General features: G+C 53.5%; 2 protein-coding genes and 1 long non-coding RNA gene across 9 annotated transcripts; 2 read left to right on the top strand and 1 right to left on the bottom strand.

Annotated features, from left to right (window-relative positions):
• The first annotated feature begins 28,709 nt into the window (after positions 1-28,709).
• On the top strand, positions 28,710-39,304 carry CXCR5 (C-X-C motif chemokine receptor 5). Of its 2 annotated transcripts, XM_057695002.1 has the most exons (3): positions 28,721-28,777; positions 36,630-36,638; positions 37,689-38,756. In XM_057695002.1, exons 1-3 carry the CDS (start codon positions 28,721-28,723, stop codon positions 38,754-38,756), a joined length of 1,134 nt encoding a protein of 377 aa, XP_057550985.1. The 2 variants fall into 2 exon arrangements, with proteins under 2 accessions (XP_057550986.1, XP_057550985.1); XM_057695003.1 differs by lacking the exon at positions 36,630-36,638 and having other exon boundaries at positions 28,710-28,777; positions 37,689-39,304.
• A 111-nt stretch (positions 39,305-39,415) lies between these two features.
• Positions 39,416-40,413, top strand: LOC130860157 (uncharacterized). The gene is made up of 2 exons (XR_009055379.1): positions 39,416-40,113; positions 40,176-40,413. It is a non-coding gene; the product is annotated as an uncharacterized LOC130860157 (long non-coding RNA).
• Positions 40,286-69,042, bottom strand: BCL9L (BCL9 like). 6 transcript variants are annotated; one of them, XM_057748020.1, is made up of 10 exons: positions 68,090-69,042; positions 61,782-61,844; positions 52,911-53,012; positions 51,266-51,651; positions 50,415-50,534; positions 47,424-47,634; positions 47,180-47,264; positions 44,796-47,082; positions 44,087-44,368; positions 40,286-43,672 (listed from the first exon to the last, which is right to left on the bottom strand). In XM_057748020.1, exons 3-10 carry the CDS (start codon positions 52,934-52,936, stop codon positions 42,585-42,587), a joined length of 4,485 nt encoding a protein of 1,494 aa, XP_057604003.1. In that variant the 5' UTR covers positions 52,937-53,012; positions 61,782-61,844; positions 68,090-69,042; the 3' UTR covers positions 40,286-42,584. The 6 variants fall into 6 exon arrangements, with proteins under 6 accessions (XP_057604003.1, XP_057604001.1, XP_057604002.1 ...); XM_057748018.1 differs by having other exon boundaries at positions 61,789-61,844; XM_057748019.1 differs by lacking the exon at positions 61,782-61,844.
• Positions 69,043-69,951: the final 909 nt, after the last annotated feature.

The following is a 69,951-nucleotide window of genomic DNA, read 5'->3' as shown; positions in this document are numbered from 1 at the left end:
GTTTCTGATTTCATATCAGTATATTCTACAAAATTCACATCTCTTTTCTTTGTATTTCTTCTGTTGAAGTATTTACAGATGACTGTAATTCACAGTGAATATTCAAACGCTAAAAAACACCAGCCTTGAACACTACTGAGTAGTATGTGTTTGAATAGTGGAACATTCAGATTTCCTGGCACAACACAGAATCCCAGGTCAAAATTGTCAATTTAAAGACTTACATTGCCTCTAAAACTTATTTCATGGATCACCACTTGTTGGATTTCTATAAAGTAAATTATGCATCTAAACTTAATAATATTTATTTTATTTGCAAGAATACTTGCCATTAGCAGCAAACAGAGCCCCAAACACACACTTATGACATGGCAGTTCATGCTATGCTTTGGAATAGGTAAACACCATCATTTTAATAGTCTCAATGCATTCCAGCATCTTTTTGTTGACAAAGTAATAGTCTGCATGGAACACAAGGTGGGCATAAGACATTTTGAGAGAAAAAAGATTGGATAGTTAGGGAGGGTGGGGATGCTTAAAAAGGAGGGAGAGCTACAAAGCAAAGGACAAAGCAAGCTTGTTTTTTGCTTGAGGAATGAGTAGGGAAAGCGAAAGCAGGTGGGCGAGCAGTTGATGAGATCAGATGGCCTTCGAAACAGCCTTCTGGTAGGATTTATTAACACTTGTTTGGGTAACTTTCTGTTGTCACTGGGAAACCTGTGGGACTTTCTCCTCCATGATGAACCAGACGCAGACACTTGCCACTTTCACTTGTTCCCTGGTGGCTGTGTGCAACCTGCAATTGGCTGCTTCAGGGTCCTCTGGCTGCGTTAATTTAGTGGGAAGATGTCCGTGTGCGCAGATTAGGTGCCTACATGGTCTCACGTTTGTCAGTTGGTGCAATTCAGTTTCATGCTTGGATCATTCTCTTTTATGCTCTCTACCTCATTCCTTGAAAAGGCCAAGTCTTTCTGTAAGCTGAGGCTCTGGTAAAGTCCCTTCCTTGACAGTTTACCCTGACTTTGTACCCACAGTTCAAGGCTGAGCTATTCTTACTCCTTTGATTACTGGAGTTGCCAAATACCTTTTTGTCTGAGATACTGGTTTCCTGTAGAAATTGTTCCTCTATCTACATGTTCATCCAAATGTGGTCATTATATAAATAAATGCACATGCATACAATAAATTACTATGTAACCTGTGTAAAGAATCATGTAGATCTTTTTCTACACTGATGAGGATTATTAGGTTAAAAAAAAAAGTAAGTCACCAAACAACATTTGTTTTGTTGTTGTTGTTGTTTATAATTGCATAGAAATAGTTCTGGAAGGATACATTCTGCACTCTTGACTCCCGGGTTGGAGTATGTGTATATGACAGGAATGAAATAATAATTTCATTTTCACTTTAATTCTGTATTATTTTTGTCTGCATGTATTACTTTTGTAATTTGAAACAAAAATTTTTAAAACTCAAAACCTTGCTTTCTTTAGATTCATTTGAACCCTAATTTGGTGGTACCCCTGAAGGAAATCCTCAATTAGACTTTCTTCTGTTCTTGACTGAACAAGGATTAATGGAGCACTTACTCTGTGCCAGGTACAGGAAGAGGCGTTAGAAAGTTAGAGACGAGAGATACCTGGGTCCTTTAAAGACTTCAATGTTTAGAGGGGGAGAGAGATGAGAAAACAAGAAATTAAAATACAGTGTGATAAATGCCTCAAAGCTACATCTGGGGTGCTTACAGAGTAAAAGAATGAACATAACCAACTTGGAGGTGAAGAGGGGAGGTGGGCAGGAAAGTCTTCCAGAGGAAGTAATAACCATAGCAGTCTTTTCTTTTCCCTATTGTTTTACTATTAAAAATTTCAAATATATAGAAGAGTTGAAACATCTGCAGATCCACCACCTAGATTCAGTGATTGTTAACATTTTACCATATTCACTTAATAAGTAATAAAAATAAATAAATGCTAAACCGTTGGAAACTTCACCCCTAAATATTTAAGCACTTAACTCATAAGAATAACATTCTCTTACATAACCACAGTGCCATGATCAAGCATAAAAATTCCCATGAATCCCTTTTATGGGAGTTCCCTTGTGGCATAGTGGTTAGGATTCTGGGCTATCACTGCCACCGCCCCAGGTTCAGTTCCTGGTTGGGGGACTAAGATCCCTGCAAGCCGCATGGCATGGCCCAAAAAAAAAACCTGAAACCCATGAATCCCTTTTAATCATCTAATAGCTATTCCATATAAAAATCATCCCAACGTCCCCAAAGTGTCTTTTATGGGTTGTTTTTCTCCAATCCAGGATCCAGTCCAGGCTCACACGTGGCACAGTACTGTAGTGGTTTATACTGTGAGGACTTGGTTCAACTGGAGCTATGTTTGCCAGAATCCTGTTCCCCGGCTGGTTTCAGGTTAGAATTAGTCGAATAAAGGAAAGTGCATTAGATCTGATGGGCAGAAATGAAGCAGCAAGTAAGATTCTCTAAAGGTCATTGTGGTTAGATATGGTAACTGTTGGAAACAAGTGTTAATGACCTCAAGCTTGTCCTTGGTTTGCTCTCCTTAGTGTCCAGAACTGCTTCCCGATTGTTGACCCTGTTGACCAACAGTGGCCCCAGGCCCACCTCCAGACACTTGCTGGTGGGCCCTCGGAGGTGGCAGTTTCATGAGCTTTCCTATGTCAGCTCGATATGCTTGGCTTCCCATATTGGTGCCTCCTTTCCTGATCCTCTGACTTCTCCGTTGGCCCTTTACTTCTCCAGCTCCTTCCAAAACTGTGTAAGCTCTAATTCCCACAGTAAATGCCTTATCTCATAATTCACAGTGGTTAAGCTTTCCTGAATGATATGCTTATTGGTTCTGGCTGTGGTCTCAGGGAAATAGACTCTTAAGGATGGGAATCTGGAATTGGTTTTCTAATCTGATTAAACATAAATGCATTAATGATTATTGCCAGTGGTTAAAGGGGCCATCGGTATTCCATGGCATTCAGTGGCAAAACAGTCACTTAAATTCTCACTTGTAAATAAATGCCTATGCAAGGGAAGCCTCTGAGTTACCAAATATTTGAAGCCTTAGAACATTTTAGTACAAACAGTGAGCTTTGTTGATTGCTTCCAAGTATGCTGGAGAGTTTGGAGAAAGAAAATAAGCTTAGGCCTTTAAATTCCCAACCCCAAATCTGGGAAAGGTACCAAAAAACTGCTCTGCCCTGGAAGAAACTTTTATCCCTTGTAGCCTCAGGGTCAAGATTTCTGATACCCAAACCCTCATTTTGTACCTGCAGGGAACTGAATTTCAATACAAATTGAATTCATAACCAAGCAGGGTCTCATATTAAAATAAGACATTGATTGGGAAGGAGAGAGACCCTGAATCTTTGGATGGAGACATATGGACAGATTCTGATGAAACTGAAGTCCTTAAACTCTAAATTCTGCTGACCCTCCTTCAGCAATAAAAATGAAGTTACTCTTCCCTTACCTGAAGAACCTGTAATGACCTTCCCTGAGGAAGTGGTCTCAAGGTGGGCTGCTCATCCTCCTAGGAACATAACCCCACCACCTCTATTAGATCTGTGACCTGATTCAAGTGACAGAAGACCCTAGCGTGACCCACGAGGAAGCACCATACACACCAAAAGAATATTGAAAGTTTGTCAGTTTATATACTGTTTCGCTTTTTGTTTTGACATAATTTCACCCTTACTGAAAGTTACAAGAATAGTACAAACGATACTCTTTACCTTTCATCAAGACCCCCGCCAATGCCAATGTATATTGGCAGAAACCCAGAGAATATGTATAAGGTTGGACCCTAAAGGTTTTGGATCAGGATGGAAGGAATATAATTGAGAATTGGGCTGAATATGTTAACATGGGTACACTAAGTAGAGATTCTGGATTTAATGTATTTGCTTGTGTTGGCTGGGAATGGCTCTGATAGTTAGATTAAACCCAAAGAGGGCTTGCATTGAATGACGCTGGGATGTCAGAACTTCCAGTACAGAAGAGGAAGGTCTTCAGAATACTAGAGTTGAGGGACTTCCCTGGTGGTCCAGTGGTTGAGAATCTGCCTTCCAATGCAGGGGACATGGGTTGGATCCCTGGTCAGGGAACGAAGATCCCACATGCCATAGGGCAACTAAGCCCACGTGCAGCAACTACTAAGCCTGCAGGCCACAACTAACTAAAGAGACCATGTACTGCAACTACAGAGCCCATGCTCTCTGGAGCCCGTGCGCACCACAACTAGAGAGAAGCCCGCGCGCCACAATGAAAGGTCCTATGTGCCGCAACTAAGACCTGATGCAGCCAAAAAATAAATAAATGAAAAAATAAATAAAGTTTTTTTAAAAAAGAATACTAGAGTAGATTTATAATATAAGACCAATGAACACTATTCCTTGGAAGAGGATGCTTCCTTTACCAGGGTTTTGAGACATGCATTGGTGAGAAGAACACCAGCATCCTTGAAGAGCTCTATAGTGGCTATTCCCTAAAGGCAGGGCATGGTGTTGGAAACAGCAGTCATCAAAATGGGCTCCCTGAATTAATGCAGGGGAAATGATGGGATATCACCGTGTCAGGAGAAAAGTGGAGACATTTGGTAACCAAGACAAGTTAGTGTAGTTACTTTAATAGGCAGCAGAGCCAAAACAGGCATCAAAGTTGTTTGCCCTACAGAGCTTTGTCAGCAGCTAACTGATTAGAATGTCCCTGGGATACTTGGACAGGCAGCCTACTGAAGTCTTACTTGGTTTGTGTGAGTGGAAAAGCTCTAGTTGTGAACAGAAGTCTGACTTCTGACAATAGAGCAAGAGCCCTTCAACCAATTCTTAGACTGGAGCCAGTTCTTAAACCTCAACTCCCTGGAATGAAGGGAAGCCTGGAACCATTTGAGGCAGGACCCTGTTCTACTGCCAAAAAGTCATACTGTAAATCTTCTGCCAACACTTTCCCCTGAAGGGACCTGCAGCCATTTACCAGGGTGCCTGTGCATTAGGAAGGGGAGATAACCAGGTTTTTAGGGGATTACTGAACATTGGCTCTGAACTGATGCTAATCCCTGGAGACTCCAAATGCCACTGTGATCCACCATCAAAGCAGGGGCTTAGGGAAGTCAGATGATCTTTGGAGTTTTGGCTTGGCTCCACCTCACAGCAAGCCCACTGGTTCCCAGAACCTATCACGTTATTATTTCCTCAGTTCCAGAATACATAGGTAGATGTATATTGCACCTTAGATATACTCAGTAGGTATCCTAGTAGCTTTACTCAGCAACTAGTAGACATTTCTCTGACCCAGGGAGTAAAGGCTGTCATGATAGAAAAGGCCAGTCTCTAGAACTATGTCCACTTACTGAAATAGGAAACCAAAAACAGTATCTCATTTCTGGAAGGATTGAAGAGATAAGTGCCACCAACAAGGTCTTGAAAGATACAGAAGTGGTTATTCCTACCATATCCCCCACTCAAATTACCTGTTTGTCTGTCTGAAGATGGATGGAACTTGGAGAATGACAATGGATGAGCCAAAGTTGGTGACTCGATCACAACTGCTGTTCCAGGTATGATTTCTTTGCTAAATCAAATCAACATATCCCACGGCACTTGATCTGCTGTTGATCTGGCTGGTGCTTTTTACTTATACCTTTCAGAAGAGACCACCAAATGCACTTCTCTTTTACTTGGCAGGGCCAGCAGCACACCTTCACTGCTCCACCCAGGGCTCTACCAACTCTCTAGCCTCTGTCACAGTCTCGTCTACAAAGACCTCCGACCTCCTTTGCATTCCACATGAATGCAAGTTGGTGCTGCTTGCTGGCAGGATGACTCAGTTTCTCATCACATGTGACTCTCCACAGGAATGCTTACATGTCCTCAAAACACTGTGGCTGGTTTTCCCTAGAGCAATCTAAGAAAGAGCAAGGTGGAAGCTGCAATGTCTTTTATGACATAGTCTCAAGTCACACTCTGTTGCTTCAACTTACTGACCAATATCCTGTTGGTCACACAGGTCAGCACTATTGAATGTGGGTGACTACCCAAGGCCGTGAATACCAGGAGGCAAGGATTATACCAGCCACAGAGGTTGGCCCCCATAGTCATGAAAATTACAAAGTTCTTTCCGTCTGTCCAACTTTTTGAAATTTGGAGTTGTTTCAAAACATGAATTTATTTTTTAATGCTATATACATGCAAATACTATTATTATTAATATTACCAATTGAGTGGATCAAGTCTTAGCCTAGAAGACAAAGACCCCGGCTTCAATCCTGAATCTGATACCAGCTCAGGATGTGTCCTTGAGCATTTCTTTCTCCTTAGCATCTTTGGACCTTAACTTTCCTGTTGGTAAAATGAAGAACAAATAACTGCCCCTTCCTCCCTCCCGCAAAGAAGGTGGTAAAAGTGTTTTAATGTTTAAAAAATTGATCATATGGGTCAATCCTATAAAGCTCTTCATTTTACAGTTGTAGAAACTGTCCTCCAGAGAAGCGAAGGGATTTACCCAGGATCATATAGCTGGTTAGTGACAGAGCCAGAATTAGAGTTCCAGTCTCTTTAAACCAGTGCCTGCTCGACTATGCTGCCTCTGCCTTAGAGAAATTCTGAGAATCTTCACATGACAACTCATAGAGTAAGGGCTAGCTATCATCCTGGAGGGTTATCTCTACCATTGTGTTTCTGGAACTTTGTAGTCTCAGGATCTTTACACTTAAAATTAGTGAGGACCCTCAGAACTTTTGTTTATGTGGATTATATCGGTTAATATAATATTATTGTATTGGAAATTAAAATTAATAAAACATATGTTTTATTAATTGCTTTTAAAATAAACCTATTATATGTTATGTAACCTTTTAAACATTTTTTTAGATTTTTATTTATTTTTTATTGAAGTATAGTCGATTTACACTGTTGTGTTAGTTTCAGGTGTTCAGTAAAGTGATTCAGTTTTATGTATATATATATATTTTTTCAGATTCTTTTCCATTATAGGTTACTACAAAATATTGAATATAATTCCCTATAGGTCCTCTATTTTATATTATATAACCTTTTTATTAAAAATGACTGTATCTTCCAAAAATAAAAAAAAATAGTGAAAAAAGAGTGGTTTTGTTCTAGTTTTGTGAATCTCTTCAATGTCTGGCTCGTAGAAGACAGTTGGATTCTCATAACTACTTCTGCATAGTCTATTGCAATATCACGTCACGTAGTGTAGCCTCTGAAAAATTCCATGGCTTGTTCACGATAGAATAAGAGGGATAAAGACATTTTGGCATTATTATGAAAATAGTTTTGATTTCACAGACCCTCTGAAAGGTCTCAGGGAACTCCAGGATTCGCAGACCACACCTTGAGAACTCCCATTGTCATGCTATGCCACAAGACTCTGTTTTGTCCTATTTTTGCATTTTCATTAATTACTAATGAATTTTTTGTAGTTAATTTTCATTAACTGCAAAGTAATTAATGCTCATCAGATTTGCTGATGATACAAAGCTGCAAAGGGATTAGTATAAAAGGTGAAAGAATAAAATATTTACGTTATTTCAGCAGACCAGAATCAAACAAAATTAAAAGTAAAATGTCCTGCATTTACATTTTGCTTTATTTTTGATCAGTTGCACGTGTACTAGAAGAATAGGCTGGGAAAAACTGGCCTGACAGCAGTTTGTATGAAAAAGAGCTGGTGGTTTAGGTCAACCACAAGCTAAATATGAACCAACAGCTTACAACAAAAGAAGCATCGATAAAAGTGCAACCATTGAGATGCAGCAAATAGGCAGGGTTCCTTTCTTGGAGGATGGGTGGTAGAGGAGGGAGTCCCTACACTTTCTTTGCCCAGCCCCCGACCTGGCTTCCCAGAAAGTGCAAGGCAAGTGGATAGGAGGCAGGCAGCATTTGCGCTCTACTAACAATGTGGTTTGAAAAGTTTAAATTAAAAAAAGCTAAATCCACAAACAAAAGTTCTCTTGAGTCCTCCCAGCCTCTACAGCCTAAAGGACAAGGACATCCTTCCATGTTGGACCCACAGGTCTCCAATACAGTGTCCAGCCCCCAGTCTGCATCAAGGGGGCAGCCCTGTCCAGGATGTGGCTCCAGGCTGCTAGTGGACCTGTTTTCAGATTTCCTCTGGCTCTCCAAAGTGGCTCACCCCAGCAGTTCACTCTGGCCACTGACCCCTGTCCGGTGGACCCTATGCTTCTGTGAGACACTCTAGCTATCTCAGCATCTCCTTGAAGTCTTTCTCAACATCACCCTTCTGAACGTGGCTTGATCACCAGGGTACAGCTCAACTCTTCCTGGCCTGGCCAAGAGGGAGAAAGGGCCTTGGCTCCTTCCTGCCTGTTGCATCTTTGTGCCCTTGTTGTAAAGTGGTTCCACCCTCTCCCTCTTCGGTCAAGAAACAAGTTCAGGGTGGGGGGCGAAGGGGAAGCTGTGAGAGTAGCATTGACATATATACACTACCAAATGTAAAATAGATAGCTAGTGGGAAGCTGCTGCATAACACAGGGAGATCAACTCGATGACGGGTGATGACTTAGAAGGCTGGGATAGGGCAGATGGGAAGGAGTCGTGGGAGGGGGAGGGATATGGGGATATATGTATAAATACAGCTGATTCACTTTGTTGTACAGCAGAAACTGGCACAACAGTGTAAAGCAATTATACTCCAATAAAGAGTTTAAAAAAAAAAAAGAACCAAGTTCAGAAGTCAGAAGGATGACTCCAATTGGCACACACTTCACACAAAGTGGTGGCTTCTCCTGTTCTGCTCCAGTCTGAGTTGGTCTTGAGGATGCCCTTCTAATCTGGGTGTTCCACATTAGAGGGTCATTCATGATTCCAGAGGTTGATAGAGGTGGAGCAGTCTCTAGAGTCAGATGAAGGTTCTAAGCCTAGCTTTGCTGCTTGCCAACTGCACGAACGCTATGAACCTCAGCTTCCCTATTTGTAGGATGAAGATGACAACGTCAGGCATTATGAAGACTGAATGAGAAAATCCATGCGAAGTGCTTATCACAGGGTCTGACACCACGACTGTTCATTTAATACTATTGTATAAATTATATTTTGTATCACTTTTTGTTTTTTGGTTTTTGGGTTTTTTTGTAAACAGAATCTGAAGAGATGCCTTTCTGCCCACAGCAAAGGCTACTGCCATTATTTGACCAGAAGTGGTGCTCTTGGGCCACCAGGTCACTGGGCCACTGGGCCACAGGCATCTCCTTTCCAGAAGAGTAGCTCTGCTCTACATTTGCATAACTAAAAGTCCCCTTAAGTGGTTTCCCTAGAATGAAAATGGATTAACGTCAGCTTTGAAATGACAGTTTTTCATTTCCCCCTTTCCTATCAAGGCTTCAGAAATTTTAGGGTCAAGTTTCAATGGGAGCTCCAACTCCCAGAGCCTGTGTGTGTTCCCACTCCCTATCCACGGGAAGGAGAGCTCAGCCCCAGGAAATCGCTGTCCATGCATCCAGCCCGGCCTGTTCCTGACCCAGCCAGGCCCAGGGCAAGTGCGCCGATGGACGCCCATAGACCATATATCTAATGTTTAAAAGTTATAAGCCAATACAGGGAACTATACTCAATATCCTGTAATAACTATAGTGGAAAATAATCGGAAAAAGAATATTTATATATATATATAACTGAATCACTTTGCTATACACTCAAAACTAACACGACATGGTAAATTATACTTTTTTTTTTTTTTTTGGCACACGGGCTTAGTTGCTCCGCAGCATGTGGGATCTTCCTGGAGCTGGGATCAAACCCGTGACCTCTGCATTGGCAGGAGGATTCTTAACCACTGCGCCACCTAGGAAGCCCAAAATTATACTTTAAGTTAAAAAAATTTCTCATAGGAAAAATTCGAAAAGAAAAATAAATAAATAAATAAATAAATAAATAAATAAATAAATAAATAAAAGTTATAAGTCAAGCTAAGAGACTACTAGATAAAATATAGTCTATCCTCTGGACCTAGAGATTATCCTACTAAGTGAAGGAAGTCAGAAAAAGAAAGACAAATACCATATGATATCACATATATGTAGAACCTAAAATATGACACAAATGAACTTATCTACATAACAGAAACATACTCATTGACATAGAGAACAGACTTGTGATTGCCAAGGGGCAGGAGGTAGGGGAAGGATGGATAGGGAGTTTGGGATTAGTAGAATTATATATAAAATGAATAAACAACAAGGTCCTACTGTATAGCAAAGGGAACTATATTCACATCCCATGATAAACCATAATGGAAAGAATATGAAAAAGAATGTATGTGTATGGCTGAGTCGCTTTGCTGTACAGCAGAAATTAACACAGCATTGTATATCAACTATACTTCAATAAAATAAATTAAATATATATATATATATATATATATATATATATATATATATTCTATCCTCCTACCTTATACCTTCAGAACAACCAGGAAGGCCTAGCTCTAATTTAGAACTCCTGGAGCTTCTCTGCAGAGCGTGGAGGTGCATGCAAGGCTAGCATCTCCTTTTAACCCCACACCTCCACCCTGTCCCACACAGGGCCTCGAGGGCATGCTTGCGGCTACCTTGACCAGCATATCAAGTTCCGCTACCCAACCTTCAGTCACTTTGGTCCACTTTCAGGCCTAGGAATGCACACAGAAGTGGCCCAACCTGTCCTTGGGATGACAGGCCAAGTAAAGAGGCCCACACAGCCCCTGGAAGAGGGCTGAGGGGAGTTGGGAAAGGAATTCTAGGATCCCAGGTGTATGTATTTGTGGGGAGAAGCCACCTGGTGGGCACATTTTCTCTCCTCCCTATAAGGAAGGGCAGAGTTATGGGAGGGCCAGAGCAGGGCCCTCTAAAGCACAGATGCAAAGTTCAGGCCCCTTTGCTCTGGTCTTAGCATGTACTCCATTCAGTGAATATTTATTGAGCACATACTATAGGCCGGACACCATGCTGGGTATCGAGGATGCTGCAGTCAAGAAGACTGAGTGATCCCTGACCTCAAGGAACTTAGACTATTGAGGGGAGTTGGACAATAAAGAAATGAGCAAATAGCAAATATTTACACATGTGGTGGAAAAAATGCTGAGAGGCGGCCCTGCTTTGGTTTGGGTAGAGGTAACCGAGGCTGAGTTATGGGGGATGAGAAGAAGCCAGGGGAGCAGAGAGTTGAGGGAAGTGTTACGTTTAGATGGAACTGAGAAAAGGCCATGGGAAAAGGAACATGGGAAGCATCTAAGGATGAGGTGGGAGGTGGACAGGGGCCAAACTGGGTTAAGCACTGAGGCCACATCCAAGAGTGTGGACTGTATGCACATGAAGAGTGTTAAGAAGGGAGTGATTTAATTTATAATTTAAAAATCTTACTCTCGGACTTCCCTGGTGGTGCAGTGGTTAAGAATCCACCTGCCGATGCAGGGGACACAGGTTTGAGCCCTGGAAGATTCCACATGCCTTGGAGCAACCAAGCCCGTGTGCCACAACTACTGAGCCTGCGCTCTAGAGCCCACAAGCCACAACTACTGAGCCCACGTGCCACAACTACTGAAGCCCGCATGCCTAGAGCCCGAGCTCCGCAACAAGAGAAGCCACTGCAATGAGGAGCCCACACACTACAGGGAAGAGTAGCCCCCGCTCACCACAACTAGAGAAAACCCACACACAGCAGCAAAGACACAACACAGCCAAAAATAAATTAATTAATTAATTAATTTTTAAAAAACTTTTTTTTTAAATCTCACTCTCGCTGCTGGGAGGAGAAAGGATTGTGGGGAGCAGAGTGGAAGTGGGGAGACCAGTTAGGAGGTGGTGGTGGCAGTTCAGGTGAGAGATAACGGTGGCTGGACTAAGATGCGGCTGTGGCAGGGGAGAAAAGGGCGCAGGTGAAGACCGTATCCACAGGCCTTGCTGATGCTTAGAGGCAGCTGAGTGTAAGAAAGTGGTGTCAGGGATGAATGGCCTCTTCCCCTCCCATCATGGCCATGTCCTGTTTCAGTCATGCTGCCTCTTCCACACGCAATCCCTCCAACGGATTTTTAAAAGGCTTAAATAGTCAAACCTGTTTACATTTGCCTCTGTGAACTTTTTCCCACTGTTTTTTAATCTCAGGTCTTTTCTCACTCCAAGACTTCATATTATTTATCTATAATTCCTTTCTCTTTTTTCAATTAGAAATTAATTTTGTAAGGTAGTATTCTTCAAACTGCTAATAGCTACCATTAGTATAGTGAGATCAGTTTACTGGGTAGGGACAAGAATTTTCTTTCTAATAGGATAGGAGTAGAATGGCATGGAATGGGGGAATAGAATGGAATAGAATGGAATAGAATAGAGTAGAATAGAATAGAATATAGAATAGGTCAGAGTCTATCTGACATAAGAATAAATACTGTTTTATGATCTTTTGCTTTAATTAGGATTTTATATTTGAGTGTATTTACTGGGCTGAGATGTATCACATAGTTCTTACGGTCGGTCATGGTTTGAAGTCCCCTTTATAAAATGTAATGATAAAATCTATTTTATTCCAAATCAGCAATTTTCCCAACATCATTCGAAGAAGAATCTTTTCTATCACCACTGATTTATGAGTCCTCCTTTAGCATGTATGATAGTAAATTCTAATTCAGGCAGTCAACAAATATTTTAAAGCATCTACTATATGCCATATGCATGCTGCATGGGGGGAATGAATGACAGTGAATAAAAATATAGTCCCTCTCCTCTCTTCTGGAGCTTATATGAATGCTGAGGTATGTTTCGTGCTGTGTACTCGGTTCCATTGGTCTTTTCCTGAATTTTTGCCCCAGTGGCATAGTGGTTACCATTGTACTCGTTATTTATTGAATAGTTGTTAAAGGCTAAGCTTTGTACTACGTGCTTGGCATCCATTTATTATTGAGTATTATTCCATTTAATACTCAACACGATACTATAGTGGTATTCCTGTTCCCACTCTCCTGGATGAGGAAACTGAGGCTACGAGATGTTAGGAATCTTTCCCAAGGTGACTGTATTGGTCCATTCAGGCTGCCACAACATAACACTGCAGACTGTGTGGCTTAAGCAACAGAAATTTATCTTCTCACCATTCTGGAGGCTAGAAAGTGCAAGATCAAGGTTCCGGCAGGGCTTGGTTTCTGGTGAGGGCTCTCTCCCTGGCTTGCTGATGACCTCCTTCTTGCTGTGTTCTCTCATGACCTTTCCTTTGTTCTCAGGCAAAGAGAGAGAGACAGATCTGTTTCCAAGTACAGTCACATTGGGGGTTAAGGCTTCAACATGTGAATGGGGAGGGGGCGGAGGGCGGGGGTACACAATTCACTCGACAGCAAAGACATGTCCAGGAAGTGGTGGAGCCACATTCAAGCCCAGGTCTGCTGCCTCCAGAACCTGAATTCTTATTTGTCACATTTCTGTCTGATAGGGCAAATCCCACCTCATTATTTGTATTTACTTTAAAACAACAACAAAAACCGAGCTATTCTTGGCCATTTATTCTTTCAGATAAACTTCACAAATCACTTTGACACGTTCCGCGCTGGTAAGAATAGACATCTTCACACCACTGAGTCGCCCCATCCAGGAACATGCTATGCGCTCTCTCTCAGGGAAGTCACGTGCTTGTCCTCATGCTGGTCTCACACACGTTTCTTGTCAAGGGGTTTTCTGAGGCAATTTTATTTTTAGTTTAGTGCTTCTTGAACGTTGATGTGCATACCATCACCTGGGAATCTTCTTAAAAAGCAGACTCTGAGTCAGCAGGCCCGGGGCAGAACCTAGGATCCTGCATTTCTAGCAAGCTCTCAAGTGATGCTGTGGCGGTGCTGGGGCCCACACGTTGATCTTACTAGGCTGTAGTTGTGCTATTTTGAATGGGATGGTTTTGTTTAATGTGTTAGAACTTGTTACCGAGATTATCTAGAAAAGCTAATGAATTTTATTTGACCAGTTTTGCATATCATTCCCTTCCTTGAGCCCAGCAGGCTTGCTTGTTGCTGTGGAGGCCAGCTGGAGCTGCCAGGGCCAGGAGGAAAGTCTGGGGAGAGAGGACCATCACATTGCTAAAAAAGGACCTGTGGCATCCATGCCTGGAAGTCTAGGCAACTGAGGCCAGTTGCCTGGCAGCAGCCCCCCTCCCACCTTCATCCCTTATGATATCACTCTTCTGTGTGATGTAGACTCAGACCCAGTGAAACGTAAAATTTGGCAAAGAGTCTTCCATAAACTCTTCTTGCGGATGGGGAAACTGAGGTCCAGAGAGAGGAAGCAAACTGCTAGAGCTGAGGTATGGGTCTGGCTGCGATGAGAACTCAAGTTCCCTGCCCTCAGGGACTTCCCTGGTGGTCCAGTGGCTAAGACTCCGCACTCCCAACACAGGGGGTCTGGGTTCGATCCCTGGTCAGGGAACTAGATCCCACATGCTGCAACCAAGAGTTCACATGCTGCAACTAAACATCCCAATGTGCCACAACTAAGACCTGGCACAGCCAAAGAAATAAATAAATATTAAAAAAGAAAAATAAAAGTTCCCTGCCCTCTACTCAGAGTTCTACCTTGCTCTGGGTCCTGAGAGACATCAGAGAACCACAGTCTAGGAAGAGGGAGGCCCCAGAACCACAGCACAGAGAACTGAGAAGAGGCCTTCAAGATCATCTCACCCAGGGCGTCCTGAGCAGGTGTATATTGGAACTACCATACACGTGCGTGGGCCTCACCCCTGAAGAGTCTGATTCAATAGGTCTGTTGTGGGCACTGCAGGCTCGAAACAATCCCCAGGTGGGTCAATCAGGTACACAGCCAGCTTGGGAACCACTCTCCTGACCTAATCACCTTGTTTTACTGAAGAGGAAACTGAGGCTGGGAAGGGAAGCAACTTGCGGGTGGCCACACAGAACCATCCCATAAGACCACCTTAAGACCCGAGCTTCAGGAAGTCAGGAACCACATCCAACCATGGGCTTCCTGACCAGGAGACAGGGGAGGGGAAGGGTTGCAGAGGCTGAGGCTGCCTTGGCAGCTAGACCTGGCATCCCATTTTTCCAAGCACAGTGACAAGTCAGAAAATTCTTGTGTGTGAGGAGGAAAGGCATTTGTTTAAGGGCTATAACTTGAGAGATGCAGAAGGCTTTTTCCCTATCTCCAAAAAGATTGTGCAGGTCATATGGCAGAGTGATTAAAAAAGCAGAGATCTCTCAAAGCAGAGAGTCAGTGAGAGAGTTCCTATCCCAGCTCTGCCACGAGTATTAGCAAATTACTTAGCCTAAGACTCAGTCTCCCCACCTGTAAATTGTGATCATGAATAGAAGCCACACATACAACCTAGAGGTTAAGAGTATGGTACTTAGAACCAGACTGGCTGGTTCAGATCCCAGTTCTGCTGCCTATCAGCTATGTGACTTTCGGCAAGTTGTTTAAGCTTTTTATGCCTGAATTTCATCACTTGTAAAATGATGAAAATAGCAATAATTTCCTCAGAGGGTTGCTGTGAGGATTAAATGAATGAATGCATTTCCCTGACCTCTGAACCTTGTGCCTTAGGCCACAATCCTTCATCTCTTCTCTTCTGTGCCTACACTCACTTCCTTTGCTTTAAATACCATCTGGCTCGTTCCAAATTGACATCTTGAGCTCCTCTCCTCTCCTCTCCATCTCCTCTCCTCTGATCTCTACATTTGCATATCCAACTGCCTGACGGACAACTCCTCTTGGACATCTAACAGGGATCTTAAGCCTCACATACCCCAAACTAAACTCATCTCCCTCCTTAAACCTGCTTTTTCCCAGGTTTTCTCTATCTCAGTTAATGGCAACTCCATCCTGCTAGCTGCTCAGGCCAAAGTCCTTGGAGTCGTCCATTAGCAAATTATGTCAGCCCTACCTTCAAAATACACCTGGGGACTTCCCTGGTGGTCCAGTGGTTAAGACTCCACGCTCCCACTGCAGGGGACACAGGTTCAATCCCTGGTTGGGGCACTAAGATCCCGCATGCCACATGGCGCGGCCAAAAAAAAAGAAACACCCCTGGTGTTTCTCAGTGCCTTCACTGTAACCACACTGGTTCATGTCGCCATCACCTCTTACCTGGACTAATGAAATAGCTTCTTGGTTTCCCCGCTTCCATTTTTATTCCCCTCAAGCCTATTCTTCATGCAGCACCCAGAGTGAGCCTGTTTTAACAAAAGTCATGTTATGACACCCCTCCGTCCCCAAACCCTCCAGTACTTCCCACTTTAGAGTAAAAGCCAAAGTTCTCATAGGACCTATGAGGTCTTATACAATCTGTAATCTTCTTCACGCAGCACTTTGCTCACTTTGCTACAGTCAGACTGGCCTCCTTTCATGTTCCTGTACCTCAGCATCTCTGTGCTCGCTCGCGGAGGCCTGGAACATTTTTACCCCAAGTTATCCTCTTGGATCACTCTTGTAACCTTCAAATCTTCACCCAAAAGTCCCCTCCTAAATGTTAGGTATTTCCTGACAGCTCTATCCCTCCCTGTCCTCCTTTCCTGCTTTACTTTTTTAATAGCACATATGCCCTTCTTATATACTATTTTATCTAATATGCTATCTAATTTTCTTATTTATTTTGTCTATTATCTGTCTTTCCCCTTTAGAAAGTAAGCTCTGTGAAGACTGGAGGACAGGGATCTTTGTCTATTTTACTCACTGCTACATCCTTGGAGCCTAGAACAAAACCTGCATATAGTACATTCCTAATAATAATTGTGAATACATTTGATTAATATCTATCCGCTCTGGCTATTCTTTCACCATTTTGGAAAGAGTAAGAGTCAGGAAAAGAACAATTTTAAGCATTGATATTTCATGCTAAAAACCTACCAACAGGGAATTCCCTGGCAGTTCAGTGGTTAGGACTTGGCGGTTTCACTGCCTTGGGCCAGGGTTCGATCCCTGGTCGGGGAACTAAGATCCAACAAGCCATGCGGCATGGCAGATTTAAAAAAAAAAAAAAGCCTCCAAACAATGTTTATGAGTGCATGCTAAATGAAAAGGCAGGCTACAAAATCACATGAATACTGTGATTACAAATTTCCAATTTGTGTTTTAGAAAAAAGATGCTACACAAAAGTTGCATTAGTTCTCATTGTAAAATTATGACAGATTTTTCCTATTTTCCAATTACATGTAATATTGCCTCTAAAAGAAAAGTTTGACTTACAGTACTGAAATAGGAACAACATGACATCCTTTACAGAAAAATGAAGCAAAGCAATACCTTATCTTTTCGACAGTGACTAGAATAGGTCTGGAGAGAAGGACACTGACCTTGCTGCTGTGATTAACCCTGGGGCAAAGGGGGAGCACATTGTTGGTCTTGACCAAAGGGCTCTTCCTGTAAATCATTTACAAAAACAACTTCTTATATTGTGTAATTAGATTTTAAAAAAATGTCTATAAGAAGCCTCTTTAGAAAAAAAGTCTGGTCTGTAAGGGGAGGCTCCACAAAGCAACAGAACTCCCTTCTTTCCCCTGCCAGGCTCCAGGGGGCTTCTCTTAAACACAGATGTGGGGACTGGAGAGAGACCTGGAGAGCTCCCCTCCCCCGAGGATATGGCTCCCGGGGAAACACCCCAAAGTCCTCAGCCAGTTTTGGAGTGGCTGGGTGAGAACATCGTCTCCCCTTCTCCCTGTCTCCAGCAGGGTTGTAAAACCTCCCCTCAGAGACCCTCAGCATGGGGAGGAAAGAGTAGCTGGGCCCTTTGAAAGTGGGGTCCACCCAGATTTATTCCCCCAGAGGAAAAAAAATCTGAGGAGAGACTGTGGCCTCCCAAGTGAGACAGGAGGGAAGGGGCAGGGCACAACCTTTTAAAAAACGGCATTGCTGTTGAAGTTACAACAAAAACTGGTAAGAACTGATGAAGCCCAAGATGGCAGAAGATTCGACTCCCAGCAGACCTTGAGCCTCATTATACAACTCATTGTAATATATTAGCATATGCTAAGTGCCATGCCCACAGGTGCCATGACAGTTCCCAGGCCCGCCATGAAAGGCCAAAAAGTGGGCGGTGGCCCAATTCCTGGAAATCCCCACCCCTTCTCCAAAATAGTTGGAATAATCCTCCCACTAGTTAGCCTATGAAATTACCCAGCCTATTGAAACTAACCACAACATATTTCAGGGCTGCTCTCACCTTCTGAGATTGACCATGCTATGTCTAAAGAATGTGTTTCTCCCAGGGCCTCTCGCCTTCTGAGATGGCTCATGCTCTGTCTATGGAGTGTGTATCTCTCTCGATAAATCTACACCTTACATATCACTTTGCCTCTTGCTGAAATCTTTCTGCTCTGAGACATAAAGAACTTGAGCTTCATTAAGTCCTGAGACCAGGTGTATGATTTCAATTAAAAGACAGTGGGTTCAGGACTTCCTATGTGGCACAGTGGTTAAGAATCCACATGCCAATGCAGGGGCCATGGGTTCCATCCTTGTTCCAGGAAGATCCCACATGCAACTAAGCCCACACACCACAACTACTGATCCTGTGCTTTAGAGCCCATGAGCCACAACTATTGAGCACGTGTGCCCCAGCTACTGAAGCCCACACGCCTAGAGCCCGTGCTCTGCAACAAGAGAAGCCACAGCAATGAGGAGACTGTGAACCACAACAAAGAGTAGTCCCCGCTTGCTGCAACTAGGCAAAGCCCATGTGCAGCAATGAAGACCCAACACAGCCAATAAACTAATTAATTAATTAATTAATTAATTTCAAAAGACAGTGGGTTCAAGTCCCAGTCTGAGTTCTGGCTGGGTTTGAGTCCCAGCCGAGATGCAATTTGGTTCGAATCCCAATCTGAGTGGTGTGGTTTCACAAGGGTCCTCTGACTGCGAATTCCTACAGCTCAGCAACCTCTGGGCATCAGTGAGGCCGGTTTCTCTCCAGGGTGCACCCACATGTGCCACATCCCAGTGCACTAGCCTCAGATTGCAGAAAGGAGCCGCTCATTTGCGCCGCTGGTCCAAGAAACTTCTATGATGCTTTCCAAATTCTGCTCATGTCATAGGAGGAATTGGGTGGCGTGGAAGCTGTCAAGGCCAGTTTGGGCTCCTTCCACCCTATCCCCTGGCACTTCTCCAGCCACTCTCTTTCCCCACTGCCTAGCCCAAGGAGCCCTCTCTTTGCTACTGACCGGGGCTTAGCCTCCCAGGCCAGTCTCCAGGACAGTGAGTTCCATGGCCATGTGGCCTTGGCCAATGTCCATTTTCTGGCACCAGGCTGGTTCATAAGGCTCAGTGACTTGCGGCTTTCTCTTCCCCACCCCAAGCCTGACAAGGACAAAAAGCACCGTTTTGTTTCTGGGTCAGCTGTCAAGCAAAGGGTGATGCCCTCATGTACAAGCTGAGCCTCTTTCCCACCTCTGCATCTACAGCCTCCCCTCAGCATCTAGCCAGTGGCCCTGGAGGATCACAGGGCTGGATCAATCACCCAGAGGATAAGAATTCCTCTGCCTAAAGCAGAACAACGGTAACAGCAACAGCTTATGTTCCTTTAGTTTCCAGAAGGAGGATTTTAGATTCTGGAGGCTACTGACTCAGGTATCATGCCTGTATTCATCCATCATTCATCAAACCTCTGTGGACTGCTGACTCCATCCAGTGTGCCTGGCACTGTGCTAGGTGACAATCGAGTAGGACCAGTGTGCAGATGTCTCTACAACAAAGAGGAGTAAGGCAAATACCCCACCCACTCACCCCACCTAAAAGAAGCAGCTAAAAGAATCACTCTCACTTGGCTAACTGGTCAACAACTTTATTGAACACTACTGGGTATTAGGTGTTTTACTATATTGGTCACATATTGATCCTCACAATAAACTTTTTTTTATATAAATTTGTTTATTTATTTATTGGCTGCTTTGGGTCTTCTTTGCCGCACGTGGGCTTTCTCTAGTTGTGGCGAGCAGGGGCTACTCTTCACTGCAGTGCATGGGCTTCTCATTGTGGTGGCTTCTCTTGTTGCGGTGGCTTCTTCTAGGCACGTGGGCTTCAGTAGTTGTGGCGCATGGGCTCAGTAGTTGTGGCACACGGGCTGAGTTTCTCTGCAGCATGTGAGATCTTCCTGGATCAGGGATCGAACCCGTGTCCCTTGCATTGACAGGCAGATTCTTAACCACTGAGCCACCAGGGAAGTCTCACAGTAAACTTTTGAGGTAGGTATTAGATCACTTACGCATGAGGAAGAAGACAGAGACTTTCCCAAGGTCACACACCTGCTGATAACAGATTCAAAGCCCACGTTCTTTCTCCTGACCTTCCTGACAGCCCCAGGATAAAGACTGCAGGCTCAGCCCACAGAAAGCCTCAAGGAAAGCCAATGGCCCCTGGGCCCTACCTAGACTTCCCACCTCTCCTCCACGGGCCCTACTCCCATTCCCTCTTCATTCTTTCATTCAGTGAGTCAGTCAGTCAAAGACAATTACTGAGTACCTACTAGGTGCAAAGCTCTTGGTGGGAGGGATGAATCATAAAGGACTTGGTCACCAAAGGCTCTTATAGCCTAACAGGAGAGTATATGTTACACAAATAGCTACAATGCCAGGTGAAAAGTAAGAAATGTAGGTAAAGTGCTAGATCAGGTTCAAGGGAGGAAAATATTATTCCGCTTTAGGAGAACCTTTGTGGAGGAGGGGTGCTGAGATGGGCCTTGAGGATATTCAGGTTTTGGTCCCGCAGAGATATAGAGAAGGGCTGCTAAGATTTTGGGAAACAAGCAAAAGGTGAAGGCAGAAAGGGGTGGAGAGAGGAAGGGGGAAAACTATAGGAGTCTGCGTGGTTGGAGGATGATGTACCTGAAGGGGAGTAGCAGGACAGAGGTTTAGAAATAGACAGTGGACAGTCTATAAATATTTATTACTGAAAAACAGTACATTTGGGCCAGATTACAGGTACCAAAAATGCCAAGTTACAGAGTCGGGTTCTTGTTTCCTTGCTACCAGGGAGCCACAATGGGGTTCTCCCAGCGTCCCCCTCCGGTGGGTAAGACCAGGTGGCTGCTGCACCTTGGCCTCTCCCGGCCTCTTCTCCAGAGCTGGAACCACAGTGTCAGCAGCCCTGTCCCCCACTGCTGTGTCATCATTTACTCTCTTTCAAGTGCCTGGCCCACACCCAGCAGCCCCCACACAGCAGCCCAGAAGGCTTCCTTCCTGGGGCAGCAGGGCCGAGTCATTTGGAAACCTCTCTCTGATGAGCTCCGTGATCAAGGTGCTGATACGGCAGGTGGGCCTGCCTCACTTGTCCCCAGTCACAGAGGTGAATGCGGTGGTGAGTTTCGTTGGCCCATCACCTCCGCCTTAGGCCCGGTTCACTTTCACTGCCGGAGACGGAGACGGAGACGGAGATGGTGCAGATGCCTTTGACAATGCCAGCTCACGGTCCTGCTTTGGGTTTCCTGCCTTTGCCTTTCAAGGTTGCTCTGTGCTGCCCGCCCCTCTCGGGGCCAGCCAAGGCCTGGCCCCTAACCCACCCCTTCGCTGACCACAGTTCCTTGCTATAGGGTCTGAGGATGTAGAGGGTCTGAGGATATGGACATGGGGGAAATGAACTTTTTTTTTTCTTTTAAATTTTTATTGGAGTATAGTTGCTTTTCAATGTGCAGCAAAGTGAATCAGTTACACGTATACATATATCCACTCTCTTTTAGATTTCCTTCCCATTTGGGTCACCACAGAGCATTGACTAGATTTCCCTGTGCTATGCAGTAGGTTCTCATTAGTTATCTATTTTATACATAGTAACAGACATGTGTCAATCCCTTTCTCCCAATTCATGCCTCCCCCTTCCCCCCTTGGTAACCGTAAGTTTGTTCTCTACTTTTGGAGACAAAACTTTTTGCCACCTTACATCTCCTCTAGAACAAGCAGGCTAACTGCCCCACTGGGGGCCAGGTCATCTCTTGCTCCTTGGAGGGCAGAGCACTGGATCTGGAGTCAGAAGAACTGGCTGAGCTTCCTTTCCTACTGGATAGATTCATGCAACTCATGAGACCGGCTGAGCCTTGGTTTTCTTACAAATAAAAGAGGCGAAGAGCGGGGAGGGTTGGGGGGGGAAATGAATTGGGAGATTGGGATACCAAATTGTACACTCTAAATATATGCAGTTTATTGTAAAAAATAAAAAAATAAAAAGTTAAAAAAAAAAAAAAAGAGGCGAAGAACTCCTGGCTGTCTTTCTCCACAGGCTTGAGATGAGGTCCTTTGGAGACAAGGCCTGGGAAAGGACTTTATAAACTGTAAATTAATCTGGGAGTATTACAGTTGTGGTTATTTGTTTGTGGAGCTTGAGTTCATGTGATCGTTCTCTCTCTGGGAATCCAGTTCCTTTTCTTCAGAGCACTTACAGATTTTTATAAGTTATCATTACTGCTAAGCAAATAGTTTATTTGTTTCCTGCCTACCTCCTCTCCAAAGTGTAAGCTATGATAGGGCAGGAGTCATGTTTAGGATTGTTTCTTATTAGTTTCCCGGCACCTGGTTCAGTGCCAGGAATGTAATGGAGGCTTAAGGAATAATTCAGTTATTTGAGGACTCGTTGCCCATCCTCACCAGAGACATCTGCCAGGCTAGTCTGTCTTGTCCACTGCTACACCCCGGCATGCAGTAGGCAATTAATAGGTGTTTTTTTCGAAGTTGAAATGAACAAACTTCCTTAAATTCCATCTTCGTTGTGAAGTTCTGTTCCTGAAAAATCTATTGCATTTCCCAGTTGCCCCATCTGCAATCCAAATGCCCAGAGAGGCTCTCTGTGCCTCTCAGAATCCACCTTCCCAGCCTCTTGTCCTTCTCCCACATCTTCCTCTGCTCCAGTCCAGACAAACTACCCACCATCCTCTCCCCAAGGTATGCTTGTGCCACCTGCAGACCTCCGCTGGGGCTCAGGCATTCCCTGTTCCCTTCCCTCAAAGTCCTGCCTGAACTTCCTTCCTTTCCAAGTTCCTTTTAAAAGTGTGATGGGTGGGTGTGTGTTTAATAGCACTTTGTACCTAGGGAGGGCTTCTATTTGGAAAAAAGACTTTTACATACACGGTATTAATCAAGACGAACGGTAGCAGAACTGGCAGTACAGGCATTGTATAAGTGCACAGATTAGGAAGCTAAGACTCAGAGAAGTTTTATTTGTAATTTATACACCCAGGGATTGGACTTACTTGTGGATCCACAGAAGTAATTTGGTGGAGTGACTTCCACTGAAGAAAAAAAGAAACAGAGAGAGACAGACAGTCAGGGACAGGGGCAGAGACACAGAGGGAGGGGGGAGGAAGAAAGAAAGGGTAGAAAACATAAGTATGTCACATATACTAAGAATAAGTGAAGAATAAGTGTTGTTTGGGGAAAATGTGTGTGTGCACACACGCCAACAGGGTTGTGATGTAACACATACTTCATACTACGGGCCACGGTCAAAGTGACTGGGTTACACGGTGTGCTGAAGCAGAACTTAAGCGTCACCAATTATCGTGGAGGCTGAGATGGACAAGAGAGGGGCCAGAGATGGGAGCCATGGCCTCAATTTCAGCAGTGCCAGCTTGGGGCTCAGGGAAGCCGGTGTTCTCGGGGAAACCTGCTGTGGGTTGTGGTGCCAGTTGTGTGAGGTGAGTTGTGCTAGAGAAGCCTCAGCAACGGCAGTGTTTTCTTGAAGAGGCTAGAATTTGCTGGGTGGCTTGGGCCAGCCACCTCCACGCCCCAGTGCTGTGTAGCTCAGGGCAATGGTCCTCAATGTGTGGTTCCCAGGCTAGCGATGTCAGCATCACCTGGTCAGTTGTTAGGAATTCGAATTCTCAGGTCCCACCTCAGACCCTGGGGATCAGAAAACCTGAGGGAGGGCCCCCAGCCTTCTATGTAAAAGCCCTCCCAGTGATTCTGAGGCATAACGTTTGAGAACCACTTTCCTAAGGGTGACATTCTGTGTTTGATGTGTCTTGGAATATCTAGGCAGGTCTGGTCTAAAAGCAGCCTTGTTGGAAAATAGAAATGCTGAACCTCCAGTCCAGTTCTTTTGCTATAAAACCTGGCTTTCTTTCCACTGTTCACACAGCACATTCACGCACAGGACTTATGTGTAAAAGAACATGGGGTATATCCTTCCTACTCGGTGTGCCTTTCACACTGGTGGACTTGACCCTCACTGGGTTCAAATACATGCATGTATGTCGCTTTGAAAATGTTCTCAAGTTATGCATGTATATGAGTGTGCAGACTTGGGTACGTGGGTCTGTCCTGCCTTCTCTGCTGGACAAAGTCCTCCCAGGGCAGAACCTGAATCCCACCTCCCTCAATCTTCACATCGCCCCTCTGGCTGGGGCTCAGCCGGAGTCAACCTGCAAGCACCTGATTCAGGCATCTGACTCATTCTCTAACCCTGGCCACACAGCCGGCCCCAGGCCGAAGGTTCCCAGACACACTCGTGGCCCCTATAACCTTGAGGCAACCTTGATGCACCTCCCCAGCACCTGCAGCTCATTTCCTCCCCGCAGGACTCCTACCTGTTACCTAATGAGAGAGGAGTTATGCGTGGGTGCTGGCTCCGGCACTGAGAACCTTTACCACCCCACTTCCTGTGTTGATTTTTATTGTGCTTTTGGGTCACTGGTGACTGAGTGAGCTGTTAGCACTCGCAACTACTTCCCACTACTGCCTAAAGCTCAGTTTCCACATGTGTGATAATGTGATAAAAATACCTAACACATAAAGTCTGTTCAGAGGACCATAGGAAGTGATGTGTGTGAAGAATCTAGCAGTTCATGGCACATAGTAAGTGCCTGATGAAAAGCCTATAAAGGGTTTAGGCAGAGTTTTCCCCTCAGATAGCCAGGTAAGTGCCTGTCCTTTCCACATCTCAATCTCTGAGAGAAGGTCGTGTGGCCTGGTGGTGAGACCCCCGGGTTGGGCTTCAGGCCCTGCCCCTGTCCGTTACTCTCCCTGTACTCGTGAGGGAGGAACTGAGCCTCTGTTTCCTCATCCTCCCCCTCCACCCCACCAAACATGGCCATGGGTGATGCCAATACCTCCTGTACAATGAGTTTGAGGACTAAATGTGAAATTAAGTATAAAGATTAAGAAACATGAAATATAAAAGGTGTGCGACTTGGTAGATTGGTAAATGCTATACGAATGCTATTGTCATCCTCTCATCCTAGAGAGATACTCAACACTTCCTCGGGCTGACGCGCTAGGTGGGGACCTGGGGAGTTCTGTTCTGAACAGTCGGGGAAGACCCAGGGAAAGAGGAGGACAAGCTCTCTGTCCAGCTCAGAGAGAGGGAGCATCCCAGGGTAGCGAAAGAACAGGCGGAAGCCCCAGCCCATTCCCTGCACCCCAAACACTCTGCAGAACAACTTAACTTTTCTGTGGAGTACAGGAAATGAACTCCAAGACAAGTGACTGTATCTAGTACCTGAAATAAAGAGGAACTTAATTAATCCATGAATCATGAAGCAAACTTACAGAGAAGTCTACTCTTGCTAGAACCACCAGTGGTCATCTTGATGAGAAGTCTGGAAAACAACTCTGCCTCAGGTAGGCTGCCCATGGGGTGGGGACTGGGATCCCACATGCAAGAAATATTAAACAAGTCGCACGTTGAAATAAAGTTTGGGCTACCTTATCTGGAAGTGTCCCCCATACGCACAGGTGGAACCCCTGCCATCTCATCTTTAAAATTAAGGGGTCATAGACGAGGCATTGCCCTCTCTATTCTGGGTGGGGGGCTCATCTTGTTTTATGTGTTTGAAGATCTTAAGATCGTCTTTTCTACCAGAGGCAGTTACTCTCTGAACCTTTTAAAGCAACATTAGAACTCATAGTCAGGAGGTACTTACCCATTTAGGGCAAACCCAGCTGACCATCAAAGGTCAGTGTCTGGGACAAGCGGGACCAGGGAACCTGCAGCATGTCCCAGCATCTGGAGAGACAGGAAGGGGCATCTGAATGGGCCCACGATGCAAGAGGCACCCGGAAAGGGACTGGAGAGGAGTTCAGGTGACAGTCACAGGTTTCTCTTCTCCGTAAAACCCAGGTCAGCCACTGAGAAGCTAGCAGATGCCTTGCTGCCCACAGCATCGTAGCTGCAACCACAGCCACCGCCTGCTGCTGCACCTAGGAGCAGTCCTGATCCTCCTCCCAAACCCTTCCCCTGGAGCTGCCACACATCAAGGTGAATGGAAAGGCAGGGGCAGAATAAGAGAGAAGGCCACAAGAGTAATTCCCACCTCGTCCAGTGTGCACTCCAACCTCCTCCATCGTCTCGCTGCTGCCCACCCCCCACCCCCCATCCTCATCATCACCACCATAACCACACACATCGCATCTTGAGTAATTCTTTCCACACACTTTTTCACGCAGTCTTCGTTGTCTCCCACGCCCCCTACCTTGCACCCTCCCCTCCAGGCAGGTCAGGTCACTCTGTCCAAACCTTCAACGTCCAGCTCGTGTCCTCCTTCTTCCATGAAGTCTTCCCTGACCTTTGAGAATAGTAGGTCTCTAATGGGATGAAGTAGGGTTCTGGTTTTGGCATTGTTCTGTCAATATTTTCCATCAGGACTTGGATAGGCCCAAGGATAGCAGGCTTATCTAAGCTGGTATCACATCCATAGAGGACTGAATCAGGATTTCAAAAGTTTCCCCTTATAAGCCGAGGTGACGGACTAGAACCACCAAAATGAAATTTGCTAGGCATGTTGTCAAGGGGAATGGGAGCCCACAGGAAAGACCATTTTAACTGCAGTTATGTAAGTATGGAAACTTGAACAAGGAAAATTTTATCTTTCTATATTTTTTCCTAGTCAGATTATATCTGGACTATTAACCATAAATCACTCAGAGGTCAAAGAACAGGTTGATTAAACCATCCTGCATTGAAACACGATCTCTCAAAAGAAACAAATTTCTCACCCTTGGTGATGTTTGACTAATACTGGGTGACCACCTGATGAGGATGTAGTGACAGGAATCTTGAATTTCCTGGGGGTAAGGGAAGGGGGGAATGAGGATGGAATGGTTGCTCTTCCAAATTCCCTTCCAATTTCTACATGATTCTATATACTATATTCTTTCCGGATCAATGTCCTTAGAGTAGCAAAAGCTAAATTGAACATATCGATGGATTGGAGGGGCAGGGATTTTGGGATGGGTGGGGATGGAAGAGTGAGGAGTACACAGGAAACACTGGGGCAGCTTCCTCCTGAAGGTTTCAGGACCGGAAGTGCAAAAGAGGCGCTCTGGCTCCTTGTCCTGAAATTCTTCCTCCTTGAAAGCTGTTGCTGAAGGCAGTGAATGGAGATTGAAGAAAGAAGGACCTCGACGGTAAAAATACAGGCTGCAAACTCCTCAAGTTGTTGAAACCCAAGAAAGATGTATCTTTCAGGGGTGAAGAGGGGGAGAGAAAAGGGGAAGATGAAGGCGGAGGAAAAGGAGAAGGAGGGCAGTAGAAAGGGTAGAATCCCAGCAAATGACAATTTGGCTGGAAGGGGCGATGAGGTGGGGCAAGGAAAGAGCACATCATGTGTAGGTGCCTCTGTGTGTGCAGTCATGTGCGTTTCTGTATCACTGTGAACCTCTCCTGGAAGAAACATCACAGCGATGAGACTTGGAGGATAAGTCTATCAACGTCTACGTTGAGCTTCTTAAAGGTAGGTGTCCACAGACAGGGTAGAGTTGGGGGAAAGGAAAAGGGTTCCATTGAGCCTGTAAGAGTGGCATCCTGGTGCACTAGAGAAAACACTGAATATGGAGTCGGGAAGCCTGGGTTCAGTCCTGGCTCTGCCACTGGTTAGTTGTGGGTCCTGAGGACGTCACTCTGCCTCTCTGGGCCTCAGGGTCTTCCCATGTAAAAGTCGACTCTAGCTGGGTATTCTATGACGTTACTCATTTATGTGCCAACCAAGTTCATTTACAGCTAGAACATCATTATTTTTGAGTCAGAAAATGACTCTCTTCTATGACTATGTTTTTGTGCTTGGTGATTTGGGTAATTTCGTTTTTGTCTTCCAGTAATGTTTCAGTGTTGTTCCCTTTGAAAACTTCTAACCTATCTCTTCTGAACTTGAACTGGAAAGGGAAGGGGTTTTGCCCCTGCCTGGGCAAAAGGGTGCTGGTAAGTAGGGTGTCCCAGTCTGCCTCGGCCTGAGGGGTTTCCCAGGACAAGGGACTTTCAGTCCTGGGCACCCTGGAGGCTAGGTTGCCCTAGTGGTGAGAAAGATGAGGGTTCGGAGGCAGCTTGGAGGAGCGGGCCTGGAAGAGCTCACCTCCTGTTCCCTTTCTACGTGGAGTTTCCCTCAAAGCCCCTTGACCAGTGTGGTGGTTTTCATTACAAGGCACGACTCCTGTTGGGAGGTTGGTGGAGATATAGGGAGGAGAAGGGAGGGGCAGCCTTTAAGCTAGTTACAAGCCCCAATTGAGACAACTATTGCCAGGAAAGAAGCTGAAATGCTTGACTAGCACTGATGCTCTGGGGATTTTCCCTTTTTCTTCAAAAAAACAGAAAAGACCCAGTGGAAAAAAAAAAAAGTGATGAGTTGTGAGACAGGCCTTGGGTCCTACGCAGCCCCAGGAGACAGCACGCAGTTCATTTGTTTAAATTTGCAGCTGACGGCTGCCACCTCTCTATAGGCACCAGGCGGAGAAGCTCTCGGCATCAGAGACAGTGGCCAGCCTGGTGACATACGGCTACAACCATGAACTACCCCCTAACCCTGGACATGGACCTCATGAACTACAACCTGGAGGACCTGGTGAGTAGGGACAGGTAGCTTATGGTCGCCCAGGAATTCTAAATATCCTGTGCCCGGGGCCCAAGGAAGAGGGAAAAGCCGTGAAGTCCTCTCCCACTGTGGATTGGCAGAATCTAGACAGACCCATGGGTGCCTGCCTTTTAAGGTTTGATTTCTCATTCCATGGAAGCAGCGGATAAATAGAGCTGCTGCCTTAAATAGACGTCGTTTATTTAGAGGGGATTGGACGTATGGGTTCAGGTCCTGCATCCTCCCTGATGTGCTCTGGGACCTATCCATTCCTCAGTAAGGGCTCCTCTCCTCATCTCTTACAGCTGGAATAAGGGGTAGATGGGAAAGTGCTTTGGAGGTTTTCTTAATATCAGGAGGCTGGCATTGCTAGTTGACCAATCAGTGTATATTTATTCATCTCTTGCTATATGATTCTGTCACTGGGGCACGACATTCTCTCTTGGATAGAGAAGTTGAGAACCCGGTCTTGGCCCTTAAATAGTTTACGGGCTAGGCAAGAAGGAAAAAAAAAAAATTACTCACCAGAAGCTCATAGACAATGATTACGTGCTAACCCAAGGAAATGGTCAGCAAGGGAGAGGACTTCAGTGGGCTGGGGTCAGGGGATAGAGGGTGCCAAGCTGGTATCAAGTTAGTGGAAGAACTCTGTGTTAATCCTAGAAAGGTCTTTGGGCATGTTGTGGCCTCCGTCAGGGGACTGGGCTCTCTAGAGACAAGGTATTCTTGGGGGGAGCTAAGAAAATAGTCCCCAGCATCGCTCTCTGCCACCCACCCAAGACTGTCCCGTGAAGCAGAGGAGCCCAGTTGGTTTGGTTGTCACTGGGTCTCCAAAAGATGTGTGTAGGGAGTGACTCAACCAGAGACCCAAGGCTCCTGTGTGAGGGCAGCAGAGGTTGTTTGCAAGGATCTTTTGGAAACTTTCTTGTGGTCTTTTCTCCTTTTCCCCCATTGCCGAGGGCACCTCTAGGGAAAGAACTTCTCTCTGAGCTACATTCTGGGCTGGATCATAAAAGGTCCAAACCTTTTCTCCTATACCTGCCAGCTCTCCTGGCCCTAAGCTCCCCCTGAGATGGTCTCCAACACCCTAGAGGGTTGGAGACTCCCCTGACTGGAGTCTATATTCTAACTCCACCAACTGTGTTCCCAGACGTGCTTGGAAAAGTCTGCCTCTCACTTGCCCAGATCCCCAAACTTGGAAGTATAAGTAGAACATGGGGAGGTGGGGGAAGGGTTAACTTCCCAAAGTCTGGCTTCTCAGATCCAACCCCCAGAGAAAAGCAGAGCCGGAACCATCAGTCTAATCAGACCTGCTGCTTAATTTGTGGGACCCAATGCAAAATGAATATGTTAGGCCTCTGTTAAGAATTTCAAGATAGCGACAGCGGAGCACTAAACCAGGCACGGGGCTCTTCTAAGTGCTGGGTCCTTTGTGACTGTACTGGCTGCATGCCCATAAAGCTGGCCCTGAGTCCGATCAGACTGAAAGCCCCCCAGCCCTGACAAAGCAACATGCCCCCACCCTGGCCCTCGGCCCTGGCCCTCGGCCTCACCTGATTAGGTTACTGGGCATCTTCCTCTGCCCACAGCTTCAGACTGACCACGAGCCCTGACCCAGTTGGATATCACAGTAACCAACTCGAGACCTGGCCGGTTCTGGCTTCTGAGAAACCTCAAGAGTTCCCCTAACTGCACGCCTCACTCCACTGCGTGACCTACTAGAGACAGGTGGTGGCAGGGGGCAGGGGACAGCGGGGCATGTCCCACATACCAAAGAAAACCCACAGCCCAGGGAGAGAGACCGGTGACTCAATTCATGTCATACCTCAAATAAGTGGTCTCGGGCGAGGCATCCCCGCAGGCCTGAACCCCCTCCATCAGGGTCGGGCCAGGTGCCAAGAGTCCCAGGATCATCCGGGCCCTGGGCTCACCTTCCGCCAGCTCCCAGCGCCTCATTCCGCCCGCACTCACCTCCCGTATGCGACCTCTCGAGGGCTGTGGCCCTCTCAGAAGTGCAGAACCTCTCTCTCCACCGCCACCTGCTCACAGCAGGACCTTGAGCAGTTTCTCGACAGTCTCCCCTAGAGTCTCCCAGCACAGGGGCCCGGGGTTGGCAGAGTGGCCGAAGGGTCTTGTATGCAGTAGCTTCTCAGTAAATACGTACTGATTTGTGGTGCTCTGCTGAGGTTCTCTAACTCCCCTGGAGTTAGCCTCGTTCCTCTTCCTTTTGTCTCCTATTCCTCTCCCTCTCCTTGTCCAACCAAACCAAGGATCGGCTCAGTTTCCTAGGACACTGGGTTCTAGACTCCAATGCTGGGTTAAGAACTGGGGGCTCTTGGCCACCAACCAAGGGTCAGGCATCCTGTCTTCCCTCCCTCCATTTGCATTCTAATATCAACTGTTTAAATTTCCATTTTCTTGAAATGGGTTGCTAATTCCCACGAATGGAGAACTCACACAGAAAAAATCTAGATGGCCGAGTACCCTAAACAAGCAGCCAGGTCCCTGGGGTGGGCATACCAGGGACCCATCCTGCTGGGAAGGCAGATCTAGGCAGACCTAGGAGAGCTTCTGTCCATAGGAACCTGGACCTGCAAGCATGGGGCCTCCTCTGGATAGAACTAGGACCCAGGTCACCTCCATGGGCCGGTCATACACTGCACCTCCAGCCCCACCCTACACACCAGGCAGGAGGGGAAGTTGCTGTAAAGCAGGGTGAAGCTGGTCCAGCCCCAGGGGCTGGCTTCCCCTGACCCCTCCCCAGGGATGACCCCCATAAACTATGACTTCAACGTGATCAGAGCATCACAGGAGGCAAAGATCATTCACATGCACTGTCCCATTTCATCAAGGAGGTGTAAAGAAGAGGAACCAAAACCAGCTCAAGCTGTTTCTGGGGTTTACCTGGGGGGAAGGGAGGCTCCCCCCCCCCAAGCCAGGTCAGAAGTCCCAGAGGAACCCCAGTGGAAGAGGCCCCAACTGGGGGTGATTGGAAGGGTCAGAGACGAGGGAGACACCCAGGGCCAGCCTGGGGAGGGGTCGGCGTTGGGGCAAATCTGGGCTGAGGCACACAGACCACAGTCTCCATCAGCAATTCCTGCCTTCAGTGAGGACACAGACTGTGGCTGATCCTCTCCCCTGACAGAAGGGCAGAAAAAGTGGCCATGAATTTGGCGCTGAGAATCAGGACACAGGAATGAATATTCTTTCAGGAATGATGGGACTAAACATTTCAAGTCAGTACTGACCCAGGAGATGGCTTCAAGAGCCTGCCGTACACACCTAGGAGACATGCCTACCTGTCCCTTGGACTGTGCGGCTCTGTCCCCAAAGTGCAAATTGATTTGGGCATGGGGGGCGTGCCAAGGTGGACCCCCTGAAGCCTAAAGACTCAGTGCAGAGGTAGGGGTAGCTTAAAGTCTCCCCCCAGAGCCATATCCAGAGTAGTGCCACGCTCCTAACTGTCAAAACACTTGGGTGGAGATGGAAGAGGAGCCTGGCGGGCTTGCTCCTGAAGGGTGGGGGTGGGGAAAGGGGGGAGAAATGACAAATGGCAAGCCAGAGCCTCAGATGGTCTTTAGGGAGTGTGGGCCCTCTAAAGGGAGAGTGGGGAAGGGATTCAGACCTCCACCCTTGCCCCACAGCCCAGCCTCCTTCATCCAGACCCCCTCACCCCTCAAGCCACTGAAAGCTGGAATGAGAGATGCTCTGGCTGGCCGCACTCGCGGCTCCTGACTCTGGGTTGGGAATATCCAGCCAGGGACATAAAAGGAGCTGAAGCCTGTGCGTGCTCCCTACAGCCAGAGTGGTGATCAACGTCTGTGTGCAGACGCTTCTCGCAGCCGCTGTGACTCAGGCCCCTGGAGCCCTGGGGTTGGGCCTGGGTGAGGCAAGCACTCAGCAGCCCTGCTCCCCGTCCCTGGGGGCTGAGAAGGAAGGTCAGCTGGGCCAGTCACTCACTGCAGGACAGACAGGCTGGAGAAGCAACGGCTCCCACCCAGGTGACGAGCCAGATGAAGATGATGCTAAGAACCAGATCAGCACGGGGCAGGGCATGGCAGCCGGAGACTCGGAGCATCTGGGAACTGAGAGCAAGGGGCATCCGAGGGCAGGCCCAGCCTCCTTTCCAGGGCAGGAATCCCTTCCCACACACTTGGCCTCAAACATTTCTCTCCCTCCCAAGGGCCCCAACCCATCATTGGACAGTTCTGCCTGTTAGAAGGTTCTTTCTCCTTTGACTGAAATCCTCCTGACCCCAACCGCTGCCCGTTCCTCCTGGTCTGCCCTCCAGGACCTCACACAATAAGCCCATCCTGCCTTCTCGCCGTGGGGCTCTTTCCAGTCCTTAAAGGAGATGGTTTTCCTGGACTCAAGCCTTCTCTTCCCTGGATGCCACAGCCCGGGACCTGGAAACTTCCTCCCAGGGCGGGGATCTCCAGACCACTTAACAACTGGTCACCCTTGTCCAGCCCAAACAAACTGGGTTGGTGGCAGGTGCCCTCCTGCAGGTTTCTGTTCACCTAGATGAGGTAACAGAGCCCTCCTGGCAGCCACGGCACCCTGTTGACTCATCTGAAGCTTGCAGTCAACAAACTTTCGGGTCTTTTTCTCATAAACAGTTTGTTAAGTCAGGTCATCCCTAACCTATCCCTGAAGAGTTGAAGTTTTAAACCCCATCTAGGTCTCTACATTTTTCTTTATCAAGTCCATCTGGTCAGTTTGGGCCTGTGGTTCTGGGTTGCAATGAACTCTGCATTGTCTGAAAGTCTCCCTCAGCCGTGTCACCCAAGACAGGGCTGAGAGTGAAAAAGAGGAGAGGGTCCAGGACCCCTGAGAAGGGTCCTAGACACCCCCTGCCCACCTGCTGACACAGAGTCCCATCAGCAAATGTTTGCTGGGCTTCACACCGGCCAGTGCAGGGCAGTGAGACAATCTCCTCATTTGGAGAAGTCAGATGGAGCTTGGAGGCCTTAATTACCCAGGGAGGGGCCTGGGTCCTACAGAGGCTCCTGAAGAAGCAAAGAAGGGAGGGGCAGAGGTGGGGAGGAGGGAAGGAAGAGTAACATTTGTAATTCCAAGCGCTTTGATCTCTCCCCCCATCCTCCCTTCTCCTGGCACCTCAATACCAGTACACAGAATGTTCTAGCCTCCACTCCTGCCCCCTCCCCAGTGCTCACAGGAATTTTCTACCTAGATTCCTGGCTCTGAGCTCAGCTTCAACCTGGTCATCGTGTTTTCTTGCCTTCTTTGAGGCTTGGGTCCCTGGCCTCTGTTAGGCTGCTGTCCACTGGGTACTCGCTTATGCCGCATGCTGTCATGGCGCCCCCAGGCACCTGTCTGTCTGAGACTACACAGGGTCATGCTGCTGTCAGAGTGTGTGTGTGCCTGAGGGCTGTGGGTTCCTGCAGCTTCTCATAGCAAAGAATGAGCGAGCACTCTGCCAGATCACCCACACTGAGCTCCCTCTGGATGTGAGTCTTGGGGGACTACCTTCTGCGCCCTGCTCCCCACAGCATTCAGGATTCCCACTGGGCCAGAGCTGATCTTGTTCAATTACCTCCCTCCATGATTTAAGGAAGGGTGGGGCTGCCAGATCCCCTGGCTGTGGGAAGTGGCTTTAACACGTGCCACTCCCGAGCCCCCAGAACGTCTGTTTGACACCTCCTGCTGAGAGGTAGCGCCATCTCTCAGCACTCCTCAAACCAGCTTCCTCCATCTTCTCCTCTCTGCCTGAGCACTCTGCTGAACAAGTACCGCTGGGCAAGAAGAAAGAGGCAGCCCCCCACTCCCAACCTTCTCTAAACCTGAGTTCTCAGGAGATGGGGGCTCTGGGGTCCTAGGGACACGTCCCTCTGTGTTGACTTTAAATGAGCAGGAAACCAATGAACCTGAATGTTTTAGTGGGCAGATCTGGAGTGGTTCTGGGCTGGACAGGCTGGCTGCACCTAAGCCCTCCACTAGGCAGTGGGACCGCCAAGCTCCCACCACAAGGTAGATGGAGTTCAACCCGCTGACTGCACCAAACCCTGCCTCTCTTCTCCTTCTGTCTCAATTGCTTTGCTCTGCATGAAGACAGCTCATCTTTCTGCTTTCCCCTTTAACTCCTGCTGAATTCCAGGATGAATCCAGCGGTTGTATTCAGTGACAATGTTGGAAAATAGTTCCCAACACGGATAGAGAACCCAAGATAGGCTCTAGGCTGTCAAGAGCATTGGGAGGAGGCAAGAACTGAAGAATGGTGAGAAGGAATGTCTGAGTCTCTGCTGAGGCACAGGGAGGAACTTCCCCAAAGTCCCAGAATACAAGGGCCCCTGGCCTTCTCTGGGAAACTGCTCTCTGAGCAGCGCAACACGCATCTGCGGCATGTCCGGCATGTGTAACACACATGGCTTTGTAAGGGGGACACAGGAGGCCTGTCTCCAGGAGCTCACCATCTAGTGAGGCCACGGACATCCCAACGCTAAGTGATGTAATAAAGGCACACAGGATGGAAGAAGAGAGAATGCAATTCCAAGTGGAAGAGTTACGAAGGACATAGGAAGGTGGGATTGAGTGGAGCCTCGAAGGAAGCATAGAAATAGGCAAACTTGGGAAGAAAGGGCTGCTCAGCAAAAGGAAGAGTTTTAGAGACAGGATTGTGTTGGAGTGATGGTGGCAGGCAGCCAGAAGAATGATGAACCTGAAGGAGAGGGATAAAGAGATCAAGTGCAAGATAAGGTTTGAAAGGTCAGGGAAATATACATTTTGCAAAAATGTAAAGGCCCGGTAAAGGAATTTAGACCTCATCCTGCAAATCCATGGCTTTCATATGAAAGCAGACCCATTTTCTTAAACAAAAGCATATGTGCAAAACACCACATGAGACAAGGGTGTCTGGTTTAAAGATAGGAAGACCAGAGACTCCTTCCCTGCCTGCCACCCCAACCCCAGGAAAACCTGCAAAAAAGTCCATGGACTCGTGCTATATAGGATGCCCCACAATTAGCTGTGAAGTTGAGTAATGTATGCTGAACATCTCTCCCTAAGAGAACATACAGGTAAACCTCACTTAGTCATGAGTGCTGCGTTGTATTCTGCTGTGTGCATGCACTGAGGCTGGCTTCTTCCTGTCTTCTATTGATGAACTTGATCACAAACGTGACTTTTTCTTATAATTGGCTTTGCTATTAAATATGACTAACGCAACATTTTAAATCAACTATACTCCAATAACATTTTTTTAATTCTATGAGGTTGGAGAAAAAAAAAAGATAAAGACAGAAAGAAAACCACTGCTTAGAGGGAACAGGGAACCAGTAAAAGATTTTAAGCAAGACACTGATGTGATGGTATTCGTGGGTTGGAAAACATCCTGTCCTCTGTGTAGGAGATGGACAAGAGTAGAGAAGTTGGTGAGAATGGGACCCATGGGAGTGAGTGGTTCTGAGCATTAAGGTGAAGAAAGGCTGGACTGGGGCTATGGCAGAGGGATGCTGGGGTCAGGTGAGGGCTCTGCCCCTGCACTAATGTGTCCCCCTCACCCCCATCTCCCAGAGCCACCTGCTCCGGAGACCAGAAGGAAAGACCCAGGTTGGGGAATAGGTCTTCCCACCATTAAGAGCACGTGTATGACCCACAGCTAGGGCCCTGGGTAGCAGTAAAACCACCCCCTGCTTGTGTGGGACACTCGTTCTCCAGGAAGGAGGGCACCCTGAGCCTGGGTACCAAGTACCCTCTCCCATCCTCTCTCTCCCTGGGGCTCATCGTTTGCAGAAGTGTCTTTTTGAACCCACATACGTTGGTTATAATTGGTTTTGAAATGCCGTGGAGAGGGGTCTGGTTAGGGGAGGGGTGGGAAGAACAGAGCTGGGAAGTGAGGAGGAGCAGGTGCAGGGGGACAGCTGTGAGTGAAAGGTATGAAAACAGGCAAGCTGCCTTCCTTTGCGGTTAACTGGGTAAACAACCTGAGTGCTGGGGGGTGGGGGCTGGGTGGGGGAGGGGTGGGGGGAGGAGGAGGCAGGGGAGGAGTGAGCTTCCGGAGACAGAATGGGCACATCCCCTTCACTTGGAACCCTCCCTGCCCCCCACGCTGCCTGGTTGACACTCCCCCACCCTGCGCCTCCCTCACTTCCTTCTGTCTCTCTCCCCCGCCTCCGGGCTTTCTCCCTCTGAAGTTCACCTTGCTGTCCACAGAGAAGAGCAGAGAGAGGAATTTGCTGGTGACAGGGAGTAGCAGGCAGGGCAAGGCAGGCAGTGCTGCCTAGTGGTGGAAGTTACATCAACGTGTGTTCAAGCCGACCTGATTTCTGGCAAGACATTGGAGAAACAGGAACATTACAAACCTTGAGCTTGTTGTGCAGATTAAACAAAACAAGAGGCTCTTACTACAGTTTCAGATATAATGAAGGCACTCAGAATTAAGGGGACAAATCAAGAGGAAGCCAGCAGGCCAGATCAGCCTCCACCCCTCCCGCAGGACCTTAGGTTCTAGTGCCCTCTGTGCTGTTCAGAAATGGGACAGAGGGCTGCCTGTCCTAACCAGATCCATTCCCCAGATGGAAGCCCTGATTCCAGCCCCTGAGCCCGCAGCCTTCCACACCTGAGGGCTCACAAATGAGAAATGACTTACAGGTGCACAGCCCTTCAGGGTTTATGAAGCATGTCCACACCGTATATCTCCTTCCATCTTTGTCACTACCCAGTGAGGGATGCTGACAGACAAAAACTGAAGCTGGAGAAGGCAAAGTGATTTGTTCGAGGAACACCAAGGGAGACTGGGATTTGGTCCATGGGCAGACTGAAAGTGCAGGGAGGAAAGTGGTTAGCCTGGGGGGATAGGATAACTCTCCCGGGGGTCAGGGCCCCTCCCTGAGAGGAAAGACTGGTCCTCAGTGCCCGCCCTCCTCTCTCCTTGCCCTTGCAGTACAAGGAATTGGGCAGCTACAATGACAGTACGGAGATCCCCACGATGGAAAATCACCTCTGCTCCACAGCTGAGGGGCCCCTGCTGACCTCCTTCAAGGCCGTGTTCATGCCCGTGGCCTATGGCCTCATCTTCCTCCTGGGTATGATGGGCAACATCCTGGTGCTGGTGATCCTGGAGCGGCACCGGCAGACACGCAGCTCCACCGAGACCTTCCTGTTCCACCTGGCAGTGGCTGACCTCCTGCTGGTCTTCATCCTGCCCTTTGCTGTGGCCGAGGGCTCCATGGGCTGGGTCCTGGGCACCTTCCTCTGCAAAACTGTGATTTCTCTGCACAAGATCAACTTCTACTGCAGCAGCCTGCTCCTGGCCTGCATCGCCGTGGACCGCTACCTGGCCATCGTCCACGCAGTCCACGCCTACCGCCACCGCCGCCTCCTCTCCATCCACATCACCTGTGCGACCATCTGGCTGGCGGGCTTCTTCTTCGCCTTGCCAGAGATCCTCTTCGCCAAGGTCAGTCAACCCCATTACAACGACTCTCTGCCACGCTGCACCTTCTCCCAAGAGAACCACGCTGAGACCAATGCCTGGTTCACCTCCCGCTTTCTCTACCATATAGGAGGATTCCTGCTGCCCATGTTGGTGATGGCCTGGTGCTACGTCGGGGTGGTGCACAGGCTGTGCCAGGCCCAGCGACGCCCTCAGCGGCAGAAGGCGGTCAGGGTGGCCATCCTGGTGACAAGCGTCTTCTTTCTCTGCTGGTCACCCTACCACATTGTTATCTTCCTGGACACCCTGGCGAGGCTGAAGGCCCTGGGCAATAGCTGTGAGCTGAATGGCTATCTCTCCGTGGCCATCACCATGAGTGAGTTCCTGGGCCTGGCCCACTGCTGCCTCAATCCCATGCTCTACACGTTTGCCGGAGTGAAGTTCCGCAGTGACCTGTCGCGGCTTCTGACCAAGCTGGGCTGTGCCGGCCCTGCCTCCCTTTGCCAGCTCTTCCCTAGCTGGCGCAAGAGCAGCCTCTCGGAGTCAGAGAATGCCACCTCCCTCACCACCTTCTAGGTCCAAGCCCCCCTTTGTTTCTGCTTTCCTTGGGGCAGGCAGTGATGCTGCAACTCCTTATAACAGGAGCTGGGATCCTTGGAGCTCGCCTTGGCCAGTGTCCTCACGTGGGGCAGCTGCAGGAACGAACCCCTCTTTCTAGGACATCCCTGCCAGATCTTCTCCCAGCCCGGGTCTAGGCTGGGGTCCAGGGAGGGGAAAGAAGCCCAAAGGCAAAACAAAGTATACCTGTGCCCATCTGCATCGCCTCGGACTGAGAGGACCACACTTACCTTCTCTCATCCGAACCATCCAGAGCTCAAGAAACAACTTTTACTTCTGCCCCTGCCAATAGGGAAAGTCATTCCCCTTCCAGAACATACTCCATCATCTTGTGGACCACTGACCTCCACAACCACCCACCTCTCCTCCCACCTTATTTGCCAAAAGTAACTAGAAGCTGAGCACCAGGGGATGGATGGAGGCTAAGCTGAGGAAAGGCCAGCTGGCAACAGAGTGTGGCCTTAATATGTCTCAGTGCCTAATAAGCACAGACATTCTTTCAGGTCACCAGCCCTACAGCATCTTGACCATGCAGAGGTCCGGGTGGCTTCCCCTGGCTCTGACCAAAATGGCGCTGGGCCAGCTCCACGTCACTGGGCCCCGGGAGGTCTGCAGACTGAGGGCAGACTCCAGGCGCCCTCAGAGACCAGCCAGCATCCTAGAGAAGAACTAAGGCCAGCAGAGAGGAGCACAACCAAGGAAAGGACAGACTCTCCTACCCCAGCTCCAAGGAGGAACAAGTATTAACCAAAGCCAGCCGTCTTCTCTGCCCAGAGCAGAGAGCAACCAGGGTGGGTCTGGGCACTGACGGGAAAGGGGACAGACTGGTTCCTCCCTGCCCCTCGCCCCATAAACTACACAGCCACGGGAAACTCCTGGAGCCACAGAGAGAATCTGACCACAGCAGAGGAGGCACTTAGCCAAAAGTCAGAGCAGAGATGGAGACCTCCTGAGGAGAGACAGACCTAAGGGGTCCCTGGGGGTCATCTCATCTAGCCCCCTGCCAGCAGGCCAGGCCATCTCTCTGGGCCTCAGCAAGAGCTGTGCGGCATCCCCTTGCGCTGGGCAATGAGACAAGCAGGCCTGAGCAGGGAAGTCCCCAGGCTCCAGGAAGCAGGGCCCTGCCCCCGAGAGGGTACTACTCAGATGGAACCAGAGGAAGCTGCTTCGCGCCTGCCTGCCCCCGTCCCCTGCCCCCTGCACGGGGAGGGCTCTCCCTGCCTCCTCCGCAGCCTCTGGTCTGGCCAGAATGGGACATCAGGAACCCTTGCACTTGCCGAGGGCACACATCCGTTGCCCAGAACCACTCAAGCCAGTCAACCAAGGTCCCTAAGAGGCCCCCACAGGGGAGATCAGAGCTGTGACCCAGGGGACTAGGTCTTCACCATGGAACACCGGGGAATCCTTGGGGCCCCCTTTTCCTCCCAGCATCCAATAGTAAGTTGGGCAGTGGAGGAGCCAGACACAGAAGCAAGAAAGCAAGAAACTGGATTTTTAATTTTCTCTTTTTAATAAAAAGGCACCTATAAAACAGGTCAATACAGTACAGGCAGCACAGAGACCCCCGAACAAGCCTAAAAATTGTTTCAAAATAAAAACCAAGAAGATGTCTTCACATATTGTATTTATATATTTATATTTATATTTATATATTTATATAATGGTACAAAATGGCTGGGGGTGTGGCCATGGATGGAGGGAATTAGCTGGCCTGTGGAGTTCACCTTGGAAAGCTAGTCTGGTGGCAGAGGTGGGAGGAGAGGGAGAGGGGGAGGGCATCGGGCCCTTTTCAGTCTGACCCGTCTCTCCTCTGGGCAGGAAACACTTAAGAGTCGGCGTGGGGAGTCTTGGGTCACGGGTGGGGGGCTCAAGGGCACGGGGCCCAGGTTGAGACAGGGCAGGAACATGTCTGGCGGGGCTGAGGGCAGGTGGCCCCTGAACACAGGGGACCAGGCCCTGGCCCCTGGGAGGGGCTGGGGGAGGCTGGAGCCCGCAGCCAGCCCCAGAGGAAGCGCTTGACCTGGCTGACAGGGGCTGAGGACAGCACCAGACTGGGAGAAGTGGGGACAAATTCCCTTTGTATCACAGCTGCCAATGGGAGACCAGGCCCACAGGTCAGGAAGGCTGGGGACGGGGCCACGGCAGAAGACACCTTGTCCAGAAATGGCCCTGGAGGCGGGGTGCGAAAGGCGTCTCAGCCAGGGAACTGCCCTGCCACCTCACAAGGTAGGAAAGGAAGTGAGAAAAGGAGAAGTGTTTTACTCCTGGGGCCGAGGGGGCAAAACACCCAATCGTGTATGGCTTCAACTCTGACCAGACGCGGGTGGGGAGCTCTACTGGGAAAGAGCCGGGGCTGAGGGGGAAGGCAGTGGCTGCGCCTGGGTGGGCACAGAGCCCTGAGCTCTGGGCAGAGGGACCCTGCCAGTAATCAGGCAGGCAGAGAGAAGCGGGAAGACCCTCTTCTGCTCTGCATCCAACTCCTTCTCTATTCCATCCTCAGCGGGTGGAGGCTGGAGGGAGACAGACTGACTCGGCCAAACCCTCTTCTTGCCTCCTGTGGTGATAAGAAGTAGGCAGCAGCCTCCGGGAGAGGCAGGGCCCTCGGGGCTACCTGGCCCAGAGCCACCACAGCAGGCACAGGACCACCCAGGCCCCCTTGCGCTCCTCCACGGCTCCACACGAGGGGACCACGCAGCCTCCGCCTCGTCCTCCTTTCCTTCATCCCAAACTGGGGACCAAGGACTTCAAGTTCTGGCTAAGATGTAGCAGCAGGGGACACCAGACATCCACAGCTGGGAAGCCAGGGCCCTGTGTCACCTGTGTGGGGCAAGCACACCCGCACGTGCACGCGTTCTCCTGAATCACTCAGCAGCGGACAGGCTGCTGCCCTGGGGGTCTCAGCCCTGCTGGGGCTCACCAGGTGGAAGCCTAGGTGGTCTGACCTCAGTTTAGCTGCGGGGGTAGCTATGTCATTTCACCATTGGGGGAGGGGACCGGAATGGTATCCTTTATGGACCCAGAGACACTGCCACAGTGTGTAGGTGTGTCAGACTGCGTGCCCCTGGGTCCAGAGGAATGGAAGGGGCAACCATCTGAAGGAGGGGAAAGGGTGACTTTTATCCTTTTTTTGTGTGACTTCTATCAAAACACAGAAATACAGCACACACACAAACCGGCACAAAAGCGCAGCGCTCTATTTACAGCTACGGCTGGCGCCTGCCCCCCTGGCCAGCCGCCTGCAGGTTGGGGTGGGAGAGGGGATCAGCCACGTCAGCAGGGAGAGGAACGGAGGCAGGAGAAGACAGAAGGAAAAAAGGGGGGGGGGCCAGAAACCAAGAGGAAGAAAGCGAAGCTCCAGGAGGAGACGGTGGCGGAAAGGGGAGGGAGAGGGAGGAAGACCTCTCCTCTCCTTCAGCTCCCCGCCAAGGATGCTCCCTGCCAAGGATTTGACACAGGACTCTGAAAGCCAAGCTGAAGAGGGTGGGTGCAGAGAAAGAGGGAAGATGGAGGCTCCAGAGGACTTGGGGGGGGGGGGGCGGGGAGGAGCAGCCCTGGCGGCCAACGTGGAACCAACCCCCATCCCACATCCCCCACCCCACTCTGCCACCTCCCCCTAAGCTGCCAGCACATCCGGTTTCCACACATGCCACTCCCCACACAAGCCCCCTCCCACCCCCTCCACCCCACCCCTTGATCCAGGCCATCCCAACACTGGAGGGGAAGACACTTTTTTAAGGTTATCGTATTTGCAGTGTCACCCCAGCTCCAAGCCCCCCACGGGGACCGCTAGAAGGGCAGGTTGGCCATGCCGCCCGGCGCTGGGAGGTAGCCCATCTGGCTGTCCAGAGACACACTGCGCTGCCGCAGGGGGTGGGACACCATGAGGTTCTGCTGGGGCGGGGGGCCCACGAGGGAGCCCTGGGGGGAGAGCATGTGGGGGGGCTGGCTGTACACCTCCCCCCCCACGCCCCGCTGCTTCATCAGCATGAAATTCTGCTGGGTCATGAGGCCTTGCGCGGGAGACATGACCCCCTGGTGCAGGCCATGGGGCACCATGCCCTGCTGGGGGGGCACACCTGTCCTGCCCAGCAAGGACATCTGTCCGGGGTGGCACAGGGACATGCTGAGCCCCCGCGGGACGCCCTGCTGGCCCGGGAGGTTGGGGGGCCGGGAGGGGGTCTGCTCCGCCATCATGTTCTGCAGGTTCATGAGGTGCAGGTTGGGGGGCTGGGCCTTGGGGGGCTGGCTCTCACTCTTGGGGAAGTACTGGAGGGTGCTGCTTGGCTTCTCCGAGGGGATGATCCTGGACAAGTCGAACTCGGGGATCCCCGTCGGGGTGGGCCGGATCACCTCGCTCAGCTCAGGGTCGTTCAGCACGGACGCCACCCCAGGAAGCACGCCCGGCGGGTATGCGTCGCCCATGCGCCCGGCCATGCCTTTGCCCATCAGGTGCTGCTGGGGGGGCATGGGGCCTGGCGGCTGGCTGGGCAGGTCCTCTGGGGGCAGGGGCATGCCCGAAGGGTAGTGCTGCTGCAGGCCGGGTCCCCCGCCCCCGCTGGGGGCCATGGCGCCGTGGGGCTGCGGCAGCCGAGGGGGAAAGGGCATCATCTGGGAGGAGCTGGGCACAGGGCCGCAGGGGGCGTTCAGGGAGTCTGGGCCCCCTGGAGCCAGCATCATCGAGTTCTGAGGGGGCCCTCCTGTCCCCTGTGCACTGGGGTGCAGTGGAATGTTGGAGCCCAGAGGAGTGGGGGAGGGCAACATGGTAGGTGGGGGCTCATGGGACAGGGGCTGCTGGCCTGGCACGTTCATGGCCATGGGACTCTGGGCAGCAGCTGAGTTCAGGTGCATCTGGTTGGGCTGGTTATTGCTGATCCCTGTGGGGAACGAGAAATGGGGGTCAGGAACCGCGTGCACCCAGCCGGGGGAGGGTGCAGAACTCAGTCCCTCCCCACTCCCCAGCCAGGCTGGTGCCAGCGGTGAGGGCTTCCATCACTGGCCTGCCCTAGCTGCGAGGGAAGGGACTCGAGGCATTCAGGTGAGACGCCAAGAGACCCAAGTTCTGGCCCAGTTGGCCAGGGACACATCAGTAGGTGGAAAGACCACTCCAGTGCTCTGGGTTTGGTTTCACTGAACTGTGTCCCGGGACATCACACCCCCACTCCCAGGGCCCTTTGGAAGCACAGAAAAGCCAGCATGATCACAGGGGCGACTGCTGGCCATGGCAACGCTTCCCACTCGCGGTGCCTGCACCAGCTCTGCTCCCCGTGGCCCCCTCCCTGTCCTCGCACCTGGCCCAGAGCCCTGCGGTGGTGGCGGCGGGGGTAGCAGGGGCCGGTCGGGCAGCAGCTCGTCGTCTGAGGTGGCGATGGTCTTGATGGCATTGTGGTAGAGCGGGGTGGAGCTGGGCATGGCGTACTTGGACATCTGGGACATCATCAGTGACAGGGGATTCTGGGAAGGCGTGGGGTCTGGGGAGGACGTGAATGGCAGGCTGGGGTTCACGAGGCCGCTGGGAGGGTTGGCGGGAGGCGCTGAGGAGCTGCTCCGGGGGCCGCTGGGCGGGAGGGCACCTGCAGAAGCGGGGAGACAGAAAGAGCAGGGGGTGACTGGGGAAGGGAAGATGAATCTGGCTGCTCACACTGGGGGTTGAGGAAGAGGTCAGCTCCCAGATCGCCACCCGACTTCTCCAGGCACAGGTGAGCCTCTCCACACAGGGCCCCCACTGTCCCTACAGCCCACCTGTCTCCAAGCAATTCCTACAGCCTCAGGGCCCCAGGTGGTGGGGAGATCCCAAGTAGGACCCCCTCGAAACGCCTGGGAGATGAGCACGGCGCTCCCTGGGACAGCTCACACACAGCTGCCCGCGTCTGCCCTTGAGCCCTCTGGGCCCCGGCACCGATGCCTCCACTCACTCCCCTGGCCCAGCGAGAACACACCCACCGGGGAGGCGCCCAGTGCCAGCGTCCGGGACCCGCTTGCCCGGCCCCGCGGACTCACCCTGTTCCATGCTGCCCAGGGTGGTGGAAGAGTTTATGTTCAGAGGCGGCTGCTTGTTCTGGGGGACCCCGGGGCTGGGCATGGCTGTCTTGGGCGAGGCGACCCAGCCTGGAGAAGGCACCGCCATGGAGGGAGACTTGAGCCTGCTGGGCGAGCCGGTGGGTGAACGCACGCTGAGGGAGGAGCTGAGGACCTGGGGCGACTTGAGAGGTCCTGGCGGGTTGGCCGAAGGCAAGGGCACCATCTGTGAGGGAGTCTGGGGTGACTTGAGGTTGGCGGAGGGCGAGGTGACCAGGGGTGAGTGTACCTGGCTGAGGGTGGGCGACTTCAGGTGCCCCATGCCCGGTGAGCCCATCTGATTAATACTGATGGTGAGGTCTGAAGGCCGTCTGCCCAGCCCCCGGGTAGGGGCTGAGTGCACAGAGCCGGGAGGATTGGACGCAGGAGGCAGGGGCATGTGGCTGAGCCGGGTGGTGCCCACATTTGCCATGGGCATTGAGCTCTGGTCGGGGCTGAACATGTCTTGAGTATTGCCCATGTCCTGGGGCATGGCTTGGTAGGGTCCCTGGCCCCCAGAGAACCCCTGCTGGCCCTGGCTGGGAAACTGGGAAGGCAGAAGCATCTTCTGCGGGCCACCCATCATGCCGCTGCTGTTCTGGGCCCGCACGCGCGCCATCTCCTCAGGGCTCAGGCCCTGTGGCCCCATCACGTCCCCCGGGCCCCGCATCTTCTGCGACATCAGCATCTGCTGCTGTGGGGTCATCTGCACATTCAAGTTCATGTTCATGTTCATGTTCACATTCATGTTCATGTTGAGGTTGCCTGGCCCCATGGGTGGGTCCACCTCCCTCAGCCCAGACTGCGCCATGGGGGGACTCAGGAGGCCCCGACCTCCGCCAAACTCCATACCCATGGGAGTGCCCGCCAGGCCCTCGCCACCAGCCATCTGCCCGGGGAACATGGCCGGATCCATCTGCCGGTGCGCCTGCATCATCCGCTCCACCTCCATGCCCTGCCCTATGCCACTGCCGGCCATGCCCAGGGGGCGCTGCATGCCCAGCGACCGCTTCTCCAGCAGCTGGTGTCGCAGCAGCTCCTCGCGAACCCGAGGGGTCATAAATCGCTCGGCTTCACCCTGCCCGCCTTGGTAGGGCACGGCGTTCTGGGCAAAACTGCCAGGCCCCCCCATCGGGGGCAAGTCTTCGGTCCAGCCCATACCCGGCCTCACAGGCCTCTGCATGGCGTTCATGGGCACCTCCATGGGCATACCCTGCATGCCCCCAAAGCCAGGCACCCGTTGCATCTGGCTGCCTGGGAAACGGGGGCCAGGGAAGGGAGGTCCGCCCCGGAGCTGCATGGGATCTTGGACATCCATGGGCCCCCGCAGCTGGGCGCCCATCCCGGGGGGCCACTGATCCCCAGGCTTGCTGTGGTAAGGAGGCGGTGGCCCCCTCACCATCATGCCCCCCATGCCCATCATGTCCTGCAGCGGGCGGCCCCCATGCAGTCCGATCTGCTCCTCCTTGCGCCGTTTCTCCTCGTAATACTCTTCCTGCAGCTTGCGCCAGGCCACCTGCTCCGGCGTCAAGCTGTCTTGGCCCAGCCTCTGCATCATCAAGTTCATCTGCTGTCCCATGTCCCCGCCCGGGGGGTGCCCAGGCACTTCATGCTCCAGCGGGGGGCCCCCGAGGCTCTGTGTCTGCGAAATCATGGACTGCAAGGGCTCCTCGTACTTCTTCAGCCCGCTGGGCGGGGCCGTGGGTGGCTGCTGGGGGGCAGGAGGGGCTTGCGCTGGCGGTCCCCCCTCGCCTGCTCCTCCAGGGGGCCCCTTGAGGAAGGGCTCTGTCTCCCCGCTGCGGAGCAACAGCCGCTCAATGTCTCGGAGCGTCTGGAGGGAACGCTCCCGATGTTCCAGCTGCTCCTTGGACAGGCCCTCCGAGCCCACCAGGCTCCGCTGCCCGTTTCCGGTGGGGGCCTCCCCAAGCAGCGTAGGGCCGGGGGCACTGCTGGGGTCTCCTCCGGGAGGCAGCGGGTTGTTGGCAGTGGAAGCTGTAGGGGTGTTAGGGTGGGTACCCCCAGTCCCACCACCTGTGCTCGCGGCTCCCACCGAGTTGGGTGTCAGGTCCTGACCGGTGTCCTCAGGAGGCCCCTCAGAAGGCAGAGCAGGGGGGGCGCTGCCCGGGGCTGGGGGCGGCGGTGGCGGCAGTGGAGGAGGCTGGGACTGAGGGGTGCCTGCTGATGGTGTGCTCAGGGGTAGTGGTTCTGGGGTGGGTGGCACTTTGGGGGCCTGCAAGAGGACAAAGGCAGAGCGTGAGATAGGCGAGGGGACGCCCCGGCCAGTCCACTGCTCGCAGAGCGCCATGCCCAGGCCAGGCGACACTCACCTGGTCCAGCTTGGCCCGGGGCACGTTCTGCTGGTGGTAGGCGAGGATGGAGTCGGCCCGGCCCTGCAGCACTGCCTCTGCAGCCCTGCACAGGAGGGTCGGGCACAAACAGCTCAGAGAGGCGGACAGGAGGGAGCCCTCAACCTCACCCAACCCAACCCAAGCCACCCCTGGCCCCCTGCAGGCAGTCACTCAGGCCCACAGGCTGAGGGGTGCTGGGCAAACAAGGGCTTTAGGCACTTACGTGTTGGCCAGGTGGGTGGTGAAGACATACACAAACTGGGAGGGAGGCTTTCCGGGGACACTCCCGCCTCCGCCCCCAGGGGCGTCGGGCCGAAGGCCTGGTGGGGGCCCATGCGGGGGGCCTGGTGCACTGCTCTCACTGAGGGGCAGCTGGGTGGCTTGGCCAGGACCCAGCTGTGGGGCCGCCATGGCTGGATCTGCTACATTACAATCTGCACGAGAGAGGAGAGGGAAAGAGACCCAGATGTAGAGAGAAGACCCAGTGGGGGGGACCGCCCCCCGCCACCGTCCCCTCCCAGAGATGCCCAGGGACAGACAGGCTCACTGCTTCATAGCTCGTGCCCATAGGGTCATCCGGGGTCACAGTCTGGCATTTTCGCTAGTCTGGTTTCTACACTGACGTGCCTCCCCTAGACCAGTCTTTGACAAGGACGGAAACTGTGCGGACCATGTGGAGAGGACGGAGAGGGAAACTGTGACCCTTACGAACAGACGCCCCCGTGCCTGGCAGCCTGACAGACACGTCTGGATGTGATTCCATCTAATGATCACACCCCTGGGAGAAAGGTGTCGTACACCCCACCTGACAGAGGAGGAAACAGCCTCTGAGGGACAACATGACTCACCCAAGGTGACACAGCCAGGCAGCGTGTGACACCAAGGGTCTGCACCAGGCAGCGGCTGCAGAGCCCTGACCCCTCATCGTGGTCTGCATGTGCGTGCGTGTGTGTATGTGTGTGCGCGCTGGCCAGGTGAGGGGAGAAGGCACAGAGCCTGTACAACTGATGATTCAAATGCTGCGTGGTTTTCATCCTAGGCCTACCACTAACTGCTTTGCAACCTTATGAACAAAATACTTCCTCCCTCTAAGCCTCAGTTCCTTCACCTGTAAAATGGAAACAGTTTAACTCCAGCCCTGAGGGAGGGGGAGGGGCCGGAGGAAGAAATCTATTTTTATAGCAGGTTTACAACTATGTCACAAACTAAAAAATTGTTTTGAACACAGAGAAAGTTACAAAAGCCTGACATACTGGCTTTACTCCCAAGGCAGACTGGCCACCCTCAGCACCAAGGGAGGTTTTGCTCCACGGTCACAAACTTGACAGTGAGTCCTAGCCTACAAAATCTATGCTTGGTCATTAATGGGTCTAGTGAGTGGGCAGAAGTCTGCCACCAGTCAAGTGCCTGGCCTGCAGACAGTAAGTGACAGCAATTACTGCCCCAAGTTGTCACCCTTGAGCCAGAACAGGAGCCACCTTCCCACAGGCCCACGGGCAGGCTCCTCGTCTTGAAGAAATCTTCTCTGACACTCCTTCCTCATTACGGACCTGCTCTGGACCTGTCCCTCCAGTTTTACACAGAATAACAGAGCCAGGAGTCTGAGGGTAACTTGAGAGCCGACCTCAGTGTGTGAGGGCTGCCCTGGGGAAGAGGAAGGTGCATATTCAATACACAGAATTAGGACTCCTGGGGACCAGTTATGCGGAGAGAGGCAGGCTTTATTTCAATAAGGAAATGTCTAGCACAATGATAACAACAATAAAAGCTAACACTGTCCTAAGTGTGTTACATGTGTCAACTCACTGACTCCTCACAAGAGCCCTAAGAGAGAAATACTATTTTTATAGATGAGGAAACTGAGGCCCTTTCCCAAATTTACACAAATAATAAGTGGAGGACCCAGGATATAAACCAAGGGGGTCTGATTGCAGAGTCTGTGCTCGTAACTTCTACATCATACTGCCCTACCATTAAGAACTCTTCGAGAACCTAATGGCAGTATAACCAAAACAGTAAGTGACTGCCCTGGTATTAGGCATGGGATGTTAGCAATTTCTTCTCTGATTTTCCTGTGTCTTCATGTTTCTACAATGGTGCAGTCTAGTGTTGTAGAAGTGAATTGAGGAGGGGCTGCCCTGGGGGGCATTGACCACCCCCATCCATCACTGAAGGATCTGGCCAGGGGCTTGTGGACCACCAGTGAGTCCACTGGGGTGGGGGTGGGGTGGTGGCTGGCACCAGATGACCTTTAAAGTGCCAGCCAGCTGCAAGTGCCAGCCAGCTGCAGAGGCTTCAGTATTTGATCCCATACATCACCTCCACTGACATGATCTGCGCTTTCCACAAACATCTGCTGAGTGTGTTTCCTCCTCTGCATGGTAATAACACCCACCTCACAAAGCTGTTGTAAGGATTAAATAAAACAAAGTAGCAAAGTAGCCAGCAGATTTTTTTCTTCCTTCTTTCTACACTCTGGCCTTGGACAAGTTCACAATGTAACATTCTCTGGCTAGTTCCTTAGGCATTGAGCTGTTTCTCCCTACACACAGATGTAAGCTTGGAAGGAAAGCATCAGATCCACCTGTATGGGCTTCCCAAGCGCAGAAGTATGTCTGTTTCTCCCCCATCACTAGCGCAAGGCCCAAATAAATACATGCTGATCAAAGCAAGGATGAGAGGGGTGGACATCCACCCACACCCACTCCTCGTCCTGGTGATGCACTCTGGGCATTTGCCAGGAGTCAATTAGAGGTTAGGGAAGGGCGCCAGAGACACAGGCAATGTCAACTCACACCCAGGCTTAGCACAGCTTTGCGCAGCAGAGCCAGCTGTCCAGCTCCCAGTGATGAGGGACCCGCACTGTCCTCCCCCGACTGACCAGTAGGTGGCAGCATAGGCCAGGAATTCATGGGAGGAGATGTAGACGTTGTGGCCAGGAGAGGCCACCTGAGGTTCAACCTACCCCACCCTGGTCCCTAGGGAGAGAGGGCCACTCAGCACCCAGAAGGCGGGGATTAAGCTGTCCCAGCGCAGGGAGGGACTGGTCAGAGATGTGAAATGGGAGAGGACGAGCCTGGGCTCCTGACCCTTTACTCCCTCTTGCCCAGGCTGGGCCCTCTAAAGCCCTAGGTGAGGAGAGGGAGGCTCCCTGGGGGCAGCAGTCCCCCGGGGACACCACGGGCCACACACCCTGGCAGCAATGGGCACTCACTGTGGGTGGCCCCAAGGGGCTTGTCGTCCTCCTCGCTGTCCGGGCCTGAGCACCACTCGTCCCCGCTGTATGGCTGCTTCCGCTCCAGCACGCAGCGCCGCTTGCTCCGGGGTGCCCCCTCTGCCCAGGCAGGCAGGGGTCAGGGTCAGTACCCAGAGGCCCTGTCCTCCCACACCCGGCATCTTTCCCAAGCCCATTCCCCCAGGTGCCCCACCTCAGGGGGCCGCTGCCCAGGCCATGGTAGGCACTGTGCCAGCCCTCGGCCCCCACCACAACACCATTTGTTTCTGATTTCTCTCTACAGCCCTGCTGCCTGTCTCCCCTCCCCCACCCAGCACCAAGCCCAGCATAATCCCCAACCACAACTGGTTCTAATTAGGGCTGGTGGGGGGGGAGGGGGGAGCTGCTGCTACTCTCCCAGGCCCCAGTGCCTGCTCCACAGCTGGTGGGAGCCGGGATACCGAGAGGTTCCTGGGAGGTGTGAGGGTCTGCTCCTCACCCAGAGCACCTCCCTCTCCGGCGCTGGGGGCTCCCATGGGAAAGCGGGAGAGGCTCAAGACCCACCGACCGACCGACCAACCGACCAACGGACGGACCGACTGGAGGCCCCATCACTCTGTGTGGCCCCTCCATGGGGGGAACCTAAGGATGAGACATCTCCACCCAATCCTGAGGGAATGACCAGATGGGTGGGTATAATGGGGGTAAGAGAAAGGTGCCCCCACATAAGGTGCTGGAGAGGAGTGGGGGGATGAGGATTTGGCAAGGGGGGCAGAAATATGGCCTCCCAGCAAGAGTGGGTCTAGGACTGTGGAAGATGCTGCAGTCTTGGGGATCAGGAAATGGGGTACCTTTGGCCTCCGAATCCAGGGATGGGGTCCCAGCCTCTCGCTGTTCCCCGGAATCCACAGACACGCTCCGCTCCCTCTTCACTTTGCCCTTGAGCGAGCTGAAAGGGGGCACCCCTGCCTGGGGGTTCTTCAGACTTGAGTTGCTAGGTGAGATCTGGTTGGCCTTGGCCCCATGGTTCCCCGCCCCCACGCCCTTCGAGCCCAAGTTGCAGGTGGGTCCTTGGTTCACATTCTGGTGCTGGGATTGGGCCCCGCCATTCCCTGTCTTGCCATGATTGGTCAACTTATTTTCTGGGTGCATTGGCTTGGCTGGGGCAGGGGGGCAGTGGCCGCGGGGGGACAGCGGCGGGCTCCCTGGAGCTTCTCTCCTCCTGGGGTGGGGTAACCTGGGAGAAGGTGGAAGAGACATGAAAAGTTAAATTTGCCAGGGGTGTAGCATGCCTGAATTTTAATTGCCCCAACCTGCCTTACCTAATGGTAGGGGAGGTAAGGGCTGAGTGGCATCTTAAGACCACCAGCTATTCCCTACCTCCCTCTATGGCTCCTCAAACAAGGACGGATGCCCTTCTCCACCTTGGGGAGTGAAGATGGGGCAACCCCCTCCACCCCACAATTCAAACGAAAACCAGGGCCTTACATTGGTACAATCCAACCCACCCCCAGCCCCAGCATTCATCAAACTGCAAGCCTCCACGGCAACCCCCTTCCACTAGCACCTGACCAACGCTTAAGCATCCTCTCTTCAAGGGTTTGCTGTCCTCAAGACTCCTTCCAAGGTCCCCAAACCTCAACTTCCATTTGTCCCAACACCAGCAGGGAAGGGGCACAGGACCTGAGGGGCACTGCTCATGCCCCAGCCCCATTCCCCTGGGGAAGTGAGGAAAAGCACACTAAAGAGTGGTACCCACTGGTCCAGAAAGCTCCCCAGAGCAGGAGGGGAATGCCTCAAGAGGGTCCACCAGCAGGCCTGGCCGGCAGTCAGGAACAGGAGGAAAAGGGGGAGGGGACTGGTGTGCGGAGCAGACCGAAGCCAAGGATTCCTGCAGCCTCGGCTGCGGGCCCTTTAAGCTCTAGCCCGCTCCCCCCACCGTCTCCCCCTCCCCGGAGACCTATTAATAGCCGCTGGAAAGATCACATCACGGGAGAGGATATTTATCCCCCCTCATTCCACACCAGCTCAGATTTATTTCAGCTCTGCTGTCCTGCTGCTGCCGCCTGGCCCAGTCTGCCGGCTTCTCCTGGGGAAGGGGAGGGAGGCAGGCACCGCCCCTCCCTCCAGCTCCCACCCCCAGCTAGACTGAGGCCAGAGGGCGCCATCGGACCCGACAGTGGGGTGGGCAGGGGTCAGCTCAAACCGTATTTAAGAGGAAAGGGCTGGAAGGGACTACAACAGCAGGTTTAGCTGGGTGACACTCCCCTCTGTCCCCTGGGCCCAGGCACTAAAGCTGTGGGCTCCTGCCTCGGGGCCAGCCTTCCCATTCTGACCCCCTCTAAGCCCAGCGGTGGCCTGGCAGCCAGGTACCCGGGGGGGGGGGGGGGGGGGGGCTCGCTCTTCCAGGCCTGCACAGTTCCGCCCCAATCACCACTGGGCCCTTCCCTCCCCTCGCTGCACACACACATCCCGCCCTCCGCGACACCCACACACCTTGTCTGGTTAGCCAGGATCCTCATGGCGCCCACACACAGTGGGGCTACGGCCCCTGTGCGTGCCCAGGGCCCAGCCAGGTACTCGGGACTGGAGCAGGGACTGCAGCAACAAGCCCCAAAGAGAAAACTTGTGACTTGGGGAGGGGGTGTGAGAAGGGGAGGGGAGACGGGAGGACCCAACAGCCCCGGGACTAGGGAACTGGATAGGGTAGGGTGGGAACGGCAAGGAAGGATGACTAGGCCGGGGCTGGATCCTAGCGGCCGGTCCTAGCCCCATCCCTCCCGCACCTTACCCTCAGGGAGCTTTCAGTCTCTAGCAAGGCCCCCCGGGCCGCAGGGGCAGAATTCACTAAAAGGATGGGTTGCAAAGGTGCCCGCTTGGGGCGGCCATGAGGTCCGTCAGGCCCCCGGGGGGACTCCCGCCCCCAGGCACGCCCCTCACCCGGTGGGGGGGGCGTAGGACCCCCGGCGCCCCGCCCCCAGCGTTGCGCCCAGCCCCTGGGCGCCCCGGCAGGAAGGGGGCCGGGGCGGGGGGGGGGGCGGTGTCCCGCCCCCAGCTCGAGGCCTAGCCCGTGCCCATCCCAGCAGGCCCGGGCGGGCAGCGAGAGGCCTGGCGGGGCCCCGGGGCTGCAGCTGGGCTCTTCTGGAGACCAGTAACGCTGGCTCAGATTCCTCCCCGACCGCAAGAATGCAGGAGCCTCCCCTCCCCCCGCCCCTGCACCCCACCCCGCCCCCTTCGGCAGAGCCAGAGCGGAGAGGCAGAGCCAGCGAGCGAGAGAGCCAGCGAGCCGGGGAGCCGGGGAGCCGGGGAGCGGGCGACGGGCGGGACTGCAGCGTGCCTCTCCCGGCCCCGCACGCGCCGCCCGGACAGACCCACGGCCAAGTGCGGCGAGGGGCCCGGCGCGCGCCCTGGCGGGGCCGAGGTTCGGCCCAGCGCTAGGCACCGCCAGGCGGGGGCCCTGGGACCCACCAGCACCCAACCCACCAGCACCCGAACTCTGACTCACACACACTCGCAGCTCACACGTGGACGGGGAGACAAAGACACGCACGGAGCCCAGGAAACTAGAGGCGCGCTCACGCCGGCCCGCGGAGGTGTGCGGGAGGGCGAGGGAGGCGCTGGCCGAAGCAGGAGCACAGAAACAGCCTGGGGCACGTTTCCAGAGGTGGCCAGAGGGCAGAGAGGGAGCGCATCGACTCATTGAACAGATGAAAAGACTGAGGCTCGGCCACAAGGGAGCCCATAGAAAGTTGAGCCCGGTAGTCAAAGAAACACACACACACAGGGCCACTGACATACCAACAAACAGACTTACACAAACACGGAAGCCTCACCCGACCGCCCCCAGCCCTGTCCCCCCCCACCCCACCCCCCCGCAGATCCCAGTACGGGGTGGGGGAGGGGAGAAGAGGGGAGGAGTCTTGGGCCAGAAGCTTTGTCCTGGTGACAGGCCCAACCCGACACCAGTGCACATTCCCTGCCGGGCTGCTGGAGGCTGGGCGGGGGAGGGCGCCACACCAGTGACCCTGTGGGAGTCTAACCCTAACTTAAGCCCAGGGCACACTGGCCTTCCCCACTCCAGCTCTGTCTCTAGGGAGGGAGGCTCCTCAGGGGAAGATTCCAAAGTCCAGGGCCTGGCTGGGAAGCAGCCTGCTGCCAGCCCCCATCTCCTGCATCAGGCCGGGGGCGGGTGGGGGGGCCGCACCTGGGCTTAGGGGCAAGCCTGTGGCTGACATGGGCCCCAGGCTTCCACCTTCACCACCTCACTGATCCTCAAAACTACCAAACACCTGCCACAACAGTACTCATCCCCATTTCACAATGAGGAAACTGAGATCTGGGGAAAGGAAGTGACAGGCCCCTGGGTCACAGGACCATTACGTGGCAGTACCAAGACCCCATTCCCCTGGTGTTTCCCCTGCACTGCAGTGTCCTCCCCTCAAGTCATGACGGCTCATCTGAGCCTGCACCAGGCAGGTGGGCTTCCCACATGCTGGCCACTGGACCCAGCCCCCTGGGGTTGGGACAGGGCAAACGCCACCCACTTTCCTCTGTGTACAGCTTCAAATATTGGGATGTCTAATAATTTGGGAAGGGGCTGTCAGAAAATTAGTCTGCTCCAGGGTCCCCAGTCAGGCCAAGGCTCCTCTGCAGAAGAATCTTGGCGTTGCCCTCCCCTCTAGGACTCCACCCCCTCACTCCCACCCAGCAGCAGGACGCGCTGAGTCAAGTACAGATGAGTCAGGACTTTCCCATCTCACACCTCCCCTCTTTGCCCCTCAGGAGTCTGCCCCAGATCCCAGAGACCCTTCCTCCTCTACTACGCAGTCACAGTCCCTGGAAGAGACCTGGAGAGCCTTGGGGATGGGAGGCAGGAAAGCTGATTCCTGGTGGGTGCGGTTTTTAAACTGAGTGAAGGGGCTTCTTGGCGCCAGGCCAGGAGCCCCTGAGATGGATGAAAGGAAAGGGATGGAGCTCTGGGAAGAATGCGCTGTGGCTCCCTCTTAAGCGGGTTAGGGTGGGGAGCAGCGACATGTGCTCCCAAACAGGGGGCAGGTGCCAGTCACCTGAGTGAAAGGCCAGGAGCAGACCCATGAGAACGGAGGCAGGAGGCTGCTGAGACAAAGCCTGCCTGAGGTCTTGCCCTCCTGGTGCAACGTGGGGGGTGGGGGTGGGTGGGGAGGGAAGCTGTGACCTAAGAGTTCAGGCGGACCTGAACCTGACCTCAGCTGGGGGCAGGAGACCAGGAAGGCTTTGATGGAAGCCCAGGGCCTCCAGGTGGGACACGCCAGCTGCCTGCGCTACACGGAACTGCCACAGCCGTACACCAGTGCACAACCTGCCTACTTCCAGCTGCCCCCACCTTGGGAGCCTCTGCTCGCTTCCCCAGCCAGCCCCCCCGTCCTACTGCCCAGCTCAAAACCACCCCAGGAGGCAGTGAGAACACGGCTTGGAGGGTCCATGCTTCCACACACAGTGGGCAGACACCTCTAGAGAGGGGATGGGCTGCTAGGACCCTGTGGTACCTGAAAGAACAGGAACCTGCTGGGAGTATTAGGGGTGGGATCCTTGGCCACTGACTCAGGGAGAGCCAGCCCCCAAGACAACAAGGTCCTGAGTCCCCTTTCTCCTGGGTGTCAGAACTCCTTGGTCCCTAGAAGCTCTCTTCTACCACCCAGGTCACTTCCTCTTCCTGAGGTGGTGACTCAGCCGGGTGGGGAGGTCAAGGATTCATAGCCCAGCAGGAAATCTGCTCAAGAACCAAGGTGTTGCTCTGGGACCCTCTGTGCGGGGACTTCCAGGCGTGGGGGGCCTTCCCCTCACCCTGGTTCCTAGCAGCTCTCTCCACTTCCCCCCACCTCCTGCCAAAGGAGACCATGCAAATCGACCATTTTTGTCTGGGAGTTTCCAGCCCCACCCCACCTGCAGCCCCAGGCTGGTGTCACACAACCCCAACCCTGCCCGGACATGGCAACTCCTGGCCCCAGACCTTGCAGTCTGGGGTCTTTGAACAGGGTGCTTCCGGAGGGGATTCTGCCCTTCTGGAGACTACCGGGCTAAGTGGCATTGCCTGGACGAGCTGGAGGTCACCTAGCTTGGCTCCCGTAGCCAGTGCCCATGTGGCCAGGCCTGGGGAAGTAGTCACAGCCTGGCAGTGGGGCGCCCCCAAAGGTTACTGCCCAATCCCTGGCTGCTCCCTCCCCCAGGGGGGAGGAGGAGGAGGAGGTGGGGGCACAAGGAAACAAGACAGGGCAGGAAGCCCAGGCAGGCGGCGGGCACTCTGGGCCAGGCACAAACAGCCAACACAGGAAACCACAGCCCACCCCCGCCCACCCCACCCGCCCAAAGCTCTGGGAGAAAGGAGTGCCAAAAGCCTGGTACCCCAGCAGGGGCAAGGGCCAGGGGTGAGCCCGGGGCAAAGGAGGAGCGAGCAGCTCTCCAGTCCTCTCTCTGCCCCAGACCCTACCTGGGGAGGGGGAGAGGAAGCCAGGCTGGCAGTGATGGTGCTGCCTCTTTAAATCCACCGAAATCCTGAGCTAGGCCCAACCCAGCTCTGGTTTCACAGGAAGGAAAGGAGCTCAGGAGCCAGTAGGGCAGGCGGTGGTGGCTGGAATGAGCCCCACCGGCCCAAATATATCTGGTCTCCGCCTGCCACCCCACTGGCACTTCCTGCCCCCTGGCACCTGCACCCCCCTAGGGGTGGGAGAGGGTCTAGGTGCTACTCCCTACCCTGTGGGAGACCCCGATCTCCAGAGGTGCCCTGTTGCTGGGTACACGTGGTGGGAGGTGGCGTCCCAAGTCCAGGTTCCCAGAAGGGAGAAAGGGGCAGCGTAGCTCCCTGTGGGCCCTCACCTGGCCTCTATCCTCCAAGGGGTTAATCTGGCCTTTTTTTTGGGGGGAGGATTGGGGTGGCCCAGGAACCTCCTCCAAACTGCCTGGCGGCTGGGAACAATGGGGCCATTGTGGGAGTTGGAGTGCGGGCAGACTGCTGGCACAGGCAGCGACCACGGGGCGGGACCTCACCCAGAGCCCGCCTGCCTGCTCTGCTCCCCCAGGTACTGCCAGCGTCAGAGACATCCTCCCAGCCCTCACCTCGCCAGCCTGGCCCAAACTCCTGGCACCAGCAGCACCTGGAGGGCCCTCGAGCTCTGCCCACGTTGACATCCAGACTGCCATGACCCTACAGGAAGCAGGGGCAGGTGGGCCAGGACGGGGTGGGGGTGGGGACTGACAAGACAGGATGTATGCCTGTGATCCTCGGGCAGGGAAGACAGGAAGGCCAAATGGGGTTTCTGGTGTCAGCCCTGGCGCCCTCAGGCAAGAAGGGCTTAGGGGATTGTGAGAGCGGTGACAGGCAGGGTCCCCTGCTCCCAGGCCTCTGTTCCTACCCTCATTCCATAGACCTGCTCCCTGAGGAGGCCCAGTCCCAGCAGCCTTGCCCTCTGGGGCTGGGACACTGGCAGGCAGTGTGAGTGATGCCGTGCGATGAGAACTGGGTTTGCAGTGAGGCCAACAAGGATGCCAGTCACATCCCACCATCCCACCCCTTCTAAGCCACGGGATCTTGTCCATCCCTTCAGCCCTCTGAGCCTCAGTTTCCTCACTGCAAAATAAGGATCAATATATCGAGAGAGATACTCATCGTGAAACCATCCAACAGAATGCGTGTGACATAACGCAGCCCTCCACAGACCACCTCTGGCCATGATGTCTCCTTCTCTACACCCTACATGACACCCAAATTTGTGGGCATTTGGTAAAGATGGGTACCCCTCCATCATCCCATTCTCATCCCAGGGCCTTCTGGAACCTTGCTCCCCAGAGTCACTGAGCATCCTCCCTTGGCCCACCCCAGCCCTGCCCACACTCACCCACGTAGCACAGGAAAGGATGCTGGGGGGTCCTCTGGATGCTGACATGACCCCACCCCTCCTCTGATATTTGCTCTTGAGGATCCAAGGGATCCAGGCCCATGGGCGTCATCTCAGTGGTACCACGTACAAGAAGTTGGTTCTTTCTCTGTCCTCACAGAGGCCAGCTCCCTCAGCTAGCACTCCCCTGGGCATCGCTGGGTTTATTGACAGACACTCAAACCCAGAGCAGGAACCCAGAGAGCAGTTATCCACTCTCTTAGCCTCAGGGCTGTCTCAAAACCCCAGGAGAAAAGCAAAGGGGAGTTTCCTTTCAACAGTGGCCCACAACCCCTCCACCAGCCACGCCTCTCCCCCTCCTACCCATGGCAGTCTCCCTGCAGGGTCTGGGCTGGAAGGAGGCTGGAGCCTACTTTCTTGCCATGGGGCTCTTTAAAGAGTGGAGGGTCTGAGAGGGAAAGAAGAGCAACTGGGACAGGCAGTTCTGAAAGCAGAGGTCCAGAGAGAAGACCTGTCCTCTTCTCATCTAGAGAGGGCTGTCCCTCTCAGGGTGGCTCCACAGTCCCCAAAGGGTTAACAAGGCCCTAAAAATAACCTGCTCCCAGCAGGACCCGCTGATTGGAACCCTCCAGCCATCTGTTCCCATTTTCTCCTGTTCACATTGGAACATCTGAAACCAGCCCCAGAGCCCCAGCCCGATCCCAAAAATAGCCCCAGCCTGCCCAAGGAACAGGCCCCAGGGGCTGGGCAAAGGCAGCATGGCCAGCCCAGCAGTGAGGCATGGCCCAGGCCAACACTGAGCCCACACTCCCAGGCCCATGGAAGGGGGGTGTCCCCTCTGTACCAGAAGGAGGTGCTGAGTAGAGCCAGGGGCTCCAGCCCACCCCTCTTGGTACCAGGCCAGAGAAGGTACCCAGGAGCCCTGGTATCCCAGGCACCCTGCCACATCTGAATCCACTCTGGAGATCTGGACACTCACTCCCCAGAAGACCAAACCACTTGTCTGCAGAGCTTCCCTCCTTGTGGGCACACCGTGCCTGCTGCCCCATCCTCCCCGCCTTGTGGGCTCCGCACCCAGAAGTTCCCAAGCCCTAGCCCCGCCATCCTCCCACTCTCATCCCAGGGCCTTGCGGGGCCTTGCTCACCCAAAGTCACTCAGCATCCTCCCCTGGCGTCCCCCAGGGCACACAGGGTTGAAACAGAACTCTTCCCAGCGCTGCCCACACTCCCCCACACAGCAGAGGAAAGGATTCTGGTGGGGCGGTGGGGGGTGGGGGGCCTCTCGATGCTGGACATGACCCCACCCTTGCTGGGCTTCAGGATGGGCTTCCTGCCCATCTGTGTACAGCAGGTGCCAGGCATGCCCATCTGGGCTTCTACACATATCACAGGCCTGGGCACTGCCCCGCCACGCTCAGAGAAAATGCCCAGGCAGGGTACAGGGAATCCAGTGGACCCTGGGCCCCAAGGCAGGCCGAACAGCTGCCCTCCATGTCACAGCTCCACACTGCTCCTCTCCTCTCCAAGGAAGGTCCCTGACCCCTTAGGCCAGGAAAGAGAGGAGGCGGCCATTCAAGCCATTTAAGGACAGTGCATCTTAATGGCTGTTCAGCCTGGTGAAGAAGGAACAGAGCAGCAGGGGATAGGATGGTGGGAGGGGTGTTGAAGCTGACCTGAGCTAACATCCTGGGGCAGGGAGGGCTCAGCCCTGGGAAGTGCTGGGAGATGGGGAGGGGGACGGGCCCTACGTCCTCAGATCCCTCTCCAGGCCCATGGTTATTTGGCAAACGTGCAACTAAGATGTCCGTTTCCCCTCAGTGGGGAAACTGAGGCAGCAAGAAGGTGGGTCTGGAAGGGTATTAGAATCTAGGAGTCTGAAGTGTTGGAAAGGCTCTCTCTCCCCCACCCCCATCCATTCTTCCCCTGCTAAAGCCCCTGGGAGGACCACAAGTTCCTGTGAAGAGCTATGACTAATAATAAGGAGGAGGAGCTCTAATATTTATTGAGCATTTACTCTGTAACATCAAGCTGTCCTGAAGGCTTCATGTGCATTCTCTAATTTAGTCCTCTAATTCAGTACTCTACAAGAAAGTTCTCTCATTATCCCCACTTTACAGATAAGAAAACTGAGGCACAGGGAAGTTGAGTAACTTGCCTAAGGCACACAGTCCAAAATTAGAAGAGTCAGGATTTGAACCCAGACACTCCAGTAATCAGGCTCTTAACCATTTCCCAATGCAGGTTCACCCTGGTAGCAGCCCTCTGCACTGTGCCGAAAGAATGGTGCCTCACTCCCTCATTCCACACTCCCTCCAAGCCTGATGTGCACCAGGTCCCAGCTGGAGGCCACAGTTCCTGCCCAGGGAAGAGATCAAAGAGAGGCCACCACTCCCCACCCCCTCAACACAGGTGCCTGGCCCACTGGGGCTCTGAGAGCAAAGTTCTTGGGCCACTCCAGCCCTGCCCACCCCCCATCCGTTACGTTGTCACCCATCCTGGTCCCTAAGAGTCTGGGACCGTGACAACAGCACAGGCTCCTGCCGAGAGGCCCAGAGGCAGGAGGAGTCTGCGGCCCCTCCCACTCCGCAGGTGGAGGTCAAAGGTCAAGTGGGACTCCCTAGCAGAGTCCCAGCCCGGCCCCCCCACCTGCTCAGCCACACCTGGCACTGCCCCCCCCCCACACTTTTTTCATTGCCTGAGTTGGAAGCCGGACCACCTCCTCCCCGTCCCTGAGGGGTGGTTGCCTCCGGCAGGGAGGGTGGGGGACTTTGAAGCCCTTCCCTCCTGAGGACAGTCTAGAAGTGCCTCCTCCCAGTCCTCAGCTTTCTCCAGCTTTCCCTAGTCAGACCAGGAGCCTACAGGCGTGTTTGTTGTGAATTCAGGGAGTTGTTGCTAAGTAAGGAAGGAGGGGAGGGAGGGAAGGAGGGAGGGAGGGAAGGAGGGAGGGAGGGAAGGAGGGAGGGAGGGAGGAGGTGGGGGTAGCAGTAGGGACAAAGCGTGCGTGCGTGTGTGCGTGTGTGTGTGTGTGTGTGTGTGTGTGTGTGTGTGCATGTGTGTGTGTGTGTGTGTGTTCTAGGGGCCAGGGCAGAAACCACATTACCGTGGCTGGTAGCCACCCTGGCTTTGACTCAGGCAGCTGAGGCCAAAGCCAGCAGGCGAGGGAGAGCAAGCACTTGGGATGACCAGGAAGGAAACCGTGCCTTGCCCTCCGGGGGTGACCGGCCTGAGGCTCCCACCACCCACCCCGCTGGGACTTTCACTGGAGCGGCGCGGTGGCGCTTTAACCCTTGCTGCCCTGGCCCCGCCTCCGTCCCCTACTGGGTTCCAGGTTGTAGGCTGTCAGCACCCCCTCCTCTGGGGGGAGGAGAACGAAAGGAGAAGTGGGGGCAGAGAGCCAGGAGGAGGACGCCCAAGACAGAAAGCCAAGCAGGAGGCTGTGGCAGAGGCAGACGGAGCTGAGCGAGGAGGCTGTGAGGACACACACAAGCACACAGACCTCTCACCTCGGGAGAATGCGTGTCAGGCTCAGGCTCAAGGGTGTGATCTGGGCTGGGGCTCCCTGTGGAGAGAGGGTCACAGCTAGAAGCCCCAGGCCTGCGATCTCTCCCCCTGCTCCTCCCAGAACCCCAGCCCCACCCCCAACATGCACACCACGAAACATGTACACACAGACAGGCCTGCAGCTCCAGGAAGTCCCTGAGCTGCTCGGACAGCACCCCCGCTCCACGACGTCTGTGGACTGGCCAGGAGCCAGGCCTGACCCAGCGCCCCCCCCGCACAGCGCCCCCTCCCTCCCCTGGAAGCAGGAAAGAAGGCGCTGGAGGTGCCTCAGAGCTCCCTCAGCGCTCAGCCCACAGGGAGCCGAGGGAGGACTCCCACGGCCCGGCCTGAGGACCCCCGCTTCCAGCACGAGCCACCCCGGGGCCATCCTGTGTCACAGAGAAGACTGGTGTGGATCCTGTGTCCCCGTGTGGTCTCCCATGTGCCCTGAAGATGCAGAGGCCTGGGGACCCGGCCTGGCTGGGAGGGCCTGGGCTGAGAGGATCGGGCTCAGCAGTTCAGGAGGAGGGGGCTGGGTGACGCTCCCACAGGCAGGCGGGAGGGAGGCTGGTGGCTGGGCTCAGTTTGTACTGGGGGTCAAAGGGGAGTTCTTTTCCGAAGAATTCTGGGAGAGACGCCAACTAGAGCAAGCTGCTAACCACCCCTCCCTCTCTCACGGCGCTGGGGGGAGGGGGGGTCCCTGCCAACCAGACTTAACCCTCTCCAGCCCGTGGTGCTCCCAGGCCAGGACAGGGGAGTTGGGGAGGGGCCCTCCCGCTGGGCCCAGCTTCCAGCTCTAGGGGACAAGCACGGGGTGTCTGCCAGACATGGCACCACATGGCCCCATCTGGGACTGCCCTGCCCTACTGCCCCCCAGGGGACTGTTCTGGGCTCATCTCCTGAAGGTGTCTGCAGGGACGTGTGTGTGCGTGTCTCAGAGACAGAGATTGAGAAACAAACTGAAAATTCCTTGCCAAGGCCCTCCCCGTGCTGGGTCACTGAGCACTGTACCAACCTGTGCCTCTACTCCTCCCTTCCTCCCACTGAGTCCTGGGACAAGAGGCCATGGGAAGGAGGGTTATAAAAGGACAGCTTCTCTCTCTGCCCGCCTTCTGTTGCTGTCTCCATAGGCCCTTGAACTCCAACAAAGAGCCCCTACACCAGCCCTCTTCTTCGCTGATTTGCTACAAGTGTTTCGAGAGGGAAACATTCAATTATGGCCTGAGATCCCAGAATGGGAAATTGAGTCATAGCGGGGCACCAGGGCTTCCAAGTGCCCGCATCCCATGCAGACATAACTCTACTAGCACAACTCTTGCTTCGGCAAAAAAAGAAAGAAAGAAAGCTCCCCCTGGCCATCCCCCGCCCCCCCCCCCCCCCCCCCCGCCCTGTAGAACACGATTCAAGTTAAACATCAAGAAGGACTTCCCAGGGTCAAGGCTATAATGGCCGCTGGCCCCACACCCAACCCTTCATACGTCTGGGGTGTCACGTCACCCCCCCACCCGGTATTCAAGGCCCCTCTGTCTTCTGCTCAGGCTGGAAACATGCGTGTCTTGTCTTGTTTTGCTGTCTGCCCCTAGCTAGCAAAGTCAACTTTTCTGAACTTTAGCCACCAAGCTCCCAGGTGTGATGTGGCTGTTTCTTGTCCCCAGTGAAGCAAGTGACCCCAAGGGTGGAGGCTTAACCCCACCTCCCCAGGCCTCCCTGTGACAAGAACAGGGTGGACTGGGAGTGTCAGGATCCCTTGAGGTGCCGGGTGTCCGTGAAGGGCAGAGGAAGAGAGCCCAGCCCTGGGGACAGTTTATCCGAAAGTCTCCCCACTGCACACCTTCTCTCCAAGGACCACAGAACTGCCAGAAGCCTTGGCCTCGCTCCAGGAAACCTCCCTATCGGAGGACAGAGGACTCCATGTCCCAGGGAGCTATGGGGAGACCTGTGGCTACACACCCCAGACGTGTTCGAAGGGAGAAGGACAGAGGTGGGAACAGAAGCGGAGCGCACGGAGTGCACACACACGCGCGCACGCATCAGACACAGCCCCGTGCACACACACTCCTCAGATGCTCCCAGACACATGCACCTGAGAGAGGAACAGACACAGCCCCACGCACACACACTCCTCAGATGCTCCCAGACACGCGCACCTGAGAGAGAAACTGACACAACCCCCAAAGACACACATCCAGGATATCCCTTTAAAATAACCCAAACTCCCCAAAAATGACTTCTTAAGGCCCATAGAGGCTCCCACTCTCAGAGAAGGCCCAAGAAGGCGCAGAGAACACAAATGACATCGGCCAGTCACACAGAACCACTGACAGGCGGAAGATAGACCCACACTGGGACACACGCGCACACACACATACACAGTCGTATGCACATGGCCATGTACTAGCACACACAGTCTCTCACACACACACACACACACACACACACACACACACACACACACGCACACAGAGGCAATGCACAGCATGCAGTCAGATTAGAGGACTAAATTCTGGGCTAGTGGGGAGGAGGGGAGTCAGAGGGGGGTAGAGAAGTACTCAGGGATTTCAAAACAATCCTGGTTTCGAAATGCTGGAAATGCTGGATTCAGGGCCATTCTCAGTTGAGGCTGGAGGGAGGGTGGGGGTGGTAGGGACACAGGCCAGTGCCGGGCTACCAGCCCATCGCAGGAGGGACTTGGACAGAGAGCATCCCAGCCCCTGGGGATAGGGACTAGGCCAGACATCAAGGTTAGGAGGGGCAGGTGGCCCAGGGCCAAGCAGGGAGGGCCTGGGGTGGAAAGGAGGCAGAGGAGGAGAGGCCTCTGCTTTAGCCACTGACTGGAGAAGAAGTGAGGGAACCTGCCTGGGCCCTTTCCCTGACCCGTGGGCGGTGGTGGCCACCTTCTCCCCTACAGAGCAGCAGCTGGCTCCCCTTCCCCGTGGGCTAGCAGAGCCCCAAGGCAGGCCTAAAGCTACAGGGTCAGAGGGTGTGGGAGGACAGCAAAGGCCCTGCAGGGAGTCAGGGATCTTCCACGGGACCCAAGACCCCCCACACTCAGGGCAAGGTGGGGGACATCTCCCTGGGAACCCAGAGCTTCCCACCTCTCAATGGGGAGGGGGGCTCTCAGGGAAGGTGAGGCAGTACAACAGACCCCACACCCAGGAAGTCATCCCTCTCCTCCCAGAGCACCAGAATGCCCCTACCGCCCCTCCCCCAACCTCCAGGGAAAGTCGGCAGCTCTCTCCCAGGGAGGGGAGGTCAGGCCAGGCTGGGGGTGGGGCTCTGGAGGCCTGGCCCTGGCACCCAGCAGAGGAAATTCCAGGCTGGAACTCCAGGCTGCCTTCAGGGCGGCCCATCCAAGCGACATGCAGCACCTCTAGTGCTGCAGCTTTCTTCACCTAGACCCTCAGCTCCTAGCCTCTGGCTACCTGGCCCTCCAACTGGCTCCAGCCCCAGCTCTGGTAGTTAGAGGGTGGGACCTGGGGAAACTTAGCACGCCCTGGACGCGCCTCTACCAGCTCCATCCTGGCCCCTTGGCCAGTCAGAGCCTCCCTGCCCCCACAGTGTGGCTACAGGTGGGCAGCTGGTGGGGCTGGCAGGCAGGGGCACAGATGCCAAGCTAGAGCAGCCAGGCGCTCAACAGGTTGGGCCAGTCCCTGGAACAGCCAGCCCCACCCCAGGGAGAGCAGGCCTGGCAGAGGCTCCCTGCCCGCGGCACCCAGCCTGTACCCACTTGGCTCCCACGGCTGCCCACTTTCCCACGGTGCCATCCCCTCTGCCCCCTCCCCCCAGGTCAGCAACCGAGCAGTGCCCAGGGCTCCTGGCACAGGGAAAGGAGGCCATTTCCCCGTCACCCCTGGGTCCCCAGGCTCTTGGAGTCCCTCACTGCCAGCAATCAAGGAGCCCCCAGAAGAGTAAACATGGCATCAGGCCAACAAGAACACCAAAGTGCCCCCCACCTCCTTGCAGGCCTCTTCCATTCCTGGGCAGGCCGGACACTGGGACACCCTGGCTCCCCGCAGCTGCCCCCCGCCCACAGCAGAGCTCTGGGACAGAACTTCAGCCTGTGGCGCCAGAGGCAGTGTGGGGGCCCCCAGGTCCTGTCCTGGACTCCCTGGAGGAGGGACTGCTGAGCGGAGGGACTGCTGGCTCCCTCTACTCCTGCCAGAGCGGCTGCTGTCTGCAACCCTGGTCCTTTCCTTCCACCCCACTCCTGGGCTCCACGGAGCTCCATCCCAGCCCCTCCCCCTGCAGGCAGGCAGCCCCCTTTGCAGGCATCTCCTTTAATCTAAAGCAGGTGCCAGGCATTCCAGCCCTTGCTGAGTCGACACTGCCACCCACTAGGCCTCTGCCCAGAAGGCTATTGCCCTGCCTGTTCATGGACGCTGAGTCCCCTGGCCCAGGGCTCCTGCTTAACTCAAGTACGCAGAAGTTGGGAGGCCGAAACTATCCAAAGGGAATCATGGGTGCCCAACACAGACTCAGTAAGCAAGTTCACTAGGACCCACGATACCACCGTTGTGATGGATTGTGGACCACCAACACTTATCCTTCTCCAGGCGCTCTAATTTCTTCCCACCTGGACCCTCAACCTCAGTAATTAGAGACTCACTCTGAGCCTCCATATGGACCTCCAGAAATCATCTCCGGCCTGAGGTCCCTGCTACCCTGAGCACAAGAGTCACTCTGGATCCAAGAGTATAGGTATTCTCCCCTTCAGAGGCACCCTTTCCAACATTAACCCCGGCCCCACCCCAATCAGGAGCGACACAGGTAAAGAGAACCTCCAGAGGGAAGCAGCGAGAAGGCTGACCTTCCGGGCCTGGTTCTCCAAGGCCAAGGAGGCTGATCAGCTGAGGGAGGGCAGCACCTTCCATCCTGATAGGAGAGCCCCCTGCCCCTTACCTTTCTCTCCCATTCTCACCCTGTCCTGAGGCTTCTATTAGCAGGCGCCTCAGAGCTGATACCAGAAAGACGGCCTGAACATGCTCTTCCCCTGGGGCCATGAAATCATGGTCCTGACCCAGAGAAGGCAGCCAAGCCAGTGCTGGGGGGCAGCAGACAAGCCAGGCGGCCCCAGCCCAGAAGAAGTAGCTGCTCCTTGGAGAGGCTGAGGAGGAGGGAGAGCAAGGGGAGTAGAAGCCCACCCACCCCGCAGGTCTCTTTCAGAGAGCTGCCCAGAGGCATCAGTAGGGTTACAGCAGATACTGTGTGAAGACAGCTTTCCTAGGTAAAACAGGAAACCAAGGCCAAAGATCAAGGAGGCCTCCAAGCCCCTTTCCCAGGGCTCAATCACATGCCCAGCTCACCTCTCCCAGAGTAACACTTTTCCTCTCTGTAGCAGAGGCCCCCCAGACACAGACGCGGACCCACACCCCAAGCAGCAGACAGACAGAAGGAGGAGGGGGTGTCAGAAAAACCCGGAAGGAAGGAAGCTGGACAGACAGACAGAAGCCGATCCTGGCTTCACTGCTCCAGAGAGACACCCTCCAGACTCCCAGACTGTAAGGGACATGCTCCTTCTCATCTCCCAAGAGGAAGAAGGGGAGAGTAAACCTCAGTGTCCCCTGAAACCAAATTCCAGCAGCCCTGGGATAGGACATACTCCAGTCAAGCAAGGAGCCCTAAGCCTCCCTTCTCTTCCACACATTGCTCCCCCAAGGGCTCCCCTGGACCAAGGCAGTGCAGAGACACCTCCAAGGAACTGTGTGACTGCTCCACCCCCCCACCCCCAGCCCAGCCCACACCACTAAGAATCCTTGGCAGGGAAGACTCCTCCAGTCACAGCCCCTGCTGCTCCTAGGCCGTGCTTGGGGGCAGAGGGTGACCCCCAGCAATCTCCAATCCCAACACACCTCCTTCTCCTTCGGGAGGCTGGAATCAGCCAAGAGAGAAGTGCTGGGGTGCCGAGACCCAAGGGGCTGGTGAGCCTGGGAGGGGGACTACATCTCCCAGAAGCCCCCAGGGCAGGGTTGCTGCTCCAGCTGGCCCAAGGCCGGCCTTGTTCTCTGCGCTAGGGTGGCAGGGTCCCCTGGTTGCCCCTAAGCCCTCCCCCCTGTACTTTGGGGCTGCCAACCTGATTGGGGGCCCAAGAGTAGCCTCCACTAACCCTGGGGCCGTCCCCCACCCCTTAAACAGCCTGGGGGTGCGTGCCAGAGGGCCAGAGACAATCAGACTGTGTTTCCCCTCCCCAGTTCGAACTGGATCTCCCTCCTCGCGCCTCTGCTGGCCTGGCATGACTTTCGCCCTCGGCCCCAGCCCACCCCTCACCTCGCGCGGGTCGGGGGTCCTCACGCCAGGCCGGAGTTGGACGCCATGACCAGGTCAGGGTCGGTGGGCGGATTGGGGTCCTCCTGCTCGCCAGTTGGAGGTGCGGAGGAGGGTGGGCAGGTGGTGATCTTTTGATCCTGGACGCCTTGATCTCAATCCCTGCCCGGGCCGGGAGTGGGTATCCGGGGGCCGCTGGGCGCCTGGGTTCCTGCCTCCCAATCGCGGAGCATGGTCGTGGGCGCCGGGCAGCGGCGGGAGAGCGCGCACACCCAGCCGGCCCGGGGCTTGGGGCTGGGGTCTCGGCCCCGAACCTCACGGCTCCGGTTCCTGCTCCTCCTCCCTTCCTTCCTTCCTTCTTTCCTTCCTTCCTTCTCCTCCTCCTTTCACTTTCCCCGAGGCCCGCGGGGACGGCGGGCGCGGGGCAGGGAGGGGGCTGTCTGGGCGCTTATTGTTGGTCGGACGCCGAGGGTCCGGGTCGCAGCCCCCGGGCGGCGCGGCGCCAGGGGACCCAAGCGTGCGGGTGTCCGGCCGGCTGGCTCCGGGCGGCGGCGGTGGTGCAGCGGCCCCGAGTCCGGGGCATGTCCGGCCACTGGCTCCGCCGCTCGCCGCCGCCTCCCCGGGCTCCTCTGCGCTGCCGGAGCCTCGCTCGCCCCTCCACTCGGCTCCGCTCCCCAGCCTGAATAAGCATCGGGGCTCTCTGGCTGCCTCCTTCTGCCTTCATACCAGAGCCCGGAGAGGCCCCTGTCAAAATAAGAGCTCCCCCATCTCGCTCGCCTCCTCGCCCAACCCGGCTCCCCCAGCCTCCCAGTGGTCTGACTCGGTAAGGCGCCGGGCCGGCTAGCAGGAGGGAGGTTGGCCCGGGGGCGGGGAGGGGGCTTCTAAGCCTCTCTCCACCCCACTCCCGAGGACTGGGGAGGAGACGCGCTAACAACATCTCAGGCTGGGGAGAGGTTTGACAAACCTACCCTCCTGTCTACACTGATTGGAAGCGGTGGGAGTTGCCTAGACTCACCCGCCACCCCCGACACACTCCCTCTCCCTCCCGCCCGCCCTCCCCCCCTCTCTCTCCCCCCTGGGTCCCCTCTTCATCTTACCCACCCGCCATTCGTTATGCACTGAGCGCCTCCTTATTCACTTTACTCACCTCGCTTTCCCAGTAGCCCATGAGAGCCTTGAGGATGTAGACTGCATTTTCTCATATCAATCCTCAGCAGCGCAAAGTGGATACTAAGAAAATGTTTGGGGATGTAAAACCTTTGTTTTCCCAAAAGAACTCTGTCCTAACCTCAAAGTGCTACATGCACACATACAAAAACACATGCCCAGGACCCTATAGGAGAATAGGTCCCATGAAAAAGAAATGGTAAAGCGCTTTTTAAAAGCATTTCACATGTTATTTCAATGTTTCCACAACCCCGTGAGAAAGATGTTACGGCCCCATGACACTGATGAGGAAACCAAGGCTTGCATTAGTTAAGGACTTCCTCAGGGCACAGCTAGAAAGAGGTAAGCTCAGGACTAGAGTTTGGGTTTCCTTATCCCGCGGCACTTTCCCTGTATCCCACTGCCCCCCCCCCCCCCCGAATTAATACCAACAAGTAACAAGCACTGACCACTTCAGAAAGGAAGGGCACTAGCAAGCCCCTTTGCTCATATTTGGTTCCCCTGAGCTCTCCCCTGCGCCTCCTCACAGATGGCCCCCAGAGAGATCTAGCCCTCACTGGTCTCCCTCTCTTGACCACCTATTACATCTCTGCTGCCCAACTGAGTACCTACTTGTATGTTTTATCTTGATTCTCTTGTGTGTATGTCTGGTTGCCCCAAAAGATTCTTGAGGGCCCAGACCATGCCTCCTACGCCTC

This window comes from Hippopotamus amphibius, chromosome 9, assembly GCF_030028045.1.
Source record: "Hippopotamus amphibius kiboko isolate mHipAmp2 chromosome 9, mHipAmp2.hap2, whole genome shotgun sequence".
Taxonomy (NCBI): domain Eukaryota; kingdom Metazoa; phylum Chordata; class Mammalia; order Artiodactyla; family Hippopotamidae; genus Hippopotamus; species Hippopotamus amphibius.
Note: the sequence above shows the minus strand (reverse complement) of the source record. Positions and strands in the feature narration are given on the sequence as shown.

Coding starts and splice junctions, on each gene's coding strand:
- CXCR5 (XM_057695002.1), top strand. CDS start 28,721: ATGAACTACCCCCTAACCCTGGACATGGACCTCATGAACTACAACCTG.
- BCL9L (XM_057748020.1), bottom strand. CDS start 52,936: ATGAGGATCCTGGCTAACCAGACAAG. Junction 50,535..51,265: donor CCTGGATTCGGAGGCCAAAG/GTACCCCATTTC, acceptor CTGCCTGGGCAG/AGGGGGCACCCCGGAGCAAG. Junction 44,369..44,795: donor CCTGGGCAGCATGGAACAGG/GTGAGTCCGCGG, acceptor CCGCTTCTGCAG/GTGCCCTCCCGCCCAGCGGC.